The 72,089-nt window shown below is 32.5% G+C and overlaps 4 protein-coding genes and 1 long non-coding RNA gene across 5 annotated transcripts; all 5 read left to right on the top strand.

Annotated features, from left to right (window-relative positions):
* The first annotated feature begins 25,536 nt into the window (after positions 1–25,536).
* LOC145584653 (protein NRT1/ PTR FAMILY 5.4-like) lies at positions 25,537–38,102 on the top strand. The gene is made up of 5 exons (XM_081641467.1): positions 25,537–25,752; positions 25,881–26,098; positions 27,820–28,334; positions 36,123–36,460; positions 37,449–38,102. Exons 1-5 carry the CDS (start codon positions 25,692–25,694, stop codon positions 37,955–37,957), a joined length of 1,641 nt encoding a protein of 546 aa, XP_081497593.1. The 5' UTR covers positions 25,537–25,691; the 3' UTR covers positions 37,958–38,102.
* Positions 38,103–39,092: 990 nt separating this feature from the next.
* Positions 39,093–41,624, top strand: LOC145586075 (B3 domain-containing protein REM10-like). The gene is made up of 4 exons (XM_081642802.1): positions 39,093–39,182; positions 39,281–39,527; positions 40,491–40,618; positions 41,373–41,624. Exons 1-4 carry the CDS (start codon positions 39,093–39,095, stop codon positions 41,622–41,624), a joined length of 717 nt encoding a protein of 238 aa, XP_081498928.1.
* Positions 41,625–52,165: 10,541 nt separating this feature from the next.
* On the top strand, positions 52,166–53,008 carry LOC145586073 (uncharacterized). The gene has a single exon (XM_081642800.1). It carries the CDS (start codon positions 52,166–52,168, stop codon positions 53,006–53,008), a length of 843 nt encoding a protein of 280 aa, XP_081498926.1.
* Positions 53,009–57,880: 4,872 nt separating this feature from the next.
* Positions 57,881–59,696, top strand: LOC145584652 (uncharacterized). Its single transcript, XR_014100387.1, has 3 exons — positions 57,881–58,032; positions 58,968–59,204; positions 59,410–59,696. It is a non-coding gene; the product is annotated as an uncharacterized LOC145584652 (long non-coding RNA).
* A 5,785-nt stretch (positions 59,697–65,481) lies between these two features.
* Positions 65,482–66,665, top strand: LOC145584650 (two-component response regulator ORR10-like). The gene is made up of 2 exons (XM_081641466.1): positions 65,482–65,677; positions 65,824–66,665. The coding sequence occupies exons 1-2, from the start codon at positions 65,587–65,589 to the stop codon at positions 66,228–66,230; spliced, it is 498 nt and encodes a 165-aa protein (XP_081497592.1). The 5' UTR covers positions 65,482–65,586; the 3' UTR covers positions 66,231–66,665.
* Positions 66,666–72,089: the final 5,424 nt, after the last annotated feature.

The following is a 72,089-nucleotide window of genomic DNA, read 5'->3' as shown; positions in this document are numbered from 1 at the left end:
TGAAGACGACGGTGATGGTGTGAATTATAGTGTGAATTTCGTCACGGATACGTTATTTCCAACGTTTGATGATCGATGCAGTTAAATGGGCGGATGCTGGTTCCATAAATCTGGGATTTATTTTGGTGAAATCGTCTTATAACAAAACCAGAGATGGTCGGCCGTATCAATATTTGTAATGTGATCGGGCACGGACGAGCAAGCCGAGAGATTTGGAGAACGCGATACGGAAGGTCACAAAAACCAAAGCTAATGCTTGTCCTTTCTACATCAAGATATATTATGAATTCACCACTGACTGTTGGAAGATTCATGCAAAAATTGATAAAACCGGGACCCATAACCATCCAATGATTGTGTATCAAGAGGGTCAATATAAAGTTAGTGGATTGAGCCCTGGTGCAAAAAAGGTTGTGCATGACATGACAAAGTCCAAGGTTGCGCCGCGTGACATCATGACAAGTATTGCAGAGCAATTTCCTAATGATCATCCAAACATTAGGCACATTTACAATTGTCGGAATGACTTGAGGACGAAGATGTCTGAAGGAAGAGGAGTTGTTCAACAATTTCTTCATTTGGCGAGAGAGAGTAAGTATATTTATTGGGTCATGCCCGATGATCTCGGCGTCCTGCAACATGCATTTATGGTGCACCCAATCACGGTCAACATACTCCGCACATACCCACATGTAATAGGTATGGATTCGACTTACAAGATCGACCGATATGGGATGCCGTTCTTTGAGACAGTAGGTGTAACACCAACAAACCAGAATTTCCTAGTTGGTTATGTTTTCATGCGCAACGAGTGCACGGCAAGCTATCGGTGGGTGTTGTAGAGATTAAGGGAGTTGATTGGGTTTGATGAAGAGCATGACTAGCCGAGTCTTCGTCCTCCTCGTCATATGTAGGTAGTCCACCCGACAAATACATGGGCCGGCTACCTTCTGATTGATGCTCTCCCGACCAACCACTAGGAGACCCATATTTGCTGCTCATGCTGAAGCGGTGACCCGGTCATTACTGTATGAGATGATTGTCTCCTAACAGACGCATTCAAACGTCGTGATATTGCATTACGAGCACCAGAACCCTCGATCTACATTAAATAAGTACAAAATCAAATATCAGAAATAAATAGAAAAAACACTATTTCATTAAAGTTGGACTACAAATATTAATATTCAAATAAAATAATTTCATACCAACACCATCATCAATAATAATAATAATAATAAACCACATATTTATATGATAGGGGTAAAAATGAAAATTTCTAAAAAAAATGCGAGCGTTCCCTTGTAAGATGGGAGTGACGTTTAACAACCCCCTAAATAATATGTGTCAAAAGCTACCTGCTATCTTTCAAATCCCTCTAAACAAAATAATTAAGAAATGGAGATCAATTTACTAAAGAAATTTACGTCAAAAAAAAAATAAAAAAATAAAAAAAAAAAAAAAAAAAAAAGGACAAAGTATGTAAACCGGGACTTTATCATGGACTACAAGGATTTGCATGTAAGCCTTTAAGAGTTGGACAATGTTATTGGGCCAAGTAAGTCAGTTTGCACCAGGTCTATAATTGGCCCAAATAAATCAACTAGTTTGGTGTTATGCAATACTAGTATCTTATTGTAAATTTCTTTAACCTACATTATTTTACTAAAACCCCATTATCTAATAGTAATACCGTAGAATGATTCATCCCTAACAAATACGGAGTACCCCGCTGTCTAAATGCAAACCGGAAATCAGAAAATGAGAAATAATTTGGTTAAAAAACTAGTTTAAGAGTATTACTGAATCAGAAACATTTACATTTTATGATTTTGACATAGAAAAAACTTAAAATTAACGATCATCGACTTATCCACCAATCTATATAATATTACATGATTCTATTTCAAAACAAAATGCAATAAATGAACAATTGAAAATAGAAGATGAAGAGTAATTTATTATACCGAACATCGCCTGGGCCCAAAGCTACTTTATAATTAGGAAATTTTGCGAATGCACCTTAAAACACGTTATTTAGAAGTAGCCATCCATCTTTTTTCCCCCCGAATATGTTAAATTACCACCACTTAAAATAAAAAAAATTAGATGTCACCATATATTGTCTATGAGTCAGCCACCTTTCCGACCGGGGGGCCATATAGCAACTAGTTTTTTTTCATGTTATTGCCGTTATGATTGTGGAAGGGTGTTTGAGATTGAGATATTATCAATATTATCAATATCAAAAAATATATGTGTGATATATTTTTAATATTGATATTATTAGAAGAATAATATATTTAGGATTATTTAGATTAAGATATTATTAGTCACTATATTTTTAGGATTTGTGGTTATGATCGTATATTTTTCAAGAAGATTGTTTCCTATTTATGAATCTTAAGTTTGTATTAATATTCTTAAATAATATGATTAAGCCATGCTATTAACTCTTGTTAAATTAGTCACAAAGATTCAACAATGTTCAATGTATTTCTTCTCATTGATATTCATGGATGTACAAGTATATATAGCACTAGGAATTACAACCTAGCATATCTTCACAAGGAGATAATTACTACGTCTTCCGTTTTTTTTAATAGTTGTAACAGTTTGACTTTTACACTATTTATGTGTTTCACTTTGACGATTTATACATAAATAAAAATATAGTCATGTGGGATTTTGTTAGATTCGTCTCAATCTGTACAATTTTAAAATCTAATATTTATAATTTTTACAAATGAATAATCAAAGATATTAACGATTCAAAACATGCATCGGCAGACGTGAAAAGAGAAATGTTGCAACTATAAAAAAATATAGGAAGTATAATTCTATCATATCAAATTACAATAATATCCCACATATTCCACGACACAAATTTTTGTATATGGCTGGCCACACGGTGTGGCTAGCCACAATTTTTATTATTAATTTTTTTTTTAAAATACCAGAAGTCTTCTTTCTCCTCTTTTCTTAGCTTCTTCTCCAAGCCAAACCATACGACATCACCAACGATCATATCTCTACTCCACCCATTTTCTCTTTCCTCTTTTCTTAGTTTTTTCTCCAAGCCAGACCACACATCACCAACAACCATATTTCTACTCCACCCATTTTCTCTCTCCTCTCTGCCAAATTGCTGTAATTAAAGGCCGAAATTGTAGAAATTGGGTGCCAATTTATTGTGGAAAATTGCGATTAATTAACTTTAAGATCATCAATAACATTTGAAGTAGTGAAATCGATAAGAACCGGAGAAATGTGAGCTCGTTTTCTTCGTGGAATCTTCGATCGAACATTCTTCGTAAAAAATTCAGCAACAGAAACAACAATAGTAATATGAGTAGACTGTAGAGTATTTGTAGGGTGCGACTGGTTTGGTCAGGGGTTACTTCTAGGGTGTTACTGGTTTGGTTAGGGGTTACTGGTTTTGGTCAAGGGTGACTTGTAGGGTGTTACTAGTTTGGTATGGGGCCTACAAGCAACCCTTGAATAAGTAACTCATACAAGTAATCCTTGAATAAGTAACTCATACAAGTAACCCCTGAAGTAACCCATACAAGTAACCCTTGAAGTAACCCACACAAGTAACCCCTGAATAAGTAACTCATACAAGTAACCCTTGAATAAGTAACTTATACAAGTAACCCTTGATAACCCATACAAGTAACCCCTGAATAAGTAATCCATACATTGTAACCCTTGAAAAAAAATACAAGTAACCCTTGAAAAATACAAGTAACCCTTGAATAAGTAATCCATAAAACTAACACCTGAAAAAAATACCAAGTAACCCCTGAATAAGTAATCCATACAAGTAACCCTGAAAGAAAAATAATTATAAGTAACCCTTGAAAAATACAAGTAACCCTAACAAAACCAATACCCCCGTTATGCGCGTGAATATTAACCCTGTTATACCCGCGTCAGGGTTGGTTATTTTTGTTGACTTGGTAGCAGGCCACACCATGTGGCCCGCTACACCAAAAAGGTTTTGATTCCTCAATATTATCCTACCATAACAATATTATCTTAGGATATTCCAATACCCCCTCAAGTTGGAGCATACGAATCATAGATGCCCAACTTGTGGAGTAAATATTTAAACTTGACTTTCCCCAAAGCCTTAGTGAAAATGTCAGCCAACTGAACATTAGTAGACACATAAGAGGGTTTGACGAGGCCTTTTGTAATTGCATCTCTCACAAAGTGACAATCAGCTTTGATATGTTTTGTCCGTTCATGAAAAACTGGATTCTGCACAATGTATAATGTCGATTGACTGTCACAATATAGGTGCATGCCATTCTCATGTTGCACATCTAAATCTCCCAAAAGCCGCTTTAGCCACTTCAACTCACAAGTACGTTCCAATGAATAATAAATCATGCTTCTTGTGCCCCTTAATGAAAATTTTTCGAAATTGTTTTAATTCTTGGTATATGATGATAAATATTGTGGATTAGTTGATCATGATTTGATGTTTGATTGCCTTGAAATTTTAACATGTGTCAATTTTTCCCAACTACTTGTGAACATAGTGCTTGACTAGTTGATTTGGTGAGCAATGTGTGTTAGTTCCGGGTATGTCAATGAAGTTGAGTATTGATTTTTAACTTTGAGTAGTGTTTGTATGACTCATTATTATGCACATTGAGGAGGACGAAGGCGTTTATTCTATTAGGTAGCCTTCAAATAATATTAGATACATTTGTTCCCTTTTTGCTACCCATGTTGTTGTTTGTGCCCTTTTATTGTTTATTTAGCCACATTACAAGCTTATTTAAGCCCCATTGGTTACTAGTCCCAAGTTTGGCTTGGGGGAGCTATTAGTTAGTGAGGTAAGGGAGTTGTAGTGTGCATATAATTTGCACAATGTGGGTGAATATGAGGAGTTATTTGTTCTTATTTTATGAATTGAAAAAAAATTGAAATGGTGTTTAAAAGTTGAAATTCCAATATGAGATATAAAGAAAAGAAAGAGAAAAAGAAAAAAAAAATTTCAATGTTCAAGTGTACTAGTTGAAGGTTGCTCAAGAAAAAAAAAGTTTCAAAGAAAAAAAAAATCAAGTTTGATGATATTTTTTTGTTAAGGTTTGTTTATTCACTCATGTTCTATAATATTATATTTGTATGAGTGAAGTTGTAAGTGTTGAAAAATTTGTGATATATTGGATTAGTTGTTTGGTGAATTTTTGTAGAGTTGAGTTTGTGTTGGAGATGATGTGGTCATTATTTATTTTTGACCTTGGTTTTATTTATTAGGATTTTGGTTCCCTTAAGCATAACTTTGCTCTCACATTTTCCCAAATATTTCCTACCATTTTACCCTAGTTTTACATTACAAGCTTTGAAGACCTTCCGACTTTTGTGCATAGAGTTGTATGAATGTGAAATTAGTTGTTTATCATTGCAAAGAATGATTTGACATATTTCGAGTCGACTATTTAGGTTGAGTGCTTGTCTTTTTAAACACACGAGTGTGAGTTGAGAGGGCATTGTTCACATATAAAGGGGTTGGATGGAGAGCGATCGAGTATATCTTTTACTCGCCACATAAATGAGAGAAGGGTGTGTGAACACTAGCCTTGAATTCTATATGCTCTTGTGGTTCGCTCTATTTGACAATTGTTAAGGGAAGATTGGTAGTTGGATGGATTTGATTGATTGATTTTGGTACATATTTATAGAATTTGCCTTGAATTATATTTTTATTGATTAAAATGTTTTGGGGTGAAATATTGATTTATTTATTCATTGCTTTGCTTAGGGATAAGCAAAGGTTTAGCTTGGGGGAGTTTTATAAGTCTATTTTATATATATTTTTATTACCTGTCCAATGGTCATATTTGTGCTTATTTGAGCTATGCGGAGTTATTTTTATTACTAATATACGTTTTCTAGTGTTTATGTAGAGTTGGTATTATTTTGTAGGAATTTTCAGATTTATTATAATTCCCGAGCTTATTGAGCTACTACAAAGATATTAGAGTCTGATCGTATTTTATGACCAAATATTTTAAGCCCAAGGTCGAGTTAAAGAAATTTAATTCGATGATTAAAGGCTCAATATATGAAGAGGTCGAAGATTTTACAAGTTATTGTTACGCAACAACCAAGGAAAGATTTGAAGCCCAAGCCCAAGAGAGTCGTCCAAGTAGGTCACGAGTTCTGATTTTGCCGGGCCCAATTGGTTGAGCATCATCTGCGCCGTGGGATGCGCGTCATTTTTGGACTGATTGTCACTACTACATTTTCGATCAGATGCAACAGCTAAATTAGGGCTAATGCAACGGCTACAAACATAACCGTTGTGTTAGCATAGTCTAATGCAACGGATGTGTCATATTATTTTAATAGCAGGTCTAATGCAACTGCAACGAACAAGCCATCACATCAGGGGTGGTCTATTGTAACGGCCATCAACATAAATGAAAATTTCGCAAAGGCGCGTTAAATCCATTAACTTCCCTCCTATTTTTTTTCCCAAAATTAAAAACCCTTCACATTTCCCAAACATTATACAGTCGTCGTTTACCACTCATCCTTATTCGGATTTATCCATATCATTCATCCTCCCTCATTTCATTTCTCCCATAACAAGCGGCCCTCCTCCGCCTCCACCTCCACCATCGCTGGCAGCACTGACACCAACCTTTTCTTCTCTAAGTTGTCATGAAGCTTGTTAAAGGTTTCTCTCTTTAACCTCTTCTTTAGTTTGATAACTAAGGTTTTTAAATTGTTAGGGTTTTTAAAATTTGCAATAAAATTGAATTATCTGAACTGAATTATGTGATTGTTTTGTAGAATATTAGGGGTATAGCGAAAACTCTAATTGAGGGAAGATATTATGTTTTTGTTTTCGGTATTTTGCGTACGATTATAGGCGATTTTTTGAATTGAGGTAGAAATGGGGTTGTAGGTTTAAATTAGCTAAGTTATTTAAATGTTCAACTGTAATACCCCGTATTTTTAAAACGTATTTTCTAATTAATTAATTAATTAGTATTCTCTTTAAAAGGGTATTTTAGTAATTTATTTTACTATTTGAATTTTGGAGCCAAAATGATATTTGAATTTCGGCGCCTAAAGTATTTTAAAACTTAATTATTATTTTTGGATTTTAGATAAGATTTATTATCCATTTATTTTATTTTAAAAACCGGATTATTTATATATATTCCGGGTATTTTAATTAAACAAAATTATATTTTATTATGGCCGAAAATTCCTAATTTAATGACTATGATTTTCGGATTATCTATGTATAGAAAATCTGATTTTCTTAGTTATTTTTATTTAGTGATAATTGGAATTTTATTAATTAATTATTTTATACAATAAATATTATTTACACAATTATTTTTAATTCCTTAAAACTATCAAATTAATTCCCTAAATATCTAAAGCCACCATGATGGATTTTTGGGTGACTTATTTTGGTAAATTATATTTTTAATTATCTCCCAAAATCTCTTATTTTCCTTAGTTCTAATTCTCCATCTTTTTAATATCCCAATCATCATATTTTCTTGCCATTCATTCTTCTTAATTATTCCCCAAGTAATTCTAATTTCTTTATTATTTTTCATGACATACATACCTTTCATATTAAAGTATACACAATCACCTTAATATCCAAACTTTCCTTAATTCTTTTACTTACTTCTCCAAGTAATCCCTTAAACCCTATTTGCCATAATTCTTCCCACATTCTCTTGCCATAATTCTTGCATGAGGTAGCTTATAAATACCCCTTCATACCTCTCATATTCTTCACACCAAAAACCCAATTCTCTTCTTCTTTCTTCTTCTTCTTTTCCCTAAACCTTTTCATATTTTTCTTTTCCTCTTTTCATACAATTATTATCCCGTATACCTTTGAAGCCAGTTTTCGGGCACTTCTGGTCAGTTTTTGGGGTATTAATGTTTCATAGAAGATTGTTCCTCTTAAAAAATCCTTAAGGTTAGGCTCAAGAATCACCCAATTCAGAGTTATATTGAAGGAGTTATGACCTCTGCAAGTTCTGCCTATTCTTTCCTACGAAAATTCAATTCTCTTTAATCCTATTCTTTTATCTTCTTCATGGTTAGTTTTCTAAAATACAAATACCTATTTCAAAGCAATAATTTTATATTAAAGTACTATTTTAAAAGAGTTTTATAGTCCATGCACATTAGATTTGAGTTTATGTTGTGATAACCTTATGGTTATGTTATTTGCACACTACAAGAAAAATGGGTTTGGGCGACGAGTCATATTACCATGGGCGACTAAATTTTTTTTCGAAGCCCAATATTGATGAAATGGGCTTCTAGTTCAGTTTCGTTGTCCAAATCTATGTTTTGGGCGACGGCATATACACTCGTAGCCTAAAATAGGTTTTGTGCAACGAGTTGAATTATATGGGCTACTAATTAGTTTTTCCTTGCCCCAGACCTGATAAGGCGACGAAATATTAAAATTTTATCGTTGCCCAAAATCTAAAAAAAAGGCGGAAATTTTGTTTTTATTTTGCAAAATTCCCACGTTTAGATTAGTACTAGTAGGGTTATCTCGCGGTTTCTTTTTAGAAAGAGAACTCTAATTCAGTTTTCTACTCCCACCCCACCTCATATTCCTTCTTCCCCTCAAATACTCAATTATTAAAATCAATTTTTTTAATCTATTAAACCCTCTCACGAATCTTACCCCTTACATCTGCCATCAAAGACCCCCGTACTTTTGCGATTACAGTGATCACTCCGACTGGGTTCTTTCCGGCAGCCTCAAGCGTCTTATACTAGTAGTAGCGACGGCAGCGTCACCTTCTTTTTCCTAGGTAATTCGACCCTTTTATCTTTTATTTTATTTTTTAATTTTTTTTGTTAAATTTGGTCTTACTGCTTCACAAATTCAATTGATGGTAGTTTGGAACATATTATTTTGTTTGAATTGAATTGATTGATCCCAATTCAATTGTTGGTTGATAATTTAATTGGAGTTTGATTTTATGTTAATTGATACTTGCTAATTTGGGGCATTTGATTTGTATTAAATCAATTACTGATTGGTATTTTGGAGCAATTAAAGGTAGTATATGATTTTATTTGTTGGTAATTTAGAGTGTTTGACCTGTTTTAATTGGGAAATTGAGAATCAGAGTGCCGTAGAACCATTTAATTATATGGTCTCACTGTTAATGTACGAAGTATATGTTTTTCAGAAAGAATTTTTCAATATATCTTTGCATGCATGTATGATATCTTGCAATATATATAATATGATATAGAAGGCTATTTTTTCATGTCAGTCATTGTGCCAACAAAAAAATACAATACAGAGTAGCAGTTGTATATTGTTGTTGTCAGGGATAATCATAAATTAGAGCTTAGATATAAGGATATGCATAACCTTTATTTAAAATAAGTAACTTTTTGTTAACTTAGGTTTGATCTAGATTCTTAACTGATGACAAGTAACTTTTTGTTTTGTTTGATAAAAGAGATTAATTAAATAATGTTAGCTACAACATCCCACGAGATTAGTACCAAGGAATCTACATCTTATTAATGACAATTTAGTTTTAAAATATTGAAGCATAGCAATTAAGTGGTAAAAATTTCTTTCTAGTACCAATTCCATCCTTCTTTTTATCTTATACAATATATCTATATTGTTATTTAATTAGTTTACCCATCTAAATTTATTCCTTAAATTAGAAAATCTTGAATTGAAATCACGTTAATCTGCTTACTTTCTTTTAAAATAATTCTACATGTATAGGATACCATGTAACTGTAGTTTATACAGAAATAACATTATTTTGTTATATGTAAAATAGTTCATTCTCCTCCGTACTTTTTTCATTTTCCCGCTTTCAATTCTTTTTTAATTTAATACATCATATATAAATTCATATTTACACATAAATCTGCTAAAAAACAAAAAAACCGTAATATGACAAGATAAGGTAATTGAAATTCTATCGAGAACACTACCTGATAGTATGCTATTATTCTAAAACTCCCCACTATGGCTTATATATATACTCTTTTCTCTTCTAACACATTTTTTTTTATTTCACTCTATAAATTGTTCATAGTACAGAAATTGAAATGGTTCATAGACATAAACTGAAATTGTTTCTGATGGGTTTTTCGTTTTATGAATGTAGTTAGTTTTATCAAATTGTTAGTTGTTTTCAAACAAAAATTTGCAGTAGTATGAGGGAAAATGACCAGTATATATTTTTGGATGCATCAGTTTTAATACTTTTGTGTAATAAAGTCTATATGAAGTTTGTATTTATGAAAATTTAGGATGCTCTCAATAATTATTTTGATGTTACTAACTTATGTTTCACTTACATAGGAATAACATGGGCTAGCAATGAAAGATGGATGAACGCAACTATTGAAGGTGAAATATATGAGCAGCATTGAGAAGGGGCCGATTGAATTAAGTCTGTAAATAGTGTTATGTTTCTGTTATTTAATTTTTAAAGGATCATGTAGCTTGTTGAAAGTTGACAAAGAGGGATTATCTTATAATTTGCACATTTCTTAGTATGTTATTTATAAAATAAACTATTTCATTTAGTTATTATTCAGATAAATTTGAATTTTAATAGGTTATACTAGTATAATAAAAAATATATATAAAAAAACCCATAAACAAAGCATTGTATGATGCCGACAAATATGGGCAACGAGTAACTTCGTTGCACAAAGTACTATGGGCAACAAGATAGCACGTATGGGCACAAAGATGGGCGTCGAATAGGTTCGTTGCCCAAACTATTATGGGCAACGAAAAACACTTGTCGCCCAAAGAATCAAAGATAGGGCAACGAACTTGTTCGTCGCCCAAAATATTATGGGCGACGAAATAGGCAGCACATAGGCAACCAGCTAGTTCGTCGCACAAAAAACCATTGTGCAACGAAATAAAAAGTCGTCGCACAATATGTAATGGGCTTCGACCTTTGGGCGTCGAACCCATGTCTAGGCCCAATTTGTCGCCCAAGACTTTGGGCGACGAATTAGTTGTTTTGGGCTTCGAGTTTAGTCGTTGCCCAAAGTCGAATTTCTTGTAGTGGCAAGGTGTATTCGTGGTTGGACTTTGAAAGTGCGAAGTATTGATTGATATTCGGAATCAAGGTTCTTGAGGTTTTTTTTGTGTGGTTTTTCTAGCAAAGATCAAGATACGTTTAGGTGGTTAGATACCTTTGAAAGTGATTGGTTTGAATAACATGTTTTATATGATTTTATTGGTGATTGAATTAAATTGATTTGAATTATGTTTGGAGGTATTGATTTTAATATTTAATTTGTTTTAATAAAAGTATTTTGAATGATTGATTTTTAAATCATGTTTTGAATGGTTTGAATTACTTATCATGTTTGAATAAAGGATTTGATTTTAAAAGGTTTGTTGAATTAAATAAAAGGTTTTTCAAGAAAGAGTTATTGAATTTGAAAAGTTATTAATATGAGATTTTATTTTCAAGTATCTATTTAAAAGGTTTTGATTTTGAAAGTATGTGGAATTGTTAAAAAGGAGTTTGAATTATATTGGATATTAAAAGGATTTATTGAACCATTGAATTATTATTTATGCTTTATAAGCATGTTGGTAATCCCACTATGCGGATTTGGTTTATTGATAAGGCCTTGGACTTTGTATGACCGGGTCTTTCCTCAAGAATAGCCTTGTAATATAAGGAGACTAGCTTGGGGGGTGTGCACACTTGGGTGAGGAATTGGATTAAAAGAAATTGGTTCTTAATAAAGAAATTGGTTTTATTAACTATTATTTTGAATATTGAATCATTGGAATCGGTTTTGGAATAATGAGTTTGAAATTATTGGAATTGGTTTTGAAAGCATGTTTGCAAATAAATTGAATTTACATTATCTTGCACTTATCGTAGTTAGCATATTTTGCTAATCCGTATTTCCTATTTGTTTTGGTTCGCCCTGTTTACCATAATGGTAAGCAGTGTTGACTATTTTCAGGTAGAGTCATGATTGAGCATGTGGATTCCCGGGAATGGTTTCACCTAGTTTAGGAACGTTGGTCTTGTCTTTATTTTTGAGTACTCATAACACTGTTACTATTTTTATAAGTATTAATAAAAGAAAGTTGAGTTTCCGTTGCAAGTTTTGTTATTGAGTTAAGTTTTTTGAGTAGCCTTGCGTAATCACGCGGCGGTAATACGCCTAAATCTATCTCTACGGTATAATTATACGTATTATACTAGTATTTTCGTAGAGGGAGATTTGGGGGTGTTACATCAACATTATTGGAGAAGATGATTTTTGTTTAATCATTATTGAAGACTTTAATGCAAGATTTCTGATAGTATGATTTGTGGCCAATCTATAGTTGATTGTGTAACACCCCCAAATCTCCCTCTACGGAAATACTAGTATAATATGTATAATTATACCGTAGAGATAGAACTTAGGTGTATTACCGCCGCGTGATTACGCAAGGCTACTCAAACTTACTAACTAAACCAATACTTTGCAGCGGAAACTTCAATACTCTTCTTTATTTAATAATAGACTAAAAAATAGTAACCATTGTCATGAGTACTCAAAAAGAAACACAAGACCAACATTTCCTAATCTAGGTGAAACCATTCTCGGGACTCCATATGCTCAATTATTGACTCCACTTGAAATTAGTCAATACTGCTTACCATTAAGGTAAATAGGGCGAACCAAAACAAAATAAGAAATACGGATCAACAAAATATGCTAAGTACTATAAGTGCAAGATAATTAAACTCAATTTATTAGCAAACATGTTTTTGAAATCAATTCCATCCTTTCCAATGATTTAACCAATAATTCCAACTCAAAATTCCAAAACCAATTTCAATAATCAATATCAATAGTCAATTCAATAAACCAATTCCTCTTTAAAACCAATTCCTTTTAATCCAATTCCTTTAAAACCAATTCCTTACCCAAGTGTGCACACCCCCAAGCTAGTCTCCTTATATTACAAGGATATTCTTGAGGAAAGACCCGGTCATACAAAGTCCAAGGCCTTATCAATAAACCAAATCCGCATAGTGGGATTACCAACATGCTTGTAAAGCATTAATAATATTAATTCAATAAATCCTCTTTAAATCCAATAATTCCAACCTTTAATAATAATAATTCAAACTCACTTTTTATTTAAATCCACATGCTTTCAAAATCAAACCTTTTAAACATGAATAATAATTTTAATTATTTAAACATGATATAAAATCAACACTCCAATTTATTTAAACATGCTTTTATTTCATAAATCATAATTCAATTCAATTTAATTCAATCATCATAAAATTATTCAAACATGCTTATTCAAACCAATCACTTTCAAGGTATCTAGCCACTTAACGTACCTTGATCCTCGCTTATCAAAACACACAAACGGAACCTCAAGAATCTTGTTCGAACACACCCTACAAATAAATATAACCTTAATTAATATAAGGTTAACAAATAATCACAATAATTAAATTAAAAACCTCCCAACTATATGTACATGAATCTTTTAAATTAATTTTCATAAACATCATTAAAAATCTGATTTTATATAATTAAAACTACTCATAATAATTTTTATAAATCCCCCATAATAATAATAATAATAATAATAATAATAATAATAATAATAATAATAATAATAATAATAATAATAATAATAATTGAATATGAGAAGAGAAGAAGAAAAGATAAGAAACCAAGGAAAAGAGAAGAATTGGATTTTCGTTTGAAAGAATAGGCAGAACTTGCGGAGGCTATAACTCCTTCGATATAACTTCAAATTGGGTGATTCTTGAGCCTAACCTCAAGGATTTTTCGAGAGGAACAATCTTTTGTGAAACGTACATACCCCAAAAACTGACCAGAAATGCCCGAAAATTGGTTTCAAAGATAAACGGGATGATTTGTGTAAAAAGAGAAGAAGAAAAGAAGAGAATTGGTGTGAATAATGTGAGAGGTATGGAGGGGTATTTATAGGCTAGCTCATGTAAGAATTATAGCAAGAGAATGTGGGAAGAATTATGGCAAGTAGGGTTTAAGGGATTACTTGGAGAAGTGAGTAAAAGAATTAAGGAAAATTTGGATATTAAGGTGATTGTGTATAATTAAATATGGAATGTATGTGTGTCATGAAAAATAATAAGGAAATTGGAATTACTTGGGGAATAATTAAGAAGAATGAATGGCAAGAAAATATGATGATTAGATATTAAAAAGATGGAGAAATAGAATTAAGGAAAATAAGAGATTTTGGAAGATAATTAAAAATATAATGTTACCAATTAAATTCCCCCAAAATAATTCAATAGGGCCGAAAATATTGAGCTTACCATAGCTCAAATTTTCGGACTCCTATAAATATATTTAGGAAGATTTTGCTCGGTTTTTAAGGAATAAAATAATTGTATAAATAATATAAAGTAAATGATTAATTAATTAAATACCAATTATTTACCAATAAATAATCAAGAAAAATCAGATTTTCCGTACATGGAAAATCCGAAAATCCTAGCTAATTATTGGAATATTTCGGCCATAATAAAATAATTAATAAAATATTATTTTGCTTTAATTAAAATATCCGAAATATGGAAATAATCTGGTTTTTAAAATAGGATAAATGGATAATAAATTTTATCCAAAATAATGATTAGTTTTAAAAATAGTTTTGGTGCCAAAATTCAAATATTATTTTGACTCCAAATGGTTAATACTAAAATACCCTTTTTATAAAATAATTCCAAATTAATTAATTAGAAAATACGTATGAAAATACGGGGTATTTACAGATTGTTTATCTCCACAATTTAAAGGTGATCTCTTCAATGATAGAACTGAAGGATCTGTTTACTTGGTTCACAGTAAGTAGTTTATGTAGTTTAACTGAGGATGGTGCAATTATGCTTTCCACTTTCTAAACATTATGGTGGTTGTCTGGTTGAGAAGTTAACCGGATGATCTGTACAATTCAGAGGTGAGTTGGGAAGAGTAGGTTATTTTAGGAAACAAGAAATAATTTTCACTTAATAATTTTTCTTCCCAAGTGATTTGAATATAGGCTGGGAGTATACATGCTTGTACTTTTTATTTTCATAAGTAGTTGTAAAATTGCTGCATAATTTCTCTTTTTGAATGGTTATATTAATTTTAGTAGAGCAAACAATAGTGTAGTTAACTAATAATGTATAAGCAGCTTTCAAGTATTATTCAAGAGCTAATCAGTTTCGACAATAGGCACTGATATAAATAATTTAGGATGACGGAGGTGTAAATTGTTGCCTGAGGCCACATGTCTCTTCTTATCTAAATTAGGTTGTTCAACTATGTCTACTTATCAGCCGCATTGGTCTATATTTGTGGCCTACATATGCTAAATTGTCTATGTTTATGCTTTTATTTGCACTTTCACGTATAATAGGCAACATGATTTACTTTCATGAATTTTCTAACATACATAAAACATCAAGGTACTCATTTTCATTATATTCAACACCGAAGCAATTGAAGTTTTTGTTGCTCATGATCTTCAGTAAGGGGATGTGCATTGTATTGCAGATATTCATTATCGTTTTCTAAGTTATTGTACTTGTATAAGCTGGCAAGTACGTACCATATTGTCCTCCACAACAGAATCTTACAGATTTCTGTCCCAAGGTATATTACCTGCTATACATGCTTGACAAATTATCTTCATAATATTAGTGGTTGAGTCACTTGAGTGGGCAATCTGTTATTGTGTTCAAAACTTCAGTATAGGCTAAGTGCATCTATAACAAGTCATTTTGAATGGTAATAAGTAATAACCCAATTAGCTTGTCAAGGCTTGCAAGATTGAAGCGTATCTTTGAACAAGGAAATAGTCTTAATTTATTTAAACTTGTAATTTATATATATTTTCTTAGTGTGACATTATATACATGTATACTTAATATTTAAAATTCAATGAACTTTTCCTTTATTTTGTCACATTTTTATTGATTCATTTGAATATTTAAGCTTAATAATAATAATAATAATAATAATAATAATAATAATACTGTTGCATTAGGTGTTATTTAATATAGGACATATACCGTTGTGTTAGCCTTTGCCGTTGCATTAAATCTCACTTTTATGATGATTTTTAGGAAGTAATCTAATGCGACGGATAAATGATGCCGTTGCATTAGGTATGAACCTAATGCGACGGATTATTGTTGTCGTTGCATTAGGTATGAACCTAATGCGACGGACTATTGATGTCGTTGCATTAGGTGTCAAATGCCGTTACATTAGGTCTGATGCCACGCCAGCAGAAGCCACGGTACAGGGCCGTTGTATTAGGCCTAATACAACGGCTTTTGACGCTTAATGCAACGGATTTAGGGGTTGCATTAGATCAACAATGTAGTAGTGTATGTGGGATTTTGTTTACTAGAATTCTATTGACAGCTTTTTAAGTAATTTGAGTTCAAGTAGGATTCTTATTGTTAGTTGACTATTAAAAGTTTCATTAATCCTTATAAAAAGGAGGGAGTGGCACGTAGTCAAGGGTACGCTTTGTTTTAGGTTAGGTAGTTTTAGCTTTTGTTCTTTTATGAGTTTATTTAGTTTTTCATTAGTAATACTCTTTTAGATTTCATTAGTTAGACTTCGTAACTTTTCTTTTGCTTTTATTTAATTTATTACTTCCTTATTAGTTTAATATTACTCTATTTAATTCTTGCTTTTAATTATGCTTTACTTAATCGCTTGATTAGTTTATTTTTAATTATGCACGAGTAGTTTTATTCTAGGGTTGTGGGGATCCATGATTAATATGAAGGGATGATTTATTATTGTTGATTGTTAATGTTGTGGGTTAATTTCCTAGTGATTGTTATAATGATATGCAACTGGATTTGCGCAGGTTTAATGGTATGAGTTATGTAATATTGATTCGAGATTCGAGAGATGAGAATTGATGTTTAGGCTTAGTTTCAATAGGCATGTTAATTTATAAATGATTAAGTCAAGATTCGAGAGATGCGATTTAATACCGATAAATTAATTATGTGATTGTAATACGTAGCGAAAGCCCTTTATAATTTGGTTAATTTATGCATTGATAATTGATTGTTATGTTTTATTCCGGAATATTATTTATTGGTGAACCTATGCCCTAGGCTTTTAATTTTATTGATTTCTCCCTAGTTTTATTTGCTTTAGTTTAATTATTTTCCTTAGTTTAATTCCCCTAAAAATAATTTTGTTACTTGATAATTTAAATTTTATAATAATTAATTAGGAGTAAAAGAACATTGTTTCCCTGTGGATTTGACCCTACTTCCCTATCTATTTTAGTTAGTGGTTTTAGGAATTACTTTTGATTAGCTGATACGACTTTAGCCTGTCAAATCACACCAACCCTTTAGCTGTAGAGCACTATCAGATTTCAACAAGTTCCCTTGACCTGGATTCTTCTTCAAATATCACACAACACGTAAGGCAACATCCCAATGCTCAACCCTCAAACTCTTTAAGAATTGAGACAAAATATACACAGAATAGGCTAAGTCCGGCCTAGTGACAGACAAATAAATTAAACGTCCTATAAGACGTCTACACTTCTCCACATCCTTTAAAAAATCACCATCCGCCAGAGCAAGCCTGTGGTTTTGCTCCATGGGGAAATCTGCGGATTTTGCTTCAAGCATCCCTGTTTCTGTAATAATATCTAAGGCATACTTTCTCTGACACATGAAAATTCCTTGCTTGTTTCGAGCTATCTCTAGCCCCAAAAAATATTTCAAAACGCCCAAGTCTTTCATCTTAAAGCAGTTGCCTAAATATGCTTTGAATTGCAACATGGCAGATTCATCATTGCTTGTAACAATTAAATCATCAACATAAACTAACACATTTAGCTGCACTTTCCCTCTTGTCAGAGTAAAAAGGGAATAATCATAATATAATTGTTTAAAGCCATATTTTTCAAAGCCGTTGCTAATTTTGCGAATCAACAACGAGGAGCTTGCTTCAAACCATACAATGACTTCTTCATCCTGCACACTTTCCCAGAATTATTTTTGTTAAAGCCAGGGGGAATTTTCATGTATACCTCTTTCTCCAAGTCACCATGAAAAGGCATTATAAACGTTCATTTGATGAACTTCCCAATTCTTCAATGTTGCCACTGCTAAGAAAGTTCAAACTGTCACCATTTTTGCTACCGAAGCAACTATTTCATTGTAGTCTAGACCTTCCACCTGATGATGACCAAATATGACTAGTCTAGCCTTCAGTCTCTGAAGATTCCCATGCTCATCATACTTCTCTTTGTATACTTCTTTTTCCATACCTATTTGCTCCCTAGTGCCTTTTTACCAGGAGGTAAATCTTCTAGCATCCACGTGCCTTGTTCTTCTAGCGCCTTTATTTCTTCGGCCATCGCTTTTCTCCATCCCTCACTCTTCATCGCTTCTTTAAAATTTTTCAGTTCGTTGCTACTTGTAATTAGGGGTGAAACAAACTCGATTTAAAACCGAGCTGAACCGAAAACCAAACCGAATAACAAATATGGTTCGGCTTTTTTTTCAAAAGTGGTTCGGTTTCGATTTTGAAAAAAAAATTTCGGTTTAGTTTCGGTTTGAGAAAGTGAAAAATCGAAAAAAATCGAACCAAACCGAAATTTAGGCCCAAACCCAAAAAATACCCTAGCCCAACATATTTTAACCTAAGTATATAAACCCTACTTCTGCCATTTCACCTCTCCTTTCCTCTTCTCTCTTCTCCACCATCTCTCTCCTTTTCTCACCTTCTCTCCTCAGTCTTCTCACTCTCTCTCCTTTCTCAAACAAAGAAACCCAACAGATTTTATTCCAAACGAAGGCAATAAAATAGAGTAATTTAGGCCCTTTCTCTTTCCTCTTTGATCTCTTCTCCACTTTCACTCTATCTCCTCTTTTCCTCACCAGCTCGCATCACCATCGGCGAACATTTTGAGGTTTTTCGAACTCCATCAAGGGCATCAACTAAAGTTTTTCATGTCAAATTCGACCATGAAAACACTATATCTAGAGTTTTCATGGTCGAATTTGACCTTAAAAACCCAAAATTCGAGGTTTTTCGGTGGAATTCGAGGTTTGAGTTTTTTTTTTCCTACTTTATTTTTATATTTTTATGGTGGTGTGTGATTGAATTGCGGTGGTGGTAAGTGTGATTGAACAAAAATATTATTGCGGATTTATTTTCTGATACAGAATGTTCTTTATTGCTGCTATTGAGTGAGTACAATCATTACAACTCAAGACTCGTTGGTTCCAATTCTAAATTCACATGTTAGAACATCATAGTTTAGTACTCTTACGAGTCTCGCCTCTTAATTTCTTAAACACGGACACTACTTATTTTGATTGAGTTTTGGATTGATCTGGGGTTAGGGTTTGGGTGGAAGGGATGAAGGGTGGTGAAATAAGGTGGGTTGGGTTGTTGTGGGTTTTGGTTTGGTTTGGTTTTGTTTGGTTCGGTTTATGTTTGGTGTGGTTTGGTTCGGTTTTTTTGCAATATTTTATGTTTATGATGCTTGATAGGAAAATTTGGTGCAATTTATTTATTTATTTTTTTTTAAGAAAACCGAAATTCAGGTGGTTTGGTTCTGTTTCAAAGCTAAAGTTGCAGTGTGGTTTGCAAAATCCAAAAACCAAAATATTGTGGTTCGGTTTTGGTTTGGGAAATAAACCAAACCGAAAATCGAACTTTAACCCTTACCTGTAATTGCTGCAATATACTTTAAGTTTCACAGAAAATCGATGAGAATCAACAAAATGTGTTATTGGGTAAACAGTACTTGAGAAAGGCAGTGCATATGAACGATGAGGGAGAGATGGACTTTTATTATTTCGGATGGTGTGCGTCACATAGTCACGAAATTTAACAGAGGGAAATTTCTGCCGCTTGCCTTTACCCATAGAGTCGCTGTTCGGAGCTTGTTCTAGCACCTCAAGATCACTCGAGATGGGCTATAACACCCCCTACCCTGCCGTTTGCTGTTCAAGACTACCCTGCCTTATTATCTGCTGCTCGAGGCTCCCCTGCCCTGCCATCTGCTACTTGGGGCTAGTGTGTGACGACCCAGCGCTCGCTGGAAATCCGGTGGGCTGAGCAGTCCTGCTGGGCGTCGCACATTACTCCGCACCAGATCCCGCAGGGGTTTCGATAGCAGACCCAGCTGCGGGACTGCTTTTCCTGCCGCGGGGTGGCTGCGGACTCCACTGCCCGGGCTGCTTCTTCACTGTTGCCATCACCCCCATATTGTAATTCATTATTCCATCCATTCATCATCATGGACAACATCCGAAGGATGCTCATATGTAGACCTCCGAATTTCTTCAACGCCATGAGTATTATATGGAAATTCAGCTTCATAGAATTGCACATCACAAGAAATTAAAATTTCTTTAGTCTCAAAGTCAAAGACTTTCAAACCTTTTTTTCTAAAAGGATAACCCAAATATACACACTTCGGACTTCTACTAGCGAACTTGTCACCCTTAGAACATTGATTATGAGCATAGCACAAACACCCAAATACTCTAATATACTCATACGACGGTTGCTTGCCAAATAAAATTTCAAAAGGAGTCTTGAAACCTCAAAGCACGGGCCACATTAAGTATATGTTGATGATTTCGCTCAACACGACCATTTTGTTGGGGGGTTCCCACACATGAAGTTTCAAATATAATCCCATTATCAAAAAAATAATTTTTCAAGGAATTAAATTCCGTTCCATTATCACTACGAACCACTTTAATCTCATGACCAATTGACGTTTCACCAAAGCAATAAAATTAAGAAACATGTATTCAACTTCAGTTTTATTTCGTATTAAGTATGTCCACACCGCTCTTGAGAAATCATCAACTATGGTTAAGAAATAGTGAGAACCACAAGTCGATGGCGTCTTGTAAGGTCCCCAAAAGTCTACATGAATAAGTTCAAACAAACTACTTGCTTTATTTTTGCTAATGGGAAAACTACTCCTATGTTGCTTAGCCCTAGGGCTACATCACAAGATTTATTTTTAAGACTTCTACTAGAACTACTCACAACTGGAAGATGTTGCAATACTTTTCCCGCAGGGTGTCCCATTCGTTGATGCCACAACTCTATCGATTGAACACCATCTACCTTCAAAGCCTTCACCCCATAAACACCACGGAAACAATAAAGTCCATCTACGCGTTCACCCGCTCCAATCACCTTCCTCGTCGTTAGATCCTGTATAACACAAATTTTGTTAGTGAATTGTATAGTGCAATTTGATTCATCACACAATTGAGTTGTAGAGATTAAAATTGCAGTTTTATTGAGGGACAAAGAGAACAATAGCAATCTTCAAACCCCCTTGCAAAATTACAGTGCCAATTTTAGAAGCATTAGCACTCTTCCCATCTGGAAGACTCACTAGACAATGTTATACAGGTCATATTTGTCACATTTGTCAAAAGACACGAGTCACAAGTCACATGGTTGGATGCGCCGGTATCAACGATCCAACCTAATTGATCCTTACCTTGTAAACTAGGTTTCACAGTGTTCAAATGGTCTATGATTTGCTGAATTTTTGCTGGAGGAACACCCGCAAGTGCTGCCCCGTCGGCTGCCGTAGCACCCCTCCTTGCGTGGTCTGGGACGCCGACTACCATCAGTCTTGTGAGCATGAACCGATTGACCACCTCCACCTCGGGCCCAGATCTTCCTCCTTTGCTCGAACCTGAGTCACCATGACCCCGACCCTACCTCCACGACCACGATCTTCCCACCAAGGAGGGTAACCATTAATCTGAAAGAAACCCGACACATCATGTCCTACTCGGTTGCAATGAGTGAAAAATTTGTCAGAATTATCCGTTGTTTGTTACGGTTTTGAACTTGTGTCAAGCTTGAAAGCCATTGCGTTCTCCCGAGCCACCGGTGTGACCATGGTGGACTCACCTCCCCGCAAGCACTCAACTTGAGTAATTTGTTGATAGCCTTATTGTAGACACCCATTTGTGTCTCCCTAAAACCAAACCCAGTGATGAATACCTTTTGCGTCGAATGATAATCGAACAAGGTGAAAGTGTGAAAGGTCAGGTGTTATAGTTGGTTTTTATTAAAAATTCTTTCTTTCTGTTTTCAAAAACAACACTATTTTATGAAAATAGCCAATCCAGTTTAGTTTGGTCCACAAAAAGGGTCCAATAATAGTGTAGTTGGATGGGGCTTGCAAAGAGCTTTCCAACGATATATTATAAGCCCAATTCCGATGAATAATGAGGAAGTTATGGCCCAAATACTAAAATGGGCCCGGTTGATCTTTACATGCGGCCCGATGATCTAGGGGAGGGCCCAATGTTAATTATTATTCCTAAAGTTATTAGAATTAATTATAGTCTTCTAGAATTTTCTAGAGGGTTCTCTTAAGTCCTAATAAAATTAGAATTAATAATTATATTTCGATAAATTTTACTTGGAATAAAATATTATTTTATGAAAAATACGATTTCAGTTTTCATACGGACTTTACGAGTCAATTTTGATTCATAAGTGGACTCCGTGTTTGAAAGCGCGTAGGAATCCAGGCTATCGCCAAACGACAGGCCTGTCGCTACGCGACAAGCCTTGTCGCCACGCGACAGAGCTTGTCGCCAAGCGACAAGTTTGGTTTTGCGGCGACAATGTGAAGTTTTATTCTTTATCAAATTCTACCTATTTCCGGACTGTTTTCTTATAAATAGGGTCCTGAACCTCCGTTTTTATTCAGGAATTCTAATCTACAATCATCAATTATCAATTATCAATTAACAATTAATCTATTTTCTAAATTCTCTCTAAGCTCTCATCTCTCTAACTTTTCACAAACACAATTCCGCATACACAAGATCTAGGAACACCTAGCCAAGTTCGAAGTTGCCTTCGCCCTAGACGTGAAAGGTTATAATTTCTGAGGGTTTGGTCCCTAATCTCTATTTCAATTATTTAACTTGATTTAATTATTTTATATTTTCCTTGAAGTTACTAACGCGTGTATTTTGTTATTAGAAAGAGATACGAGGCATCAAAGTATATAGTCTTATTGCTCTATTCTTGTAGAAAGCATGTTTGTTATTTATTAATTCCTAGCATCATGTTAGGATGTTATTATTGCTTTCTAGTATCATGTTTAGGGTGTTTCCTATGCTTTCTAATATCATATCAATATCATGTTAGTATCATGTTACGATAAAGCTTTGATCTTTATTGCTTAGTGACATGCTAGGGTTTGTTATTAATCTTGTTAGTATCATACCTAGTATCTTGCTATTAATATTATGCTTTAACATGATTATGATAATTATGATTATTATGATTTATTATGTTGCTTGATATTGATTATTTGTTGTTATTGCTTGATCACACCTTTTATGCATGTTTAAAGGGAATTTGTACTTGTAATCACGCTTAATAAGATAATTAATAATCTTGTTTAGGTTAATATGATTATAATTCTAGTGATCGCCAATAATAGTTTTGTTTGTGCATTAATATTCAACCAACATAGATAAACAGGTTTAGGATAAACTTATTGATTGTATGTTAGTCAGAAGCGCACATGAATACGAGAAGAATGAAGTAGAGGTCTTTTTAGGGCAGGTTCAATCTCTTTTAGGTTGGATTTGTACCTTCATCCCCGAACCCTATTTGGTTCAAGACCTTTTGGAGTTGACGATCTCCTGGATCGTTAAGGGGTGTAATCTTCACCTTGTGAACGGTTTACAAGTTCCTAAAACTTGTTGGCGACTCTTTTGCTCTAGCTTCCTTCCCTTTGGACGCCACCATACTTAAGTGTATGATCACAGCGGGGCTCAAGTGTGGGGTGGCTTGAAATATTCCCTACACTTATCAACCGATGGTAGCGAATCTTGAGCCAACAGTTGACCCCTAATCGAGCCATAAGCGTCATCAAGTCCAATCAAGAAGTGATGAACAAAATCCTCCCGCCTCAATTTTTCCACTTGAGCCACAATATTACATGTACACGCACCACAAGAACAAGAATGTACAAGAATGTATGTGATCAATTCATCCCAAATTTTTGCAATTTGACCAAAGTACACAGCCACGGAATCAGTCTTGCCTTACTTGCATTCACCCAAGGACAGATTTGAGTGCCACTAACCACACAGAAGCGGTTTTTCAGATTGTTCCACAAGAGATAAGCATCGTTATACTCTCCAATCGTTGCTCTTACCGAAGGGTCCAATGTATTCGTGATCCACGAGACCAACATTTAAATAATAGCCTCCCAATCCTCCAATTCCTCAATGTTCGTCGGTTTCTTGATACTACCATCAACAAAACCATATTTGTGCTTGGCCTTTAACGAGGTTCGAACCGCCCTCGCGCACTCATCATAATTTTCACCACGAAGCTGTATCGGGGTGATGATATATTACCAGGACCGTCACTCGAACCCATATGTTAAGTCATGTCTACCTTCGATTTTCCTCCATCGCCGCCAGTCATCGTCACAATGGGAAAAAAACGTAAAAAAAAAATAAAAAAAAATAAATTCACAAGTGTGCATAAATTATGAAAACTTACGTACAAAAATTAATTTTGGATCTTAACTAGGCTCTTGATACCATGTTAAATTAGTCACAAAGATTCAACAATGTTTAATGTATCTCTTCTCATTGATATTCACGGATGTACAAGTATATATAGCACTAGGAATTACAACCTAGCATATCTTCACAAGGAGATAATTACTATAATTCTATCATATCAAATCACAATAATATCCCACATATTCCACAATATTATCCTGCTATAACAATATTATCTTAGGGTATTCCAATAACTCTTTACTTACATTTGTCACGAATTCAATTTGGTTCATTATTAACCAGGTAAAATATTACTGATCCCTGAGATTAACCTATCTACTAACAATTAGTCTTGTGTAAGGTGGGTGTGCGTTAATTTTATTGTGAGACGGTCAGTTTGAGGGTAACTTTAACTATTTTTATGGTAACATTAGCCACTTAAATGGTAACTTTTAATTTGTCATTGGTTTGAATTTTATTTTAATTGTAATTTTTATAGATACAAAATTACATATTATAAAGGCTAATATGATTAATCCAATACATTATAAGTTTTTTGTTAGATAAAATTTATTATTAGAATAAAATTAATAATTTTGCAATACAAAGGGTCAATAAATTATCGTACACATGCCTTTTTAGAGAATTTGTAAACAGGTAAACACCCACTTACACACTTTTTTTTTTTTTTTTTTTTTTTTTTTTGGCGGTGATACCTTTCCATCACCATCCACAACTTTAACGTTTTTTTTTTTCCATTTTTCCCTCAAAAATAAAAAAATTCCACTATAAATATCTATCTAGTACTCAACCAAAAACAGAACAAACCAAGGAAAAAAAAAAAAAAAAAACAGAGCAAAAATAACCCTGAAGTCCCCAACTACCTCTCCCCTCTCAACACAACCTGATATACATACAAAAAAAATTAAAAAAAAAAAAAAACCCCTTTTATTTTGTATTTTTCTATATATATTTACGTGTCCAAACTCCAAGCTTTCAACTTTCAAGAATAAATTCTAGTCATCTTCATCTTGTCTTACCCCTTTCCTCATTCTCATGGATAATTCTAACATTAATCCTTCTAAAGGTGGATGGAAATCTGCCATCTTCATCATCTGTAAGATTTTATTTCTCAATTCATTTCTTTTTTACATTTTATTAAAATAAAAATAAATTCCCTTTTTTTTTTTTTTTTTTACTAACTAAATGTTTTTTTTTTGGGAATAAAAATGAAAAAAAATGAAGTTGTGGAAATGGCAGAAAGATTTGCGTATTATGGAATAGCAGGGAATTTAATCATGTACTTAACAACAATAATGGGTATACCCCTTGCAACTGCTGCTAAAAATGTGAATTCATGGAATGGTGTTTCATCTCTTGCTCTCTTTATTGGTGCTTTCTTTGCTGATTCTTATCTTGGTCGCTTTAAGTCTACTCTCCTTTCCTCATCCGTTTTTCTCATGGTAAGTTTCGCTTTTCCTTTTCCTCTACTTATGGAATAGTATCCACTTTCGCTTTTTTAATAAAGGCTCTGTTTGTTTTGACGGAAAAAATTTTAGTTTGGTTTTTAAATTGCGGAGATAAAACTAATTTTGAAAGGAAGCTAAGGATGTCACATTTTGCCACCCTACTTACCTCGCTTTTCTCTCCTTCCTTTCGATCTTTTCCCTTCCACGCACTATCAAGGGATGTTTTTACAACTGTGTTTTCCGTTGAAAATTGTAAATTCTGTTTTCCATCGAAACAAACAAAAGTTGAAGAATATATCTACGGTAACCACTTATGGCTTGAGATTAAATTTCGTCTATAACCTTGGACTTCACTTGAGTTTTTACAACTGTGTTTTCCGTTGAGAATTGTTGAGAATTGTAAATTCTGTTTTCCGTCGAAACAAACAAAAGTAAAAAACTACGACAATTACTTATGGCTTGAGATTGAAGCTTTGGACGTCAATTGAGTTTTGAACTTGTTAACACCTCATTTGTTTCCCTTTCCCTTTAGGAAATTTAATGAATAATGCCAAAAAAAAGGGTGTGTAATGAATGCATTTTTATTTTTATTTTTTACTTTATGTTTTTGGGTGCTAAAAGCTCCTTAAAATAATTAGTACGTGATTATCTGTCAGTGCCATTCAACTGGTCTATCCAGGTCATACTGCTCTCTCTATCATGAAGTGCTCATGATACTAGAGGGTGAAAATCAAGTCATACTCATGTCATTTAATGAATATGACATCACTAGTTGGTCCTAACATAAAATTTAATAAGTTTAGTGGTAGAGCTAATAATATGAGTATAAATTTCGTACATGTTCGTGTTCATTAGTGTATTTAAATTGCATCAATTGTGATATTACGGAGTTATTAACAGTATATGATATGTGTGTGTCTCATATTCTATATAGATGGTAATGTGCCAATGTGGTATTACAAAATTTATAAGGAATATGATATGTGTGTCTCGATCATACTGTATTTATTATGGATGGTGTCCATAAATATATTTGAAATGTTTAAAACATATTTTTACACTTAATTACCTTTATTAGTGGTGTAACTGTGTAAGTCATGTAACTGATGTTGAGTTGGTGCCTTGAGACTTGAGAGAAATCAATACATTGAAACTTAGAAGGTTTGTCAAAATTATGCTTATTTTAATATATTAACTTTAAGAAAATAATTAATTGCTTGTTATGAAAGAGTATACGGTTTTTACAGCTAAAATAAAAGTGTTACTATATATGTTCCACTTTCCCTAAAAGAAATGCGAATTAGTTAGGGAAATTTCCAACTTAGGAGAAAAAAAAAAATTGAATCTCTAATGACTTTCTTCGATTAATTCCCTAGAGCTATTGAACAAGTCAATAACTTAAATATTGTTTTTCTATAATAATCCGACATGATACGATCTTCTCAAAGATATGATATTCTAAATTAATTTAAAAAGTTAAGTTTAATTTTATAGTGATAGTCAAAGTTCGGATTATTCGTATCAATCTTTATCTTTCAAAATTTAACAAGTAACTTAATTTACTTACGAATAATGAAAATTCATTCGAAAAAGTAAAATCAACAACAAAAATCGCAAAAAAGTCATTGTTGCAACTTGCGGGTCTAAAAGTTTATGATGCACTCATAATTCTCATGGGACTAGCTGATTTATTATGTTTCATTTTTAATCAACAGGGATTGATTTTGTTGACAACATCAACAACCACTAAAATCCCACAAAACATTCGTACACCCTTATTTTTCTCGGCTCTTTACATAACGGCTTTGGGTGAAGGTGGTCATAAACCATGTGTCCAAACCTTTGCTGCTGATCAATTTGACGAAAATACCCCTGAGCAACGTAAAGCCAAGAGCTCATTTTTTAACTGGTGGTATCTTGGAATTGTTGTTGGTGCAACAATTGCCGTGGTTATAATTGTTTATGTGGAGGACAACGTTAGTTGGACCGTCGGGTTTTCCATTCCTACTATCGCCGTAGGGTTGGCTTTAGCGGTTTTTATCTTTGGATGTTCGACTTATCGGATGGAGCGGCCCGTGGGGAGTCCGTTTACTAGAGTGGCTCAGGTGGTTGTCGCCGCTGCTAGAAAGAGGCACGTGGTTGAGACTAGCAATGGTCGAGGGTTGTGCCACGATGATGACGTTAGTCATGGATTGGATGCGCGTAAATTGGCTCGTACTAACCAATTCAGGTAACGTCTTCATGACAACTTTTATGTTACAATTTTATTCTACTTGGTTTAATGCTAGTTAATGTCGTCGTCTAAATAAACTCTTTTTATTCCGTAATTATTATCATGGCTTATATGCCGTTAATCCCTTTCAATATAACTAAAATACGTAATTATTATCATTGCTTATATGCCGTTAATCCCTTTCAATATAACTAAAATACCATTCTAGCCATGATTTTACATATATATTTTGTTCCCCTTGATAAAAAAAAAATATTAATTTAAGGTAAAAGAACACTATTACTCACTTCAAATGTATTACTATTAATTTGCAATTTGCCAATTTGTATTTATTTTGGATATAAGAAAAAAAACAAAAAAAAACAATGGGAAACATTGTCGTACTACTACTAGTTGCTAGAAAAAAAAATGAAAAAGCTCACTTGGATATAATATTTGATAACGTATTAACGTAACATGTAGGTCAACTGCTGGGACAATGTGATTCAAATTTGACACTTAATTAACTACGAAATTGATGCAATAATTAATAAATCGTAATTAATAAATTAATTGTTATTTAGGATATAAATTGACATTAATTTGGGATTAGTCGGCAAGTCTGATATAATTCAACACGAAATTAGTCGGTAAAGTCTAGGATTAGACTATTAGTTTATGACTTTAAGACCTTTTAAGTAGTGTTGGTCACTCCACTAAGTAGAATAAGCAAACTTTGAAAATTATTTGGGATTGAAATTTTTTTCATTTCTTTTTATTGGGTGTGATGATTTGATGTAGATTTAAAAGCACGTTTTAATTAGCAAATTCACTTGATGACAACCCTTGATGGAATGAGATTTTCTCGAGTTCTTTTCCTCCAATTCTCATCTTGTTATTAAAATATTTAACTTAATATCGTCATATTTTGTATCATTATTTATATCTAGCCCTTCTATTGAGAGTATGTTTCAATTAGAAAGCAACATTGCTTTTTAAAAATATTTAAATAATCCTTAATATCTTTGATTACTGTATTAATAAAACTTGTATTAAAAGTTGACTCTTTCTAATCACAAAGGCTAGTGCTGACACTGCTGAGTACACTAAAAACCAAATATAGTACTAATAGAAGAATTGAGATCTTCTTTGTTGCACATATAGTATAATAATGGACATCACATGAAATAAAGTAGATTCCATACTGAAGGTTGTTATATGTTTAGTAAATTCATCTATACAAAAAGTATCATGCATCATCACAAAATATTCAAGTCCAAGAAAGAGGGGCAGTGGCCAGTTAAGTCTAGGGATTGGGTGCTTTTCAAAAAAAAAAAAAACTTTCTAGGGATTGGGTACCGGTTTATCACGTACCTTCAATTTTAAGGTCCTTAGATCGTGTCTTTCCTTCATCTTATCTCATTTACATAAAACAAAAATAAAAACTTGGACTCAAAATACACCAAGCTAAGTCATTAGTAAATTAAGATTACCTCATAAGTCATTATGAGATAATTAATTAAAATAATATGATGATTCGGGTAAAGATTATGGTCTATATTATATTCCTTGTTGGTGCATCACATTACTACTTACTTTAAACTTTACAACAATCTCATTAATTAGCATCTAACAATAGTCATATAACGACAAAATATAGGAAAGAAGGGATAGTAAATGAGAGTAACGACAAAAACATACAAGTTTTTGTTCTATGCTTTGCATTTGTTTCTTTTGTGGAAAACATTCTTCCCATTACCTTTTGTCTCATTTTTTAGTCTAGTAGAATTGAGGAATGGATGCTTTCTTTTTTTTTTTTTTTTTTTTTTTTTTTTTTTTTTTTTTTTTTTAATGTAAACATACATATTAGTATATTACATACATTGATCATTGGATTTTTCTAGATTGAAGTAAGAAATAAAAATGTTCAAAACTTTACGAATGAAAAAAAAAACCCCGATATTCTGGTAGTAGATATTTTAAATAAGACCGAGCTGAGGAAGTAATAGTGTAATACGAAGTACAAAATATGGAGGAATTAATTTCATGAAATGGTTCTATAATGTGTTATTTCTTAGGTACCAATTTCTAAGTTTTAGTGATTAATAAATTTAATTTTTACTCATTTCGAGTTACAATTTTACTGATTAAGATTAATTTTTGCTCATTCATTATTATAATTGTTTTATGAGTTTACAATTTTCTACCAATTAAAATTAAATATCATCTAATTTGGATATGTTTAGATGTTAGGTCTTTAATATTGTCAAAGAGGAATTCTTTGTTTACTTGGCCCACATATTAATAAATTTATTCACAAATACATGTAGTAATCAGACAAATGTTAGGTTAAATCTATCCATAAATACTTAGCCAATAAGATACTTTTTCAGTTCCATGCTTTGGGTTCTCAAGGGACCCAACTACTTCTACTAAAAGTCAGCCCATACTACTCTTATTAATTATTTTTTTAAATTTTTCTTTACCCCATTAATAAAAAAAATTAAAAAAGTAACTCGAGGGATGGCCGTCATCATCAATTTAGTCAAAATTAACAAAATGCAATGCAAAATACTCATCAATTAGATCATTATTAAGCTCCACTAAGCAGTTGCATGGATTTTTTTTTTTGCTTTTTACCCTAAATTCTCAATACTTATCTTTAGAGCTTAAATATTTGTTAGTGAATTAATAGTTTGCCTTTTCTTATTTGCCATTTCTTTGAGTTACCAATATTACATATGAGGTTGGAAGTACACCGGACAAAATCAGCCTATTTTTAAATACTCAATAGAAATTAAAATTGTATCTTATATTACATGATTTGATTTTGACATGAAGAAATTTTTTTGATTAGATTCGAAGTGACCCAAAAGTTAATGTGACTAATATTATCTCGTTTATCCTAACTACTTGATTGATAATAGATTCAAAATCAAAGCTATATGGCATGAATCAAACCAAATACCACAATCTATTTGCCCATTGTTTTAGAAAGATAGATGTTTGGTATAGGAAGACAAATCATGTGTTTTTTGACCTATAAGTCATTGGCCTATTGCAAATGGTCATTGTAAAGTCAAGAGTTTTTTTTTTTTTTTTTTTTTTTTTTGAACTTTAAACATGTTTCTTCCGTCTTACTAAGATTGTCCCATATTGTTTAATTAGTTTGTTTTTTTCAATTATAATTTATTCATTTGAAAGAATGTGGAGTACCATTGAAGTAGTGAGGCAAATTCAAAATCTCATTTATTGCATTGTGAGATTATGAGACAATTTTAGTGGGAAGAAGAGAATATAAAACTATATAGGTGTTTTGGACTATATGAATTGATTGGAGGCCAAGAAGGTGCTTTGTGGTTAAGAATTTGTACTCTGTATTTCTTTTTTGGAAGACAAATTTCATTCTTTTGCCAATAAGAATTCAATTTAGTGAAATATATGACAAATTGGGTCTAATAGTTAGTTGTTCTAGCATTCTAGCTTAAGATCCTTAGCTTTTGTTTTTGCAGGGTTGTACATTGTACTATTAGGCTACTAGCCTCTTTTTATGGGTCACAAAAATGGTCAAATAGTCCGACCAACATCATTTATTGGGGATCAACCTAAGACTAAGGCAACAAATAGTATAGGGCCACTTTCATAATAAAGGCAGAGAGAGCAAAGTTGGGTAAAATCAATACAAAATTTCTTTAAGATTATGCTCCACAAGATTTGGACCATTATTTGGTGATGGCTTGTACTATTAAACTTTTTTTGATCACAAAAAAAGCATATCTAATATGATAATGACAAACCTAATGAGAAGACATTTCCGGGCAAAATTGAACCATAACTTTGTCAATTTTACACATTAAATCACCTTTTTCCCCCTAACAATTGCACTAATCTTTCGACACATCATGAACAAGTCCATTTAATTTTGAACCATCATTTGTTATTCATGCGATACTATTTTAATAAGATTCTATGTACCGTCAAAAAATCCACCAAATCTAAATAGCTGTAATATAGAGTAGAATATAAGTTTTCTATAGTGTACTCCCTCCGTCCCTTAATTAGATTCCTATTTCTCTATATTATGTGAGGAATAAATGCTAGAAATAGAAATCTAATAAAGGGACGGAAAGAGTACGTTTTATTAACTTATGTGAATTTTAAATAGTATGAATAAGATATTTGGAAACAAAACCCTTATTCCTTCTAGAAAACACTATTATATACATTTTGGTACATAAGAACTAAAGAAGTACAAAGCACAAAAATGTAGATGGGATTCGATCTTAGTTTTTGATCCCCGCTGACCTCCCCACTAGTAGGGAGGGTTGAGTTGGGGTTGGATTTAGAGAATGTCAACTTTTTTTTTTTTTTTTTTTTTGGCCGGTGTGAGTCATGGGTCATGGACAAATCAATAAACAATCAAGGAAAAAGAATAGAGGAGATTAATTAAGTACGTATAACCATATAAGAATACGAAAATAAGTAAATGTAATTTATTTATTTATTATGTATGTAATCTATTCCCTTTTCCTATTAAATTGGGCAAATAATTTAGCCCTATAGTGATCCTATATTCCTATCCAATAAGGGACATGCACCCATGTCCATTAAGGTCCTTGTCCATTATATAAGAGCCTTGTAACCTTGATCCAAAACAAATCTACTCCCTCATAAAGCTTACCATACAATTAATAAACATCCAAATGTTTTTTTTTTTTTATTTTTTATTTATTTTTTATTTATTTTTTAAATTTTTTATTTTATTTTATTTTATGAAGTTTAGAAAACCACACTTGACATTAAGATAATATACATAAGTATAATAAGATCAATGGAGTATAAATGTATAAAAAGCAGTTTTCTTAACTATCGTTTTTAGGCAATATAACTTTTTATTTTGAGAAGCTTCATTGTTACTAATCTTACTATATATGCGTAACACCTGAAAATATTCATCTTACTAAAATTCTGAACCTTCTTTTTTGGTAAAGGTTGATACTCCTACTAAACATATCTTTCTAATTGAGGGGAACATTTGAACAGTTAAGATAAGGTTACCACTAATGCATATTTTACACAACTCTTAATTGTTTGGTACGGTTCATTGTTTCAGTTATATGCATGTATATCACTACACTCAAAATCTAAATATAGAAACCCACTAATTTTGAATAAGTGCATGCACCTTCATAATTTCTAAAACTTGCCATAAGTTTTGAACTTGTACATCCTTGGCCATAACATTTGAGCTTCAAGCTAAGCATCATTCCACTAGCTAAGTAAAACATGACATGATCATTCCAATTTGGTATACTTGTTTTGTCCAATTGTCCAAGTACGAAGTATATGATAATATGATATGATATGATGTGTGAGCCCAAGGGTACGGTACTAACTTGCTTATAGACTATCGAGTGTGTAACCTTGCAACCTACAAGTATCCTAAACTAGAAAGAAGATTTCTACTACCTCTGTTTTTTTTAGTTGACATTTTTTGATTTTAGCACTATTCACACACTTCCTTTGACTGTGTTATACGTAATGAAAAATAGTCATGTAGGATTTTGTTAATTTATCACGATATATATTTCAAAATATCAAACTTTTCATAACTTTTACTTATTAGTAATTAAAGTTAATGATTGAATTTATGCACTGACAAACGTGACTAAAGAAACGGAGGAAGTACTTATATAGTAATGAATGTGGAATCCACCATACATACTCTCTACTTCCCTAGAGGATGCATGTGGATTGGAAGTGGAAATGCATATGATGCTGTTTTCCATACTAACTACCAGATCCATATTGTGACATGATATCATAATAATATTGTATTTTTTTTTAGTTTTTTTGGTTAACATATTTCTATAACTCGTATTATGTTTGCAATAAAATAAGTTTAATGAATTATATCTTTAAATACAAATATAATATTTCTAAAAAAAAAAACAAATATAATAAGTAAAAATAATAAAAAGTTTATAATAAAACATACATTGAGATAATTATACCAACATATTACATGATTATGGAGACATTTTATCTTATGTATATATCATAACATCTAATTACAGTACAGTTTGTAAATAATGTCAAAATTCAAAATGTGTTAACTTAAAGAAATTTACTACTTGTATATGGAGTATCTGAATGAAATTTCTGGAATAATTTAGAAAGTGTATGTAAATGAAAACACCTGAGGAAATGAAGTAGAGCAACAAATATAAGACGCATGTGATTGACAAAGACGTAAAGGCAAACCCTGTAATTTTGAAGTTGAATTCACTTAACTTTGTTCACCACCATCTTTCTCATCTCTCTACTTATTGGAAGATGAGAACATGTCTTCGTTTTCCTGCATTTGCTACTTGATTGTGTTTTCATTGTGTTTTGACTTGCATGTTTTTTGCTTTTTCTTCCATACTTTTCACATTTTGCTAACGTCAACTTTTTTTTTTTTTTTTTTTTTTTTCAAAGTAGACCTTGAGATGTTATTTTATTTTATTGGTATGTACATGCATATGGTTGGATCAAGTCTAAATCCTCTTATCTCTTTTTAGGGTCTGTTCTGATTTAGTGAACTGAATTGATTGGAAATGAACTGAATTGAAGTGGATATTTCATGAGAGAAGGCAATTAGAAATTGAACTGAAATAATTGGAGTTGAACTGAACTGAAAATAAGGTGAAGAGAACATGCCCTTAACTCACTCATAATTGGTTGACTTGTATTACTTTATGAGAATCGAACTCTTTTGAATACGGTAAAAGATGAGAGTCATGAGACTAGACTTTAGCTTTGAGAAGATATCAAACGCCTTAGAAAGTACTTAGAAATACTCTAATACATACGGACCACAAAAACAATCACAACTAGCTCTAAACAAATGGTGTATCATTCGGTTTTTTGTTTTTTTTTTTTTTAAAAAAAAGGTGTATCATTCATTCACGATTTATTTTTTCGTCCTTTTCTCATTTTACATCTGCCTAGGTTAGCTTAGAGAAGGTGTCAAAATACCATAAAATCTACTTAGAAATACTCTAATACTAGACTAAATACTCTAATACTATACTAAATGATTCATCCCTATTTTTAGCTAGTACTTTTCTCATTTTGTTTACGTCAATCAAACTTCTAGCTTTGTATAATTCTCAATTTGCTAATCACAGTTAATTTCTTTGCCAAATTAAAGTAGTTTCTAAAGTACTAATCATGTGAAACTTAGCTTATTTTTATTAACAATAATACTCTTGTCGTCCAACTAAAGCAATATATTTGTTGTTAATCAAGCACTAGCAAAATGGTAAAGCGTGGAGTGTTAATCTCGAATACTCCTAGCTAGTATCTAACAATACTATACAAGTAAAACTTTAATATTATTTGATAATGGTTGATGATTTGTTGTTAAATAATTTAATGTAATCTGTATTTCTTTGTTGCATACAATTTTAAACATTCTTGAATCTGCTACGTTTTACAAGTATTTAGTTGTCTATTGCTATGTATATTCTAATTAAAATAAATTTTAGGCCATTTTAGTATGTACTTCCTTTATCCTTCTAATTGACCACTTTTAAGTGTCTAACTTGTAAATACCAAACCCTAAAATAAAAAAATAAAAAATAAAAACTAATGAATAAGGGTCAAGATCTGATAAGAGTCATTCTTTATTCAAAGAAATTAGAAATTGGTCATAAGATTTTCATTGAATATTTGTATCAAAAAATATTATATTTAGGAGATGACGCATACACTAAATTTGGCATTGTACATGTCTTTTTACAAGCAATCAAACTCTTGCAGATGTCTCGACAAGGCAATGATCATCGACGATAGAGATTCGTTGATGAAATCCAGAAACCCATGGAGGCTATGCTCCGTTAATCAAGTAGAAGAAGTGAAGCTCATAGTTCGGTTAATCCCGATTTGGGTATGCACCTTTGCGTACGCAATAATCGTAGCACAAGTCCATACCTTCTTCATCAAGCAAGCTAGCACCATGCAACGATCACTTGGCCCTAAGGTTTCAATCCCACCTGCATCTCTTCAAGTCATCCCTGGAATTACTATCTTAACATCGGTTCCAATCTATGATAAACTCTTCGTACCTTCTATGAGAAATATCACTAAAATCCCCTCAGGTACGAGTTTTAAATCGTTAAATATTTCGATTATTAATATCAAGTTTTTATTATAATACTTTGTAGCAGTCACCCCATTAGAAATAAAAACTATGTTATTTTTTTCTCTTATAAAAATTATAGCCCCTAATGTTAATAATAACATTGATAGCTGGTACCCCATGGACATAATAATGACACTCGTCTTTAAAACCTGACCCCGCCACTGTTAGCAATGTTAGATTGGTAGAGAAAAATGTTAACTGTTCTCGTAACAGTCTAAAGTGATGTATGTTTCACTCTAGTCAATCTTCACAACCAATTAGTCGTAGAAGATGCTTTAATATGTGTCACGGATTGATCACTTCTGATTATTATAAGAGAATACAAACATTAAAATTGGGTAAATTTCAAGTTATAAGATGCGAGATAAATATGAGAATAACTTAACAAGGATTATGTATTCAATAAATTCAATATTGTTTATGTTACTTTTCTATTAGGAATCAACTTTATGTAGTGTCTTATGATACAATAAACACCTTTTTGTTTGGACAAAATTGCTTCTGTAGTTCTACTCTGTTAGCAAACTTGTCTTTTTTTGAAAATAAAAAGCTTGATAGAAACTTTTCAGTATATGAAAAGCTTGTTCTGTTCAATTTTTTTTTTTTAAATGTGTGCAAATAATAGCCAAAAGTTTTTGTTTGTTGGTTCTTGAGAAAAACTTTACAGTAAAGGAGATCTTATGATTAGTCCTACAATTAGTAAAAAAAAATAAAATCACTACTACACGAGGCGGTGTTTCTAGTAAGAGCAAGTAACGGGTAATAAGCTGAACTACTATGCTCTTTGCAGCGGAGCAAGTACTAATATTCGCAAATGTTAAATTTTTTTTCCCTATTTTTCTACACGTACGCGTACTAGTATTGTTACAAATCGGGAAAAATAATATATATGGATTGTATTATGTTTAATGGATGTATAACTATGTAGAGAAAGTTTCTTCCAGGTATAAGCTCACTTCATAGGATCGGCATTGGCTTGGGACTTTCCATCTTGACCATCGCGATAGCAGCTCTAGTAGAAAACATGAGGGTTGGTGTAGCAAGTAAGCACGGACTCATCAACGATCCAAAGGCTATAGTTCCAATGAGTGTGGGATGGTTAGTCCCCCAGTTTGTAGTGATGGGACTAAGTGATATGTTTGCATATGTTGGAATGCAAGAGCTTTTCTATGATCAAATGCCAGAGGACATGAGAAGCATGGGTTCAGCCTTAACTAATGGTGCAATAGGCGTTGGTGCTTTCATGAGTAGCGCGATTATAGTTGCTGTACAAGAGATGAGCAAGAAGTGGGGGGAAGAATGGTTGGTTAATGATCTTAATCGCGCTCATCTTGATGAGTTTTACTGGGTTTTGGCTGGGTTTTGTGCTTTGGATTTGGTTATATATGTATTGGCTGCTAAATGGTTTGTGTGGAAGAATACTACTCAAGTGGATCAAATCGTGATATGTTAATTAGAGAATGCATGCATATTGGTGTGACTATATATAATTAATCTTGTAGCTCAATATGAGGGTTGCCTAAATCATAATATATGTCTAAATATGTAGAAGGTTTGTGTTTGTGTGAGAAATTATCAATAGAAGTAGAGTTTGTTTGATAAAGTTCCCCTCTTCTAATGTGTCTTCTATAAGCTCATATTGTTATTCCCCTAATGTACACTCAAATGCAAGTCTTATATTCATTTTAGAGTAAACGTATATGTGAAAATGTACTCTGTCCCCATGAAACATCACATGTGACTGGATTAAAAAGAGACTATACAAGTGACGGAAAGTGTTAAGACATAGCCAGATAACCTTCCTAAACAACACATGTAAATGTCTTACATTGATAAAAGATAGAAAAGAAGCTATACTACTATTTCTATTGCCTTATGGTTATGGGATGGAACCTCCTCGTACTCTCTCTTAGTGAAGAATGCAGCCCAGAGCCCTAGGATATGTATTTAACAGTATAATTTTTTGTTTTTTGTTTTTTTTTTTTTTTTTTTTGGGGGGGGGGGGGGGGGAGATGGGAATCAAGTTCCGCCATACCCCAAAGTATTTGGGGGAAGCTTTATACAAAATTATTCATAACAATCTTGCCAGTTGCAATCAAGTGAGCTACTAAATTCCGTGCTTAGGAAATTCTTAGCCTCTAATCAATAACTTGAGCCTTCAATGGTTAATAACATCCGTTGGTATTAAATTATTCAAACCTTCTCGTCTCGTTAAAAAATAACATCCCTTGGTATTAAATTGTCCAAACCTTATGAGACTCTAGGAGTACTCCACTACTCCATATTGATGAATTCCACTTCCATTGCCTTATCTTTTGAGTCAAAAGGCGATGGAGTCTCCAAATTTTATCAGGCCTCATGCCATGATGAGTTGCTGGTACAATTATTTGAGGTAAAAAGAATTGAAGTTATTGACTTGTCACATGCCAATTTTAAAAATTCAACAGTGCTTTGACCACACATACACATTTATGTACAGTAATAACGAGAGTATTATAATCAATCAACAGTTACCAAAAATACCTCTACAATAGAAGAAACATTCATTTCTCCCAAATTTTAACAAATAATAAATTAAAACTGCTAAAATGCACACTACAAAATTTTCAGAAGAACCAAATTCTAACAATGGTGCTAAATTCATGCAGCCCCTCATCCCGGGTTTCCTCAACACCTTTGTACGACGTCCCTCCCTTGATTTAATCCCACCTCTTGTTTACCAGTTAAGCTAGTTGACATTGACTGTTTCTTGTTTACACTTTTGATTTGCATGCAGTCAATTCCGGTGTCATTTGTGGAGCGTATAGAGATGGAGCTAAACGGTCATCAACCGGAGGGCGTGGCGCTAGTCACGGACGATAATAACCACCATTGGGCCGTAAAACTCGAAGACGGCCGCCGTTTCGGGGATGGTTGGAGGGGATTTTGTGAGCATAATGAGTTGAGTGTTGGTGACTTTTTGGTATTTACACATTTATCTAAATTGATCTTCAGCGTTACTGTGTATGATCCTACTACTGCCTGTGCGCGCCAATTTAGTAACGGTATTTTCTCCTTTTTTTTATTTTGTTATTTTTTAAATTAAAGTTTTTCTGATTTAATCAAATCAATGAGAAATTGAAGTCTTTAGTGATTTTTTTGTGCTTAAGAAATTTTACTTATTTAATTTTGGAAATCATCAAGGAATAACATCTTTGAAGTACGGAGTATCTATATTTCGATTTTGGGAAATTCCCTTTTTCTCATATTGAGAAATTTGTTTTTCATGGGGGTATTTTCGTGAATAAAGTTGTTGGTTTACTTACAAAAATATTACGTGAGAAACTAGGGCATCCCCTTCTAATATTGACAATAAAAATATACTTCAATTTATGTGTTAATTATAAATTTATAATTGATTTTTACTACTTTAATTAAAACATTTGCACAAGATATTATACGGTTTTATTTATGAATGTGTCAATTTGTGAACGAGAGTGAGATACTCAAGAGAAAAAATAATTTTCTACCCTTTTTTTTAGAAAGAAATGAACAGAGTAAATTGGAACATCCTATATAAGAAATTTAGACAAGTAAATTGAGACGGACATAAGTAATTAAATAGTTATTATTATAAAGTTTAATACGACGAAAAGAATCATTTATAGAGCCTTCACTGAAAGACTTTTATACAGAATCTGTAAGGTATGAAGAGATGTATACAAGTATTCTCTCCGTCGCTTAATTAATACCTACTTCTTTTTATTATGTGAGTAATAAATGCTAGAAATAGACATTTAATAAAAAGACGGAGAGAGTAGTGTATTATTTCAAGAATCTTGATTGGTGTTCATGAATATCAAACAATTTAAGGCATTGTTGTTAATTTCAAACTTTCATACAGAGTAAATTTAAATTTCTGGTGGTAATTTTGAGGTAAGGAAATTTGTGGAATTACATAATTGTTATCTAGTAGTAAATTATTAACAGCATTATTAATGTGTTAGGGACAAAAAAGAGAGGAAACCCAATGGAAGAAGATGATGCTGCAAAGGCACAACTGCCATCAGCTGAATCCAAATATCTGACCTACAATGTTACTCTCAGTCCTACTGTCATTAAAATGGGTCAAGCGGTGAGTCCATTTACGCTTTCGTACATCATTCGTATATTGAGCATCTTAAACATCGGCCCCTATAGGGCGAACAGTGTACATGTTAGCTCACTTGGTAAGTTTTTTAACTTACATTTTTGAGGTCGTCTAGGGTTCAGTTCCTACCAAGTGAGAGTATTTAAAAATAGGAATTTCTTTATTCGGTTCTTTATTTCCAATTATATGACTTGTAAATACTGGACTAAAAAAATCGTGAAAGAATGAGGTCAAATTAGGGTACTCTTTAGTTCTCACCCATTAAAAAAAACCCATTAGCTCTTATATGTTTCCGACTTTGTAATGACACCAAAAGTTGTAACCACTATTGTGTAAATTGGATAATATCAGAGTCAAATTAAATGTGTGGAGTTATCCACGTAGCTCGAGTGAGGATGACACATTGATTGAGCTAAGAGAAGGAGTTAAAACACGAGGAAGTTCCTCACCAATAATTACTTTAGTCATAAATGACAATAACATGTATCCATTGGTAACATACTTTACACATCGTGTATCATTGTACCAACATAACATTTTAAAATACCAACAAGACAACCTCGTTAAAGCATAATGTTCAAAATCCCACATTAAAGGTTATTGGGATGATACATACGAGTAATTACTTAATAATGAAGCATTTAGCCACATTTACGTACAAATACACCCCCTACTTCATATTGTTCTTCCTACTTCGATCAATTTTGTACCATTTACATACAAGTGTTTCTCAATGTAGTATCTTCCGAAGGGCTTCGTAAAATCAAGCGGTCTATTAAATAGACAATGTTACATGAAGCTCATGGATGGGAAAGGAAAGGCTTGGAAAGTGATGCTAAAGTACAAGAGAAGCAATGGTCAATCCTACATTGGTCAAAGATGGAAAGGTTTTCAGATTGCAAACGGCCTCAAGCCTGGACATAATATCGTCTTTCAGTTCCTTCAGGATGGGAAAATGCCTGTCTTTAAATGCTTTCTAAAGTCGCCTTGATTCCTATAAATAATGCATGTTACACTTGCTTGTTTTGTTCTTACCGTCCTCAGCTCTATATATATAATGTCCAAACTACGCTTACACATAATAATTTGAGAGTAGATCGATTTATCTAAGTATTCAGAATGAAGTTGACTGGATAATTTTAAAGCCTGCTGAACTCTGATTAATTCGGATTTGAACCATGTCATACTCCAATTGAGGATAAAGTTTTCTTTACAAATGTTGCATTCTTGAAACTTGATTTTCTTGTTTTTGGTGCAAATATGTTAAAAGATTAATAGAAAATAGAGGTGATATACTCCGTATTATAATTTTATCACTAAAAGCTAATAGAAGTTAAGCATAACACATCTCTTAGCCTAGATGCACCTAGTCATAGAACCACCAACTTAGGGATAAAAAATTGCTAAAAATTGAGTCATAGCCAACTAACTTCTTTTTTTAAAATTGGTCTTTGTAACTTTCGACTATCACACATTCACACACACATGATTTATGCATCTTCAGTTTAGTTAATCTGTCTCAAACGAGGAAAATCCATAGAGAATTAATTAGGTAGTTTTTACAGATATCATAACTTCTGTATCATTTCTTAGACTTACATGATTTATGCATCTTCAGTGTGTTTACAACTTAAGGTTTTATGATATAATCTGGTTTTAAGTTTTTAACTTATTTTTGACATAAGGTGAACTAAACATAGCATAGGTTATAAAGTAAATGTTTACTAGTAGGTTTTTTTTCTTTTTTTTGACAACAGCAGAAAACGCAAAAGAACTAGAAAACAGAAAGAAAAAATTAAAAAACATCAAAAGGAATAGAAGTAGCAAAACATGAAACAGTCTGACGGCATTGGTTTGCAAGCTGGTGAGAACGATTGACTTCTTCTCTACCGACTTTTAGGAAGACGTAATGTTGAAAATGCTTACCTATCCTTCGGATTTCCTTGACTATCCAAAAGAGCTCCATTGATAAAACACCTTCTTTGCACAACGAATAGATTATCATAGTAGAGTCTGTATATAGTTGTATGGATACATATCCATTTTCTCGAGCCCAAACCATAGCTGACAGGCAAGCCAGACCCTCAGCATGAAGGGCCGAGGAAGCAATACCAGATATACCCCCTGCATCTCTCTCCCTTTGATCAGAAAGGGTGATTGTCCAACCTGTACCATACAATTTTGACGATTTGTGCCATGACCCATCTACTCGAATAGTAAATGGTTTAGGATTGGTTTCATAACAAAGAAGGTGAGAAACCATGCCCAGATTAACCTGAAGAAAACCTGGTTGAGGATGTGCATCCTGATCAATACACTACTACAAAAAATGGTTTAGAGAATAGTTTAAATAGGCTTTATAGAACGTCTCAGGACCGTTCTTCTGCTAAGCGATGTATAAAGCATAAAGAACGGTTCGAATAGGCGTTTTGTATACTCAATTATAGAGAACGGTTCGAATAGGCGTTTTGTATACTCAATTATAGAGAACGGTTTTGTGTGATCACTGTCCTCTATTCCTTGCCTAAAATTAGAAAATAATGAAGGATTTGTTTTGTATACTCAATTATAGAGAACGGTTGTGTGTGATCACCGTCCTCTATTCCTTGCCTAAAATTAGAAAATAATGAAGGATTAAACAACGGTCATAATACTTAACCGTTTTGTTTTTCTATACCAAAGAGAACGGTTTGGTATGCCAACAGTTCTCTATTCCTCCTTTTTTTTATTAAAAAAAATTAAAAAAAAAATCATTTGCGAGATATATTAGGCAGCTAATTGCAAATTGAAAAACTTACTCAAAGTAAATACGTAGAAGTGAGATGAAAATACTAGCCACAAAAGTACTCAAAACTTATTATTAAAATTGATAATATTTTCATACAACTCAATTGCAAATGAAAAAGGAATAACAAGATACGTAGTATCAAATAAAAAAAGTTTGCTACAAGGATCTCTTTTTTTTCAATGATGCTGATCGACCGACAGCAAAGCATATACTTGTATGCAGTACTTGATCTTCTTTATGAATAATCTGCATTAACATGTAAATTTCGAATTCACAAGACATGCATGTCCTGCAATTAAACAAATCTCCTAGACTAAAAATTCTTCCAAATCGAACAACAGACAATGAAAAAAAATAAATCAAGCAAAATTTATAACTCTAAGATTGTGAGGAATATATTTTCAAAATAGCATCAAAATTTAGATCTAATTAAGAATCAAGGAAAATAAAACAATAAAAATCGCCATCATAAAAACTGGGATACAACGATAATAACAAGACCTGCAAACTAAATTGAAACAAAAATAAACGAAATAAAAGAGGAATGATTTACCTTGAAATTGGATCTTATTGACTTCGTTTTGTTGATGTAGCTTTGAAATTATTCAAAAGGAATAGCTTATAATTATAAATCGTGGTCGTCGTCGTTGTCAAGCATCTCTAAGGTTGAAGCTTCTCTTTCCTTATTAATGACAAATCAGTTAGGGTCAAATTGATGGAGGAAGGAACTCTAAACTGGATCTAAGGAGAAGAGAAAAGGAAATCTATGGGAGGGATGAGAGTGAAAGAATAGAGCGGCAGTTGAAAAGTTAAGAGTAAAGAAAGAGGATGGAGCGGCAGTCGTGCTAGGGTTAACAATACAGTACTTTTTTTTTAAATGGTTTTCAGCTTGAATGTGTAAGTGAAAATGAATTTGGGTAAATTATTACTCCTTAATTTTTTTCCTCTTAATTTTAAAAAAAAAACAATTAATTAATACAATACAAAACGGTTGTCAAGATGACCGTTCTATATCATCTTTAATAATTAATTTTTTTTTTTTAATATTTGAGTGAAAATAAATAGAGAACGGTCAACTATGTTAACCGTTCCTTATGTATTAATTTACAAAACGCCTCTTATATAAACACGTTCTATATTCTTATGTAGAACGCCTACCTTTGGTAACCGTTCTATATTTTGCGATCTCTAATCTAGTTTTTGGTGTAGTGATAACTGTCAAACTCCCCAAGATCCTAGAATCGATTTTATTAAAATCTTGGACAAGTATAAGTGCTAGATTAAAATTAATGAAGAAAGTGCGTAGATAGCCTTTGTCTCCCTCAAAAATTCGCTTGTTCCTTGTAGCCCACAAAGACCAAAGATTTGCCACAAAATGTTGTACACGCCAACTTCCAGTTCCATCCTGACTATAAAACATATATTTAAAAAGTCTAAGAATGAGCATTTTTTTTTAGAAATATATATTTCTAAAAAGTCTAAGAATCTAAAAAAAAAAAAGCTCATTCTTAGACTTTTTTTTAGAAATAATGAGATGGAGGGAGGGGAAAATATTTCTAAAAAAAAAAAAGAATGGTGGGGACCAATAGTGGGACCAATGTATTACTCCCTCCATCTCATTAAAAGTGTGTATTTTTTTTATATTTTTATATTTTACGGGTTTTAATGTAAATGAAGGAAGTACGAAGTATAAAAACATGTGTGAAGTATATTGAGAATAATTATAAAGAGTACAATAGTTTGTCTTTTAGTGGAGACAATAATGATAAAACACTAGATTAGCCCCGTGCGATGCATGGTTTTAACAAATAAAATTGTAGTATAAATTTCGCATAGACAAAGAATTTTCTCGAGGTGTTAGATAACTAACTAATATATTGAGTAGAACAAAAAAAAAATGATCGTAAGTTATAAGAAAAAAAAATCTTCATCAATGGAATTGGAGAAAATTTTAAGAGCTTTGGATTCAAGTTAATGACTTCAAACAAACGAACAATCAAGTTGAATTGAAAATGTGTTTAGAAATTTTCAGGAGATTTCTAGGTTTGAACATCTAGTTAAGGAATAGAGGATAAGAAATTGTAACACCCCAATAATTCTCCCTTTTTCAAACCACTTACTTTAAATAAAAATAGAGGAGAACCATTGGCATGTTACCGCCACGTGTTAAAACGTTAAGGCTTTATCAAAGTATCGCAGCGGAAATCCGAGTTAAATCTTAAAATAATATAATTTAGAAAACCAATAAGTCAAAGCTTACAAATTGGAACCATAAAGGCCCTTATTAAAACCAAACCAATATTCAAAATCCCAAAACATATTTGAAATAGTAAAACATAAATACGTTCAACACAAAGAACGAATACTCTCAATCACACCAATCCCTTAACAATACGTATGTCAAATCCTCGAACTTCACATCATCAAACTAACCTGTGCAATACTGCTCCCCAATAATACAAGTGTAATAATTGGATCATCACAGGGTCATTGAAAGGCGAAGGCCATGACCAAAAGTAACACACACAAAAGCACGCAATCAGCAAAGCTGAGTACATACAAGCTACAACGTACAAAACTTAGCATGCTCAATTAATTAAAGTAAATAAACATACAACACGAATTCATTAATCAAGACTCCACACTTAGACAATTCAATTGACTCAACATACTTACTAACCAACTCCAAACACTTGACTCTTTATATTCAATTTTGATTAATTTAATTTGGAGTAAGCAATAGATGAGGTTGTCCAACCCACCAAATCATTTTGGTCCCAATTGACCATTTAAATAAAAGTTTAGCGCAATGCAAGAATGGGCGCGACTCCATTCTCACAAAGTTAGTCTAGGATCCCATCTAACTTTCATTATAAAATAAAAATGTAAATACCAAAAGAGAAGAGGACATGGTTAGGGTACATGGTGAAAGCCACGGGCTACCACCATGTACCCTAACCCATAATTGTCAATACTCTAGAAGTGCACACTTTCCAGAGTTTTATTGCTCATCCTTGTTTCACTTTACGTGATTACAAATTTAATTAATAGCCGACTCAATGAAGTAGACCATACATAACAATCATACATCAATTTACTTTTAATCTTATTTAGGACAATGGTGATCACATCACAAATTGACCATTAATTCCTGTAAACTTCCAAATTATCCAAAATTGTTGAACATAGTCAACCCACCTAGCCATTTCGGCTTAATCCACTTTTACTCAACATACTAACAAGTCATGCTTGAGTAATAAATAAAATAATAATAACCTTGTGGAATAATTAATAAATTCATTCCACTTAAACCATTTAATTTCAATCCTTCAATAATCAAAATATGGTTAATAAACCAATCCAATAAAAACATGCTTGTATCAACATTCCATACAAACAATTAATCCAATATAATTCAATATGCTTGCATCCATAATTCCATACAAACATAATCAATTCACCAAAACATGTCTCATAAACATAATCACATGAATTAATTAAATGTATAACCAAACAATTTCCATCCAAGTGTTCTCTAAACATGAAACTAAGTTTTTTCCTTTTGATACCTAAACATGATACTACTTACAACAAAGTAGACATGTACGTACCTTGTATAAACAATCCTTTGTGCCACTTTTAATCACTTAAAAGTCTCCTAGGAAATAATCACTTCCTAGAAAACAACCAACAACAATAAATTAATACTTAACCAAATTTCCAGCAATATAATTAGATTAAAAACTCCTTAAAACTTCCTTTAAAGCATTTTTTTTGCTTAATTAATCAACAGAAATTAATTAGGGACAAAAGCCCCAAATTAATTGATCATAAGAACCCTAAAATCCCAATTTAAATAAATTGAAACCCTAGGTTTTAAAATTATAAAAATCTGAAAATTATAACAACAATTATAATCTGAAATTATTAGTTTAAAACATCAAAAACATGATTTTGATACTAAAAATATAATCTTTTTACTACAAAAATCAAAACCCTAAACAATTAAACAATTTTAGACAAAATAAAAAGAAGACAAAGGAGAGAGAGAGAGAGAGAGAGAGGAGGAGCAGCCACAGTGGGCCGCTGCTGTTGGAGGGTCGGCTGGCGGCTGGGCGGCGACGGTAGGGTGGCGCGGTGGTGGCAGCGGGCAGCCACAAGGAGGAGGAAAAAGAAAGAAAGAAAAAGAAAAGAAAGAAAAAGGGAAAAAGAAAAGAAAAATAAAGGAAAAAAAATAAAGAGAGAAAGAAAATAAGACTAACCTTTTGTGTGGGGAAAATTTTGGGGATATATGGGGTATTTATAGGAGAGAGAGTAGTAGGGTAAGTAGGAATATTGGGCTTCATAAAAATAATGGGCCAAAAGAATGAAAGGGACTAGGTTTTATTTGTATTGACATAAGCTAATGATGGTTCATAAAAAGCATAATGTAATAAAATAATTTTCCACCCAAAATAATTTAAAATTTTTTAAAATAAAATCCGGAAAAATGCAAATAAATATTATAAATAAAATAAATTTTCATTTATAAAATATTTAAAAATACAGGGGATTACAGAAATGATAAATCTTCTATTCTTTTATATCTAAAGAAAGTATAAGTCGAAAAACAACTATATCCATTAATATCCTATTTTTTACGAAAAATAGTAATCCGTAGTTTACTTTTGTGAATATTAATTATTGATTTGTATAAAATCTATGGTATGAGATAAATACAAAAACAACTACTATTATAAGAAATAGTAGTTTACTGTTGTAAATTTAAATTATTTATTTATGTACAATGTATTTAAACTCTGATAATTTTTTTCTATAACATGCAATACACTTTTGAGCGGGAAATTTTTTTATGATAAGCTGATACGTGTATAGGTTTGAAGGAAAGATGATGTCAGCGGTTGCTACTTTAGTATTATTTATAGATGTGTGAAATACACGTGGACACCAATTTTAATGGGTACTCCATTTAGGAAATTTTAGTTTGCTAAAAGGTACTAAAGAAAGGGGTATGTATGTAATTATACATTAAACAAAATTAGAACTAGGCCCTTAATATTGGGACACCTAATTAGAAAAACAATCGCTTAAGAGCATCCACAATGGCTAACTACATGTGTTTGTAACTAGCAATTGCCACATCATTATTTTCTTAATTAAAATAAGCTACAACATCTAAGCTACAACTTTCACAATGTTTAGCTATTTATTTTTGAAATTGGGAATAATAATAATGAACCAAAAAAAAAAAATACAAATATTAAACAAATCAGTATAAGTGCATTGAGTGGAGCAGAACCTTATAGCTACAAAGTTTAGCCTTAGCTACAACCTTTGTAGCTCCACAATGGTGGGCATAGCTCCAACTATTTATAAATTGTAAGCAAGTCCTTTTATACTACCATTGTGGATGCTCTTAATAATGAGATGGAGGGAGTAAATATTGTTAAAACTTTCCAATATTAGTAATGGAGCACTTATTAAGTAAAGACCGAAAATGGAAATAGGAGCACATATTAAAAAACGTAGGGAGTGAATTTTTTTTTTTTTTTTTTTTTTTTTTTTTTTTTTTTGGAGTACAGAGTAATATTTACACCCTTCATTTTCTTGGGTTCTTTCTATTCATTTATTATACGTACATAAATAAAAGAAAAGTAAAAATGAGAAGCATGTATGTTAATACTTTTGCTAAAATGAAGAAAGAAATAGATTAAAAGATTTATTTAATACAACTTAGTCCCACAAAGTGAAGTAATAGATGATAGAAATATGAATAACAAATTAACATAAATTGAGATGAATAAAATAAATGTGAGTTGATTTTAGAAAGGAGCTGGCCCAGGTTAATCTCTAAGAGAAACCTAGACTGTTTATCTTATGATAAAGTTGTCATTTCGCATTTAAAAGCAAGGGTGATAATGTCCAAAGCAAATAGATGGAAATCTGTAGTTAAACTGCCGTCAAGTTCGCTGTCACCTACCCAAACCCAAGTCTCTTCTTCTTCAATTTGACTGGTTCTTCTTCAATGATGACATTTTTTTTGTTCTTTTATCGAGCAAAAATTTAAATGTTACTTCTTGAATGCAGCTAAAACTTTGTGTTTCTTCTCTGATTTAATTGGTTTAGTTGCAAATCTCGTGGGTGTAGTGTAGCCTTGTCCTCCTTATTACTCCATTAAGGGGTCGACTCCACTTCTCCACTCGCTGTCCCCTATCTTTTCTTCACCCTCTTTCACCTTTTCGGCGGCAGATTTCCGGCGGCTTCGCTGCCGAATCCAACTAAAAACCCTAGGAAAATTAGAGGAATTAGGGCATGGTTTACCCTTAAGGGAAAGCTTTGTCTTCCTTCTCCATTGGAGTTGTTCGTGCTTTTCGATTTATCCATTAAAGGTCTGCTAATGGAGGTGAGAGAATGGAGGAAGAAGAATTGGCCATGAACCCTTAGTTACCGTGGATTAAGCTGGGTTAAGCTAGATGGATTGTTCAATAACGGTGTGAAGTTTACTTTTTGAAGCCAACGTGCTCAATGTCAGAACTTTTTTTTGAGAAAACATTTGTTTATTGCTCCAACACGTAAATCAATGTATTTTTATTACCATTTTGCCATGAGATAAACAATATTCGTTTATCACGGAGATTAACTTGGATTTTCTCTTTAGAAAGACAAATGTAGCTTTTTTTTTTTTGGTGGTGTGATGTAATGTGGTATTCATTAGTATTATTTAGGGCCTGTTCTCTTCAGCTTATTTTCAGTTCAGCTCCAATAAGTTCAGTTCATTTCTTATCTTAATTTCCTTCTCTCATAAAATATTCAGTTCAGTTTAGTTCTGTTCTTAATTTCCTTCTCTCATAACATATTCAGTTCAGTTTAGTTCAGCTCCAATAAGTTTAGTTCAGTTCAGTTCAGCTTAGTTCAGTCAATCAGAATAGAACCTTAGAGATAGAGGTGTCAATTTAAGTGTTTGGGTCAGATTTGATTAGGGCGGAACGGATGGGGTCTAATTTCAAACTTGAGGCATACTAAATATTGTGTCCATGCGAGTCGAAATCTGAATTGAATTTTTTTGGACCGTTCCGCATCGGTTCGAGTCGGGTGTGGTTTTGACATCTTAATTTCAGTACAAGTAAATTTAGGTTAGTAAGGATAAGTTCAGTTAAATAATTTCAGTTTAGTAAAATTCAATAATTTTAAAGAAGATATATAATAGAAAATCAGTAAAAAAAAAAGCGTTTCAGTAAAATTAATTTCAATTCAATAAAAATAATTTAAGTTCGTCAAAAATAATTTCAGTTCAGTTAAAATAATTTCAGTTTAACAAAAATAAGGTGAAGCGAACGAGGCATTACTCGTATTATTTTGTATGATTTCTTTAGCATCTAAGAGCAACTCCAATGGTTGTAGCTAGGGACTTGTTTGCAATTTGATTAATTCCCTAACTACTAGCTTGACCAATGGAGCTAGAAAACTCAATTAGCTTGGCTAAGCAAATTAGCTTTGCCAAGCTAATTTGCTTGAGGATTAAACTTGCCAAAATAAAATGCTCATTGCACCAATTAAGCTCTTTCCATGTATTTTCTATCCAACAATTACTATTAAGCTAATAGCTAGCCATTAGAGCAAAAAGTAGTTAAAATGATAATTATCTTAAAAGCTTATGTGGCATGACAAACTAATTATCAAATTAGCTTGCCATTGGAGTTGCTCTAATTAAAGAATTATGTTGATAAATGTAAGGAAAGTTATTAGAATTTTTATGTTTCCATTTATTTCTATCCATGTATGATTTGTAACCATATGTAGTGCATGAACCTTTTAACCCAAGAAATAATTTGATATTATCCATTTCCTTACCTATTAAGAATTTTTAAAAATTTGATTAACATTGTATTAAATGATCATTTAATACATAATCTGTATTGATATCAATTCACATAAGTCAGTTACAGCCAAAATTTGTAATTTTTTTTTTGAAATTGGACTTTCTTTACCAAAGTGATTGGTGCATAAAATTAAACATGTGAGGATGGCTATATGCCTTTTGTGACCTTGTTCAATCAACTCACTACCTTGGAGATAATAGCAGTGTCGTTGAGTTAACGTAATAACTCATATGTGATTTGTGACTAATTATTGTTTCATATTAAAAAGGAGTATAGAAGATGATGAATAACAAATAAGTTTCATAAGTTATTACACTAAGTCACTAATAATTACCAATTAATTTTAGGATTTTATCTTATTTATTGGGATTATAGATGGCCTTGAATGTCCTCCCTTGTTGGCTTAATTGCATAATCAGCTAGTCCATACTTATATTAAGGGCCTGTTCATATTTACTGAACTAAGCTGAACTGATCTGAACTGAACTGATTGGAACTGAACTGAACTGAACTGAACTGATTGGAACTGAACTGAACTGAACTGAAATTAAGTAAATGTGAACAGGCCCTAAGTCTCCCTCCGTCACTTTATTAGATGTCTATTTCTAGCATTTATTACTTACATAATAAAGAGAAGTAGACATCTAATTAAAGGACGGAGGGAGTATTAATTTTTTTTTTACCAAATTAAGTGAATATTAGCTACTTTAATTTGGTTAGTAAACGTGATGTATCACTTGAGTTTTATTTAGTTTTTAACTCACAACTCCTATGACAATTGGCATGAAGAAAATGCTTATAAAATTGAATTAGCTTAGAAACTATGTTGTATACCCAAGTTGTCCACTCTAATACATTCCAATCATGGGTTCTATCACACTTTTTGAACTCAATCTCTTTCATTCCATTGATCGTGTTCTCTTTTCAAAGCTAGTCACTACTTTGAAAATACAAGCATCTCAAGCCTTGTTGATTATGGCCTTGTTGTTTTGGCTAGAGGATGCGAACCATTGCAAAATCATAAGCAAATTAGCAGATTTATCGGATAACCTTCTTGATGCTGTAGTCAATGAAGTTGTTTTGTGCATCAATTGTCTTAAAACAAAGACACCAACTACTCATAATGGTAGCCTTCATCTCTTGTCAAGAATGATGGACAAAGAAATATCCTTGAAAATAATATGCGACATAAAATACACCGCGATTAGTTGTGTAAAAGCTTATCTAAATGATGTTTGTGCTTGGATTTTTACTGACATTTTAATGCAAGTTTTGCAAATGTCCTCTAATTTGACCCTCAACCGCCCTCTATTTGTTCCCGGTTTTCCTCATCCTACCTTCGGTCCACTTGAAATATCTATCGTACCTATAAATGCTATTGTTCCTAGTAAAGGGTTATGGGGTTGGAAATTAGAATTCGAAGCTCCAATTGAAGATAGGACCCTATTCCTCACATTTTCACGGGGTTTTCCGGTTTCTCAAGAGGAAGTGATGCAATTTTTTACACAAATGTGTGGAAATTGTATAGAGAGCTTTCAGATGGAAGTGGTTAATAATCACTCATCAAAGGTACAATCTTTGTATGCTCAAATGGGCCTACGCTGTGTTGCCTACATGGATCAAATTATGAGAGGTAAACATCTTGCTATGTTTCGTTCAAAAGGTAAGCATATTTGGGCTAGAAAGTTTGAGCGGCGTGATCCCTAGTATTGAGGGGTCATGGATGGTTAATAATGAATGTAACAACGAATGGAATAAATGCTACCTAATGAATAAGTTTAATTTGAAGTGCATTGTGTACTTTATCTGTTGTATTATGTGTCTCTTTTAAATGTAACACTTTGATTTTTATATTTTTCATATACTCTACTTTGACTAGCTTTATTAATTTATGGTTAAAAAAAATATAGTCATGTTTAGGGTACATGGACACTTCATCCAAGTGCCGTATCCGTGTCAGACACCGACACTCGTGAGACACACAACGATACGTTTTGGATCATATCCTACTATGATATGAGTTATCCAACTTTTTTTAATGAGAAAATTTAAGTAAAAGTATGATAAATAAGGTAATTGTTAAGTAATATGGGTGTCTTCATATATAGCTCATTGTTAATATGATTACAATATGATCTAATGAGAGGACCAAATGACAAATATATTGTCAATTTTTTTTTTTTAAATATATTATACGAATTTTAATATCTCGTATCCATATCCCTTATTTGACATAGACGCTTTCCTGTATTCGTATCTATGTCAATACCCGTTCTTGTGCAACCTACTGAGATCTTGTTAGATTTGTCTTGCTTTATAGTTTATTATTATCAAATATTTCCATATCAGTAATAAAAAGACATTAATGATTGAAATAACGCATTGACAGGCCAAGCGTGAAATGAGAAGTATTGCATTTGAAAGAGAGCAGAGAAACTGAGAAAGTATTAACTTTGCTTACAATTTATTTTAATTAATGTATAAAAAACGTACTCCGTATTTTATTATGAAATATGTTGTTAATTAAATAGGTTTTCATATTATAAAATATGAAAAAATTACTCTCAGTGACACTAACTTGGCTTGTACTGCTTGTTGGATTGACACCTGCTTGTTACAAAAATAATAAATTGATAAAAATGAGTTAGTGTTAGCGAGTCTTTCTGATAAAAAACTTTACTTTTGCGCCTCGCTACACCCCTTAAGCAACGAAGCAGATTTTTCTTTTAGGGAAAAAAGTGATGCGAGGATTATGTGGAAATGATTTTGACACATTTTTAATTGATTTTGGTACATCTCTATGTGAGAGCACAGTAAACACCCTTATATGAGAGCACAGTTTTCTGTGCTCTTCTCATATAAGGGTGTGCCAAAATCAATAAAGAGTGTGCTAAAATCAATTTCCAGACTATCTACCAACTATCTGAAATGTTGGCAAATGGGGTCTAGTAGTGACCAAGTGTAATTTTCTTTAAATATTAATTATTTTATTTAATTAAAATGAAAATAAAGTCAAAATCTAAACGGCTTTGGTTCCAAAAATTTGAGAATTGAAATTAGTTGTTATTGACTCTTTAAATTAATACCCGACATTGAAATCACCAGATTTAATTCCGGCTCCGAACCCGCCTATTCCTAATCAGTTCCAGTTCTGATTCGGGGTGCTCAAGATTTTTGCTCACCCTTAAGGAGAGTACGAGACACACGTCACGTTAGACAGGAAGTACATAGCGTGTTTGAGCAATTTAATCTAGCATAGTGGTTTATATAGTGCTTGGAAACTCTGGTAGGTTCCAAAGTTCGGTTATTGTTGCAAAAGATGGTAAAACCATCAAAATCACAATCAAAACTGAAGAGTTGCAGCATTAATGGCGCTCGATTCATGCAGCCCCTCCTTCCTGATTTCCTCAACTCCTTCGTATGTTTCTCCCTTAGCTCAGCAACTTTCATTTTTAACTCTAAATTAGGTGACATGTTTTGAGTTTTGATTATCGAAACTATTCACGAACTCTATTAAGATTTGCTTTTGTAATGTATTGAAATGAAAGATATAATGTTGAAATTTCAATAGTTTTAATTGTTGATAATTAGAGAATCAACAAATGAATTTATGCATGGAATAACTTAATACTCTCTCTGTCCTTTAATTAGTTAGATATCTAGTTCTCTTTATTACGTGAATAATAAATACTAGAAATAGACATTTAATAAAAGGACGGAGAGAGTACTCCCTTTGTTTCAAAATGATTTTCCAATTTAATTAGGTGTGTACGTCAATACATAAATTTGACCGATAATATTTTTAATTATCAATAAAAATAAACTATAAAAAAGTTGATAAAAAATTATATGTAGAGACTATTCAAACAAGTATTCACATCATTAATATACATAAATTACTGACATTAATCGAAGTGGTCAAGTGGATTATGTAAGTAGTGCAAAAAGCTAAATTGAGACATTGCTTTTGATATGGATGGAGTAAAAAGAAATGCGTTAACTAATTTAAACGAAAAAAGTAGGGGTCTAAGTTAAGCATTCACGAGGCGATAAAAAAAAATTGGGTTTTTCTACATAGTACCCCCAAAGTATTGTGTTTTTTATGTTGTGCCCTCCTAAATCTAAACTTCTACACGGTGCCCACAAGTATTATATATTGTTTAATATATGCCCTTCATAAGCTATTTTGTTAATGATAATTAACGTGTGGTTAGGTTAACGACCCTCCATAGTTAATTACTAATTAAATTCAAAGGAAATAATTTAAATTAAAATAGAAAATTAAAACCCCTTCTGATCAAACCTCTCGCATTCCATCTTTTGCCCCTGTTTATTTAGAACGCTTATTTCATCAAATTCCCAATTGTTTTAAACCCTAAGATTTTTGCTCAAAAATTCAAAGCTAATAAGGATATATTTGGTATCTTGCAATTACATTTGAGTCGTATTCGTCGGAGAAATGAGTATGCGACGAATTGTGGTGCTGAATTGGAGGGGTTTACACACTTTGCGGGAAGTGAGAATTCTGGCTGGGTTTTTGGGGAAGGTTGCAGGGAAATGAATTGGTTATAGTTTTGGGTTGTTGCAGAACTTTAAGAAAGAAATAAGAATGGGGAGGGTCATTAGTCATTACACATGAATTTGGGGAAGGTAATATTGCCAAATTAATCTTATTGCTAACCATTTTTTTTAAGAAAAGGAAAAAAAATAATATATTGCTAACCATAGTTAGTAGTCAATTAAGAGTATTTAACATTAATTTTAAAGAAGGTTAAAACTGATTAAGTTAATTAAACTTGTGGGCACCGTGTAGAAGTTTGAAGTTAAGAGGGTACAACATAGAAAACGCAAAACCTTGGGGGTACTATGTAGAAAAACCCAAGCATTAATGAACATTGGAACATGTTAAGTCAAAGGTAAAACAACTAGTAGTACAATAACCGAATGAAAAATAAGAGCTTGTCCGGCCCGTTCTCTCAGTGATAAACAAAACCGTTTATCACATGACATTTTTTGTAAATAAATCAACAATTTTATCCAATTACCATCATCAATTACTGAGCTCATGTTAATAAAAAAAATTGTTGATTTAATTACAAAAATACCATGTGATATCAGTTTTTATTTCAAACTTGTATTTCTTGAAGGAAAATTCGTCTAGAAGGAACATATATGTTCACTTATTTGTCTAGAAGGATCTTATATATTTAAAGTGGTCTAAAAGAATCTTATAAGTTTGTTATGTTGTTTGGGGGCAAGGACGGATCTTGGTTAAGGCGGGTAAGGGCCCGGTCCCCCTAAAGCATATTTGAGTTGTTGATTATAAGTAATATGATGTTTAATAATTACAAATAAAATGTTGTGGCATAGTGGTTAAATATTGTTATTTTTGTGCAAAAGTTGAGGGATCAAATCTTAGCCCCCCCTAACTTTTTGATTCAAGATCCGCCACTGTTTGGGGGGACCTTGACGTTGGAATCCGGCCATACATGGTCCCCCAAATAACAAAACAAACTTATAAGGTCCTTAGATCACTTTAAATATATAAAGTCCTTCTAAACAAATAAGTGATCATATATGTCCAATTTTCCTTTCTTGAATAATAATAATACGAAGTATCATTGACGGCATATATCTTTTATCTTACATTATTGCTTCATTTGCATTTGAATGCAGTCATTTCCATTGTCATTCTCAAGGAAGCTGAAGAAGGAGTTGCAGGGTTGTCCGTCCTCGACGGCGGTGTTGACAACAAAGGGTCAGCCTCACCGTCATTGGATTGTAGAAATCGAAGGTGGTCGCCATTTGTTAGATGGTTGGAAGAAATTTTGTGTTGATAATCAATTGGAAGTGAATGATGTTTTGGTATTTGTATATCAAAACAACTTTATCTTCTGTGTCTCTGTCTATGACTCTGTTACCAAATGCGAGCTAAGATTTTCGATGTCCTCCGATCACCATATTAAGCTCATTGGTACCTTCTACATAGCTTAGCTTCCTTATCTAAACTTAATTTAACTGATTTTGACTTTTGCTCTTTTTTTACAAGTTTCATACTTATAATCTCTTTAGTTATACTTATAAATGACATACAATGTTGCATTGATGGTCTCAAATAATTTATTGTGTAACATTGATATTACCAAGTGTTAAACAAATATGAAATAGATTAAGTGAAATCAACAAAAAAGTGTGTTGGCTACTTGTCTAAAATGTTCCAAAAACTATGTCAACCATGAAATGTTCTATAAAAGGCATGCTTCTTACGTATTTTTATATCAACCAAATGACCATGTTAGAGATATTAGATATCGGATCTTATAGGTATATTGTTTCTTATCTTATGATCATAGGTTTTGTATAAATACTCAACCTAATGATGAATAATAATGAAGCCATTCAATTATCTCTTTCACCCTAAATTTGTCATGGTATCATAAATTCATAATTAAATTATCGGATTATTTCATCATGATATATAGCTATTGCCTCTCTAAACACTATGTTGTCGGTGATGTTCTCATTGTGATGCTTAACATAGTTTGTTCAATATAGGCTCAAGGAAGGAAAGATCCAAATTGAACTTTCGATCTACTACTTTGTCTACTCGCAAAAGGAAACGGCTGGACTCTGAAACTGAAATTGCAACTTCACCAGTACCAAATAGGCAATGCCAATCCCCAAGCTGCCATATCACTCTCACTTCCTACAGCATAGAAAAAGGCATTGTTGTAAGTTTTTCATTAACATTTACTCGCAATTAAGTAGTCTATTATATTACTTTCCAAGAATTTCGTTATGATTTTTTCTGCCTATTTATATTTATATATCAGTTGTTTTTCTGCGAAGTATCATCTTATACTAACTTGTAATGTACGACTGTATGAGAATAATGAACTACAAAACTCGAGGGTCTTCTGACTTTTTGAACATTCGTATAGAACAATGACAGTGTTCATTCACTACATACTAGTAACAGGACCATAATTTGTCAATTTGAAATGGTTTTTTAAGGATATCTCAAACACCATCCCTCTTATGGTCTTATGGATTAGTCCAACATCAAAAAAATTGTGAACGTTTTGCCCCGTCCTCCCTAGTTTTCACTGTAGTAGTTGCTGGATAGAGTTTCAACTTTCAAACAAGAACTCATAGTATTTATATCATGGCTATTGCTTATTTCTAGTTTCCTCACTCCCTCGAGGTTAGGGTACTTGCATGCTCCGTATATGTTTGGATTAGACCTTACAGAGTCCTTAGCGTAACATATTTATGTATTCCTAGCTTTGCAGACTTGCAGTAAGTTAAAATTTCAAATTGATGAAGTATTTTATTTGCATCAAATGAGGGTTCTAAGCAAAGTACTTATAGCTCAAAGATCATAATCCAATGCCTTTTTTTATTTTTTTAGTTGCAAAGTACTTATAATCGATTCAGTTGCAAAGTACTTCTAATCGATAACTATCTCCATTTGTGCCTCTTGTCAGTCTGTGACTTGTTTGATCAACATGCTTTCAGAACATCCACAGGAGAAACCAGCTACTGTCACGCAAGTATTGCATATTATTTGCTGAAACACTTACCTGTTACATAAGTAGCTATAAAATTACAGATCATTTTACAAATCATCTATTATTCTTCTGATAGTTCATGAAAATGAGTGCAGTATCTTCCTAAATCTTTTGTGGTATCAAGTGGTCTCCGAAGGATGTGCTGTAACACGAGGGTCATAGATGGAAAAGGGAGGTCTTGGAAAGTGATGCTAAATTACTGGAAAAGTAACGGTCAAGCATATATTAGTAAAGGATGGAAACAGTTTCAAGCTGCTAACAATTTAAAGCCAAAAAATGTCATCAGTTTTCGGGTTCTTGAAGCTGGGAAATGTCCTGTCCTGAAATGCTATGTAAGTATGCTTTTCCTTAAAAGATCCTATTTTAATCAACTTAGTATTTTCCTTTAAACTGACGAATTCAACTTTCAAGTTTCCCTTGAATCCATGGATTGTTATTTGTTAAGACAAGAATTATACTCAATTACAGTACAACAAATAAGGAATATGATTCTGCATTACTGAATTTTAAGTTAATTTATTGATGATATTTGAGCAGATATCAACTCGAGCATAGTATAATTTCAGAAAAGGTTACTCTTTTGGCTAAATTACTAGTTCCGGAATCAACATAGACTCAGCTCGATCCCGTCTCTTGAGGGTGCTGGAATGTTAAAGAAATGTTGCCTATGTTGCTACTAGCCAGGTAAAAATAATTAGCTGATTAGTGTCATATTAAGATCGGTATGTACTATAACAAGATGACAAGTTCTTATGCTAGACTAACTTTTGGCAAAACATAACAGCTATTAATATTTTGCTGGCTATATCTACACAACCCTTGTGGTTTTTCCGTGTGCTAAATCTACATTGTTGTTTGTTATTAGTACTTCTATATAAAATTGCACCCCATTCCAACGAATGTAGCATGTAGTCCTTGCTATAAAGTTGTTTCGAACTAATTGTCATAGAGGGACTTCCGTAGTACATGAATGCTTAATCTCCTTCACCCCAAAGAAGTCCTTATTTACTTCACACAAGCTTTTGTGGATGAATTAACTGAGGTACGTACTCCAGGCACAAGGTGATTAAGTACCGGGAAGTTGGCTTCCCTTGCCTCATAATTCCATCATTGTGTTGGGATTATTGGGATCAATGGAAGCAGCTAGCATTCGCGAAGCAGTTCATGATAAGCTTAATAGAAGGATCATCAAAGCCAACATCTAATTTTGAACAGAAGTTGTCCTCCAATTGATCTCATCTTCTCATTAGCTATTAGCCAGTCCCAAACATATTAATATATCTTTCTTCTTACTATTTTTTGTGAATTTATTACATTCAAATAGAGGTGATAGGCTTGGCTCACTTGATATTGGGCCCAAAAATCCATCACTTAGCCTAAAAGCCCTTTAATGTGGTCCAATTTTAAGTCGACGATGGCCCTTTGATTTGATCAGCTCTACTTCAATTTAATTACAAACTTCAATTAAAGAAATACTGTGATTTGTGAATAAATAATCAACTAGTAAAAGTAAAACCAATTAGCAAATTTGAAACCCATCTTCAATAGATTTCATGTGATAAAAGACTTGAAACATTCATTTTTATCTCTTAACTTTTACTTATCAGGGTAGATAAATCATTATTTTGTGTGTGGATTTTGACTTTTTGAGACATGAGACTTATACAAAATACAAGAGGTATTATATTTTAAATTTTGAACATCAAGATTAGTTTCCAAAGGTTTAAGTATAAGGTGGTATACCATGAAAAAGTGACACTTATATGCAATTCCAGATCTAGCTCAGATAAGTCGTCTACAACAGCACCCATTAATTTGGAAATTACAATGGAAAAATGAGATTGAGAAAAAATTGATGTATATTAATTTGAATTTGATTGGATTAGCTTGTGACTTCTTGGGTTTAATTGAAATGTTTACTACTATAATACAAAAACAAATCAAATAGACACAACACGAAAATAAATCAATCCGGTATGAGCCTTTCAGAAGCTCGGCATGACACGAGATACATGTCATAAGGCATTATCTTAAATCTTAATCTAGCACGAGTGCGATTAGGGATGGCAATTCAATCCTAATTCGATTCGAATCCAACTCGATCCGAAGAATAAAATTCAACCCAAATCTATTTAAAATTAGTTCGAATCCAAATCGATAAAATAGATCCGAATCCAAATAAGAGGCGGATCAGATTTGGACCTTGTGCAAAGTCTGATCGAGTTTTACTCGAGACAATATAATATAATAAATAAAGTTTATTAGGGACAATACATGCAATTATAGGTACATCACACATTAATTTATTAGAAGCCCCTTTTTTTTTTCTTTTTCTTTTTCTGTCTTCTCTTTCATCTCTCTTCTAGGGTTTCTAGTTTTCTTGGTTTTCTGTTTTAATTTAGTTGGCGTTGTTGTGTTTTTCTATTTTTTGGTTTTTTGTTTTTTTAAAAGTATATGATATATGTCCCATAATGAATCAAAAATTATTTAAACTTATTAAAATCATGATAATTTTGAAAACTGACAACAGAATAGTGGAAACATCTTTTTCTTGTTTCCTGCTTTTGATTTTTGGTTTTAAAAAAAAAAAGGAAACTGAAAACCAAAAACCAAAAATGATGCCAAATAAGCCCTTAGTTTTTTTGTTTTGTTTTACGTTTTGGTTTGTTTGCTTTGTTTTGTTCTCTCCATCCTTGAAAGTTTGTCCCAATATTCTGGGTTTTCCCAATTATCCATGTATGGGAATTTGATTTTTAGGGTTCTTATAATAATTGGGAAGGTGATTTAAATTCCTATGGGTCTAGATTTGTCATCAACTGGTCGATCAAAATATCAACGCAGATTGCGGAGGTCTTAACTTGAAAAGATGCAAAGTCATCTAAATTGAAGCAGTGAAGTATGAGCTATGCCAAATGTGCAAATTAGTTATGATTTTGATTGTAAAAGTTATGATATTTTATCTAAATCCGTGGTTTACAGATCTTTATTATTATAGATGTCGTATTGCTATTATTTAATGATATTAATACTGATATTAATACTTTCCATTCAAAAAAAAAAAAAAGGTACATCTCACATTACAAAAAAAAAAATAAAGTATGATGATCATTTGGAGGTCTGAATAAACGAATCAAATTCGGATCCTAAAATTATAAGTCAGGTCGGACTCAGATTCAAACTTTTCGAATTTGGATTCGAATCCGAGTCTAGAATCCATTTAGTAAACAAATCGGATTCGAATTTAGCCACATCCGACCCAAATCCAATTCGTTGTCATTCCCTTGTACGATGTACCAACCCCATTCCATTTTTGGCCAATTAAAGAAAAAAAATTATTATCATGTGACCTAGATCGCACATGATTCATATTTATGAAAGATTGACACAACCTACCATGACACAAGTTTTTCTTGAAGCATTCCTAACCTGACTCACTTGATTACGAGGAATACCTCAATGTGGATTTGCCAAGTCCGATTTATGTCCAACTCTACTTCTACTTCTGCCACGAATATAATTATAATTCGCGTATCCCGAGGATGGGCCCTTAACCTGACCTCATCTTCTCCCAAAAAAAAAAAGTTGAAACTAATGTGAGCCCCATGCTCTAATTAAAATCAATCCGATTCGGAAATAGAATGGTCATAAGGAGACAGCGATAAGAATGATAATAGGGTGAACTGTCACAGCAATATCATTCATGCTGGGCCTCCTGTTAGCATCCCCAGATTTGAAGCAAGATTTTCCAAAGGATCTGGAAGGATCCACCAAGGAACCGGGGATAGCCTTTTGTTTTTGTTTTTTTTTTTTTTCAAGGAGAATATTATTTATTGTTTCTTTTCTAAAGAAGATTTACCCTCAATAAAGTAGACTTTGTTAACGACTTTCTCCTTCATTTCCAACCATGTAATATTCCCATGTGCAAACTGCGAAGTACGTTTTAAAATTTTGATTCTTATTATGTCTACGCGGTATAAATCCATGATTAATAAACAAATAAAACAATACATCTTTTAAATGGTAAGAAGGATTTTCATCAGATTTCAACCCTTACGTATTTTTGGTCCAGTATTTACAGACCATATATTTAAAAGTAAAGAGAAAAGTAAGGGAATCTCTATCCTCAAGAATTCTCACTTGGTAGGATTTGAACCTCAAACCTCTAGTACATATTGTCATACTTATATAAGGTTTGCTAACTGAATTGAGATTTTGTACAAAAGTATTAGCATTGTAATTATTTTAGGTATACTATCACATTCTGATCTCCTCCAAACACCAAGTGTAGAAGTGGTGTTCCAATAACAAGGTTAAATCACGGCTCATATATTTGAAATCTGTAAGTTATACAACCCTCAAACCTAATCAAATGGTTGAAAAATCTAGAGATGGGTGGATGAGTATATGACCAATTGGGAACAATAATGAACAAAATTTTATAAAATACTTGTTGCACTTGTCAAATTGATTTGCACTTGAGGTAAAAACTTTGAGGGCAACAAGTGTGTAGTACATTAAACTATAATGTACAATTAGAGTAAGCAACAAGTGATACGATATATACAACACCACGATACGCACTAGACAAGAAAAAATAGGATTATTGTTAAGTAACGTGAGTAACTCTTTCCAATACTACTTGTAAAAAACAACACAACACTAATTGAAACAAAAATAAAATTAAAAAAATAAAAATAAAAAAACAAGATGGGGGATGGGTTAGTGGCAAAGTTTTTTTTTTTTTTTTTTTTTTTTTTTTTTTTTTTTTTTTTTTTTTAAAAAAATATTACAATTTTAGTTAAACAAGGCATTTTAACATGACACGTTAAATCAAACAAAAAGATAAGCAATGAATTTCCCTAACTTGATGTCTACAACACGTACACAACATAACGCAACACTTTTGCTTGCTCAACCAATAGTGTTGAGCTTTTAATGTAGCATTTAACATGATTTATGTAAGCTTTGATTTATGCTACGTATATTACTTCATACTTTGTATATCTTAAGAAATGATTTTAAGGGGTAAGTTTTATAGCATCTTCAATAGACAATAGTAAGTTACAATGACTTATAGCTTTCTTTGCCACATCAATTTTAAGCTACGACACTTGATAGCTATTAAGTTATTACGTGTTCCAATGCTGAGCTACAACATCTTTTAGCTTGCAATTATTAAATTAAAATAAAATCAAATAGTTGTACATATGTATGTCACTATATGATTGAAGTTTAGTCAGTTGTTTCGTTTCCAATCAAGCATGTAGTTTGTTTGGGTTACAATAGCTTAAAGTTGGTCATCTTTTTGTTTTCCAATGGTAAGCATTTACCTTGACATTTTATTTAAACTTCAAGCAAGACCTTACAATTAAACAATTGAAAATGGGTAGAGTTATTACCTTGATTTTATCCAGAGTGATACTTATGGGATAATTAATTATTTTGTAAAGACTGAATCTTTATAAGTGAAAAGTAATTTTTTATTATAGTTGATGCCGATCACTTTTAGACAATATCACCTTCGTGTTTTTTTTTTTTTTTTTTTTAAAAAAAAAAACAACATTTTGACTTTCACGGAGTTTTATGAAGTTTAGTTGAATTTATTAAAATAAAATGTTAGTGGGGTATAAGTTTGAGGAGAGAGTAGAGAGGTAAGAACTTTTGTGGGGATCATTAGTTAATAGAATATTATAAAAAAATAGAGAAAAGTTACTAAAAGGGGAAACGTTTTATTTATTTAAACACAGTCGGAAAAGAAAAACGTTTCATTTATTTAAACATAAAAGAAGTTTTACACTCGATATATAATATTTATTGAATGTGTACCTTATTATTAAGATGGAGGGGTTGGTGGCGATTAAAATTACAAAAGGAGCAATTTAGGTATTTCGCTAGATGAAATGGGTATCATTTGATAACCTTAATCAATAAAATATCATAAACAACCATACCTCAACCAAAAAAAATATATTGAAAAGTTATCATTTACCTATGGGGCAACCTAAGTGACATCAAACAAGCATGACATACTAATTCAAAATAAAACGTTTCTTAAAATAGGATAGGTTTCTTAAAATAGGATAGGTTAGTTGATAAACCTAATTACTAATTTTTAATTACAATAATTTCCATTAATTAAATTAAATCCAATACTTTAATCCCATAAAGAAAAGGTCAAAAGCCATACCCATTCACCACACAACATGGGCTTGATGGTGGCTTATCCTTATATCGAAGAGTCAAACAAATCCACCCAAAACCCAAGATATCTTGATCTTAGTATAGCATATATTTTCTATTTTGACGAAGATTTTCTAATCTTAGAAAATCAAGAATAAAGATATTGCTAAAAAGACTCGTACCAAAATTATTAAATTTAAATTCAAACTCTTTTTAATCAAATTCAAACTTTATTTTATTTTAATTTAATCGACCCCGCAAAATAAAATATGCCGACAAAAGAAATCCCGCAGATCCTCCTACGTATCCCTTCGAATCTCTTTCCTCAACTGTCCAAATCTCCTGAATCATTATTTTTCTTACCCTCTTAAATAAAAACCCCCAACACAACCTTATTTCCATCATTCCTATTCTCATTCTCTCTTTACCTTTCTCTCCCTTAGCCCTTACTATTTTTCGGTCCTCCGTTTTTTTAAGTGTTACACTTTATTTCATTCGTCGCTAAAACTCAAGTTGGAAGATAAAATCTAATCGATGGATACTCAATTCCATGTTCTCGCCGTCGATGACAGCATCATTGATAGGAAATTGATCGAGAGACTCCTCAAAACTTCCTCATTTCAAGGTACTTTAATTTTTCAAACTTTTAAAACGCGTCAGATCATTAACTTATGGTGTGGCGAGTCACATATAAGATTTTTTTTTTTTTTTTTTTTGTTACGTGTTTGTTTGTTCATGTTATCTGACCTTTGAATTCCTTATTATTTGCAGTTACCGCAGTCGATTCACCAAACAAAGCTCTAGAATTTCTGGGATTGAGAGGAAATCAAGGGAGTTTCGACGAATCATTAGCAAACAAAGTTAACATGATAATCACAGATTACTCAATGCCAGGAATGACAGGGTATGAATTATTGAGGAAAATCAAGGAATCAGAAAGATTTAGGGATATTCCAGTTGTAATAATGTCTTCAGAAAATATTCCTGCAAGAATTAACAGGTGTTTGGCTGAAGGAGCAGAGGAATTCTTCTTGAAACCTGTGCAATTATCTGATGTTGATAAGCTAAAACCCCATTTGTTGAAGAGCAAAGTTAAGGATTTTTGCAAGTTTCAACAACATAGAAGGTTGTTAACTTGGTATTCTGATGCTCAAAATTTATGCCAAAGATGCATATAAGTTTCAAATTATATTCGAGTTTTGAATGAGATCAATAGAATTACAAGTTGTTCGACTTGAATTGGAGATTGGGCTTTCGGAAATGGTTCGAGGAGGTTCAGATGCACGCAACCTTATGGCTAATCAGTATCGACGGAATTAACATGGGTTTTTCGGGTTGATCCATAAGCAAGCTAATTGGAGATTATATTGGCTTTTGAAATGGCCCAATTAGTACATGGTGTATCATTAAACAAAATTTTAGATGTGAATTTTCTTAACTTTAGTCAAAATCAAAATTAGAGGTGTTAATTTTTATTTGCGACAATATTCTTTTAGATTGTTTGAGAGGAATTTTTGTTCATGGTCCTCTTTTTAGATCTGTATCTGTATATATCCAGATCTAAGTGAATAATTTGCAATGACATTAACAATGAATTTTTGTTATTTGTACAAGATTTTGAAGTTCATTCTCTTTTAATTTTCTTGTAACCTTTACCAAATTTTATTAGAATAATCGGAACAATCAATAAATTTCAATTACTAAACATAGAAAAACTTCTTTGTACAAACTTTAGAAGGTCAAAACTACTCGTGACATCATTTAAAATAATTGTACACGGTTTAATGGTAAAACTTCTTTTCCCATTTAAAGAATGCGATAAAACATCTTTATCATCGGAGATCCTAACAATCAGTACGGGTAATTAAAAGTTGACGAAAATTAACTATTATTCGGTATGACATAAATTAAGATTATAGAGAATATTTATTTCTTCTTTGTTACTCTTGGCTAATATAAAACCATATTTTAGGGAACCAAATAATCCGGTTGAGATCTTCAATCGTGGCCTTGTTGTCAATAAAAGTATCTTTTGCGCTGGATATAATCGATTTTTCTTAAGAATCGAACCCAACAACCACTTGGTGAAATTAGTTGGAACAATACGGTATGGATTATATTGTAAGGAACATTATTTGTTTTATTATCAACCTTCAAAGCAATTGCTTTTGGTAATGGCTCCAGCTAATAAAATTAAGAGCATTTAATAAAATAAAATTTTAATGGCTTCTAGGAAATTGTTACTCAAGCTCATTACTTAGGGCATGTTCTGTTCAACTTAATTCAATTTAGTTTAGTTCAGCTCCAATCAATTAAGCTCCAATCTTAGTTCAGTTCAGTCCAATTCAATCCCAATCAATTCAATTCAGTTATTTTCGGTAAATCAAAACAGGCCCTTAAACCATCCAATTAATAGTTTAGTTTAGCTAAATGAAAAGCATTATTAGACTGCCTATTAATTATATTGTTGTCTCATATTAACTTCGAAAAATTATCATGTTAATTATTTTGGACTTTCACAAATCAATGACATAAGCTTAAAAAAATAGGTGAAAAATTAGGCCAAAAACACAAGGTTCACACATTTCAATTTGGTTTGGTTTGTTTTTAGAAAACCGAATTACTATTTGGTTTGGTTTTGACCGAATAGTAATTCGGTTTGGGCTAAAAACCGTAAACCGAACTTTCATGTTCAATACCTATTGTTGATTTTCAAATGTTGAAGTGATTTGATGTGTAATTATGGAGTTGATTTTATTGTTCCAATTAATCAAATTATAAAGAAATGTAATTGATGAATTCATTATTGAAAAAATGTATTTTCAAATTATTTTTATTATATGTACTAATTATTATTTTTGTGTTATTTTCTAAGGTTGAGGATGATGTTTTTTTGATCAATTATTCGTACAGGCAAGTGTACCATTCGCATGGTACATTCGGAAGAACATTACCTTATAAATAAAAGAACATAACTTATAAATAAAATAACATCACATATAAATAAAAGAACATAACTTATAAATATAAGAACATTACAAATAAATAAATAACATTACTTGTAAATAAAAGAACATAACCTATAAATAAAAAATCGTAGATATAATAATTTATTATACATTACACACAAACAAAGAGTACATCATGTTTTCTGAAAAAAAAAAAAAAACATTACATATAAAATAAAGAACTTTATGTACGAATAAAACAACATAACTTATAAATAAAAGGACATTACATATAAGTAAAAGAATATTATCTTTCTGAAAAAAGAACATTAAATATAAACAATGGAATAATATTACTACCTAAACTAATGGAAGAAGATGATGATGAACAACAATGATAGTACCAAAAATTCAAACAATCAAGTAATTTCATGATAATAAAGCTTCTTATGAGCAACAAACATCATCACAAACACACATAATATAGGTAAAAAAAAACAAACAAAGAGAGTTCACCAATCACCATTGAAGCACAACCTAAGGTTTCAATGAACTAAAACAGAGATGAACAAAGAAAGAGAAATCATACCTCAAATGAGTAGGAAACCCTTGTAAAGTGAATTAATAGTGGAAATCAAGCAAGTAGAACACTTAATTGCAAGTTCTTTAGCCAAAATAAAAAATATCCAAAATTTTCAAATCATGAATAATCCGAAAATATGGTTGTGAAATTCAGATTTTGGAGTGTTAAATCTTGTAAAAATGTGTTTGTAACTAGAGATGGAAATATCCAGTGGATCACCCGCTCACTCGCTCCTCCCGTCTTATTGGATGGATGAAAAACCCGATTTAAACGGATGATAAGCGGGTGATGGATTAACTGATGCGGGTGATGGATCGGATTCGGGTTGAAAATTTTCATCCATCACCCGACTTGTTAACCCGACCCATCACCGGAATATTTAAAAAAAAAAAATTTTTAAAAAATTCTGAATTTTTTAAAATTGGGTTAGGGCCAACTGAACCAAACTCCTAACTCCTATTGTAATTCCTAAACCCTAACCTTCCAAAAAAAAAAAAAAAAATCGCTCTCTTCTTTGGCTCTCTCTCTGTCGCCGCTCTCTGGCTCTCCGCCTCTCTCTCTCACAAACTCACGGTGGCAGCACCACTGAAACGACAAGTTGACGGTAGCAGCAAGGAAAACGACACCTCCATATTTAAGGCATTCTAAATTTTAAAATCATTCCGTTTTTAGGTAATTTGTTCATACGAATTTTGTAAGTAATTTGTTCATACGAAAATGAAATTAATTTGTTCATATGAATTTTGTTTGTTCACTTGTTTAATTCAATTATATATGTTGTTGGTTGTTGAAATTGTTGTTGCTAAATTATGCACTTTTGATTCGAAATTAATTCGAATATTGTTGCTTTTTTTTAGAGTTAATTTTATGATTTTGCTCTATTTTTTTGGTTAAGATTTTGCTGCCTTTTTTTTTTTTCTTCATGAATCTGCTACCTTTTTCTTCATGAATTATTATGAGTATATGGAGTTCACAAAATCATCCGATAATTCATTAGGTTGATATTTCAATGGCACGATGACGCTTGGGACGCACTAAACTTATGTAATTTTTTATTTTATTTTATTTTAAATGCTCATATTATACTTCCGATTATCACTCAAACCATCCGTTTCACCCGTGGGTGATGGATGGATGGATTCGGGTGGAGGTTATAGCGGGTGGGGTGGATGGAGGCGGGTGATGGTCCACCCGCCCCGAACCTGATCCATTTCCATCCCTATTCGTAAGTGATGAATTAAGCACATAAAAGCTATTAAAATCAAGAAAAAAAATGAAATAAGAAGTTAGAAGGAGAGGGGAGAGAGTATTGAAGAGAGAATGAAGGGTGAAATGAACATTACATATAAAATAAAGAACATTACATATAAATTTCTTAAAAAAAAAAAACATTACACATAAATAAAAGAACATGGCACATTATACACTCCCTCTATTAGGGGTGTTCATAAATCGGTCCGGACCAAAGAAATGGACCGGACCACCTCGGACCGATCCCGGACCGGATAATCCGATCCGGACTTCGGGTTTGGAAATTTATTTTTCCGGTTCGGTTTAAAACCCTATAAAAACCGGTCTTGGACGAGACCGATTTTTTGATTAAAAATATATGTTAAACCTTAAATAATGGTTAAGATTATCCTTAATAAGTTTTGAAAACTTTAACGTTATGAGCTTTTTTGTACTAAACATACAAAAAAAGGCTTTAAATTATAGTTTTCCTTAACTTTTTTTTTGAGTTTTCCATAAAATTAATAAAAAATTTAGAATTCTTTTTTAAAAAATTCTTAATTTGGTCCAAAGCGGTCCGGTCCGGTCCGGATTCGGTCTCAATTTAATCGGTCCGGTCTTAGACCGATGAACAACCCTACCCTCTACAATACTATTTTCATCTTTTGATTTTAATGAGTGTTATTTTTTCGATCCATATTCATTTTTTTTATTGAAATATGACATAAGTTCTTTGAGTCTCAACAATATCTTTTTTTGGCTATGAACAATATAGTATTTAGGGTAAAAATACCCCTAACACGTGGTCCAATCCCATAGTGACACGTGGCCCAATCAAAGGGTGACACGTGTCCCTATAGGAAGGTGACGCTTGTCAGCTCCAAGAGAGCACTTGAAAAAGAGTAAAAGGGCCTCCTTATATCAAGAGGCCCAAATCCCAAGAATGCCGCAAAACGACACCCCCATCTGACATGTGTCGTCAGCTGATTGCGTAACCAATCAAGGCATAGAATTCTAGGGTATCAACCCTAAAGGGGCACAATTTTCCACCCCTATAAATACCCCAATCATTTATGATGGGAGGGGTGGATTGTGACATAACATTTAATAGAGCACTAAAAGCTCCAACTTCTCTCTACTTTCTCTCTCTAGATTATTCCGTTTTCCGATTACTCACTAGATCATTGGAGGCGGATCTCCGATAAACCGGAGTTTCGTTGTTTTGCAGGTGTCCAAGTCTACTTACCGGCAGAGCACGACCAGTATCCTGAGGAATTCCAAAAATACCCCGAAACATTTGGCGCCGTCTGTGGGGATACTCTTCCGTTATGGCAATAGATGTTCAGACACCTAATGCCGGCCCTGACCCTGGTCAGGACGGCCATGTAGAAGACATAGTCACAACAATTCATTCCAGTGATCCTTTGACCGCCTCATTCCATGAGGCCGAGAACCCTCCAGTTACTGCTGCTTCCCTAAAGGGCCGCTCTGAACAAACTTCGAAAGGAGTTTGTAGGGAATATTTCAAGCCATTAACCCCAAGCTTGAACCCCACTGTGATCATACACTTAAGCATGGTGGCGTCCAAAGGGAAGGAAGCTAGAGCAAAAAGAGTCGCCAACAAGTTTTAGGAACTTGTAAACCGTTCACAAGGTGAAGATTACACCCCTTAACGATCCATGAGATCGTCAACTCCAAAAGGTCTTGAACCAAATAAGTTTCGAGGATGAGGGTACAAATCCAACCTAAAAGAGATTGAACCTGCCCTAAATAGGCCTCTACTTCATTCTTCTCGTATTCATGTGCGCTTTCTGACTAACATGCAATCAACAGATTAACCCTAAACCTGTTTAATCTATGTTGGTTGAACTTAATGCACAAATAAAACTATTATTGGTGATCACTTGAATTATAATCATATTAGCCTAAACAAGATTATTAATTATCTTATTAAGCGTGATTACAAGTACAAATTCCCTTTAAACTGCAAGAGAGGGCGTGATCAAGCAATAACAATAATATATATCAAGCAACATAATAATCATCACAATCATCATTATAATCATGTTAACGCTAAAGCATAATAATAGCAAGATCCTAGGCATGATACTAACAAGATTAATAATAAATCCTAGCATGTCACTAAGCAATAAAGATCAAAGCTTTAAACCTAACATGGTACTAACATGATATTAGAAAAGAGTAAGCATCCTAAACATGATACTAGAAAGCAATAAAGACATCCTAACATGATACTAGGAATTAAACAAATTTAA

Source organism: Chenopodium album, chromosome 16, assembly GCF_948465745.1.
Source record: "Chenopodium album chromosome 16, dcCheAlbu1.1, whole genome shotgun sequence".
Lineage (NCBI taxonomy): Eukaryota > Viridiplantae > Streptophyta > Magnoliopsida > Caryophyllales > Amaranthaceae > Chenopodium > Chenopodium album.
This window is presented reverse-complemented; position numbering and strand designations above follow the sequence as displayed.

Excerpts from the sequence above, each read along its gene's own strand:
- LOC145586075 (XM_081642802.1), top strand. The coding sequence starts at position 39,093 with ATGCACACTACAAAATTTTCAGAAGAACCAAATTCTAACAATGGTGCT. Across the intron at positions 39,183-39,280 it reads CGGGTTTCCTCAACACCTTT|TCAATTCCGGTGTCATTTGT; the intron begins GTACGACGTCCC and ends ATTTGCATGCAG. Across the intron at positions 39,528-40,490 it reads GTATGATCCTACTACTGCCT|GGACAAAAAAGAGAGGAAAC; the intron begins GTGCGCGCCAAT and ends TTAATGTGTTAG.
- LOC145586073 (XM_081642800.1), top strand. The coding sequence starts at position 52,166 with ATGGGTTCTATCACACTTTTTGAACTCAATCTCTTTCATTCCATTGAT.
- LOC145584653 (XM_081641467.1), top strand. The coding sequence starts at position 25,692 with ATGGATAATTCTAACATTAATCCTTCTAAAGGTGGATGGAAATCTGCC. Across the intron at positions 25,753-25,880 it reads ATCTGCCATCTTCATCATCT|TTGTGGAAATGGCAGAAAGA; the intron begins GTAAGATTTTAT and ends AAAAAAATGAAG. Across the intron at positions 28,335-36,122 it reads GCTCGTACTAACCAATTCAG|ATGTCTCGACAAGGCAATGA; the intron begins GTAACGTCTTCA and ends AAACTCTTGCAG.
- LOC145584650 (XM_081641466.1), top strand. The coding sequence starts at position 65,587 with ATGGATACTCAATTCCATGTTCTCGCCGTCGATGACAGCATCATTGAT. Across the intron at positions 65,678-65,823 it reads CAAAACTTCCTCATTTCAAG|TTACCGCAGTCGATTCACCA; the intron begins GTACTTTAATTT and ends TATTATTTGCAG.